At 42.9% G+C, this 64,702-nt stretch overlaps 1 protein-coding gene across 1 annotated transcript; it reads right to left on the bottom strand.

Moving 5' to 3' along the window:
- Positions 1-4,887: 4,887 nt before the first annotated feature.
- Positions 4,888-35,353, bottom strand: SLC45A4 (solute carrier family 45 member 4; the record flags this gene model as incomplete). The annotated part of the gene is made up of 7 exons (XM_079533825.1): positions 4,888-5,250; positions 5,943-6,154; positions 7,153-7,252; positions 7,351-8,426; positions 11,612-11,791; positions 14,179-14,367; positions 35,110-35,353. The coding sequence occupies 7 exons, from the start codon at positions 35,351-35,353 to the stop codon at positions 4,888-4,890; spliced, it is 2,364 nt and encodes a 787-aa protein (XP_079389951.1).
- Between the last annotated feature and the right edge of the window lie 29,349 nt (positions 35,354-64,702).

Below are 64,702 nucleotides of genomic sequence, written 5' to 3'. Positions count from 1 at the left end.
TATCTAATGTAATTTCTGAACTGCCCAGGCTGCTGAACCTCTAAAGCCAAACAGCAGTTGGTACCTAAGCTCCTGCAGCTTGCCTCTGGGAGCCGCTTTTTCTTGATGCAACATGAGAAACAGAAAACTTTGGGTAGCATCATGTCTTAAAATGACCATTTCCAACGCACTTCACGAACGTTCAGTTTGTCATTTAAGAATAACAGCTAGAGGACTCTCTGTTACCATAAAGTTTCTGCAAAGAAAAATAAAATTTGGTATCTCTTCTACACAGTCATTCATAACATTTCTGTGCAACATTTGGTGTTCATTACATTTATTTGGCCTATTAAAAGGAAGCAAGAACAAAACAGCTGCAAATAAAACCAACTTCTCTTTCGCAACGGATACTGCAGATGCCGAAGCTGCTACATGTGCTTGGAATATCATGCAGGAGTTCACTTACTCACTTAAATAGGATATATATTTATAGCTGAGCTCGTCTCGCGTCAGACAAGGATGAGGGAAAGCCTGGAAGAACTCAGTTGAAAACATTGTCGAGTACAGTGACAAAGAGCACACAACCACCAACGGTATTTTGGCCCGAGCAGTGTGTATATGAAGCTGTATACACACAGACACATGCACACACACATACGCACACACACCTAAAAAACTCTCAGTGATTGAACTAGAATTCATCGCAGAGACTGAACCGCAGAGTGGCTGGCGAATCAGCTTCTCATTTAGAGAAAATTACTGAAAAGAGGAGTGACCACCAAAACTGCTGCTCCCTGCGACGTGACTGCCTGCCCGCCCGCCTGCCTGCCTGCCCGCCTGCCTGCCTGCCTAGCATGGAGGAAGCTTTCCCAGATACCAACCACAACTTCCTTCACTGGCAGGTGTGGTCTCAACCCACATTACTGCAAGAGATGCACCATAGCCATGAAAAGCCTGCCTTCTGTAATGGTGACAAGGGTGATGAAGGCCAAGCTCAGCACAGGGTGGGCAGATGCATTTTTAATGATAGAACTGAGGCTTTATTGAGGTATCTGGCAATAATCATTACTGGTGCTGTTGTCATTCAAGTGCTCAGGGGATTTGGATGAGATGGGAAAGAGACGAGGAAGGCTCAGCCCCGCTCAGCACGGGCTCTGCAGTAGAAGCTGGGAGTGTAAATGCCAGCATCCCTCTGAGAAGGAATTATTTCAAACTGCAGGGAAGGGCTCCAAATAAAAGGGGAAAAGGGCAAGGAGTTTCAAGGAGCACTAACCTCTGCTGGATTTACTGGCTTCCTCCCTCCTGATGATGAACAACCCACATCTTACCACAACTGCTTATTGCCAGCGCTAGCCAACACAACCAGATCTGTATTATAAAAAGCCTGTTTGGGTCATAAATCTCTATGAAAGTCATCTAACCAGCAGGAAGGGAAACATTCCTAAGAAATTATTGCTTCTGGAATCTGTAATTGCCAGCCACAAACAGTTTGAGCCCAATAAGACTCTTGTGATAATCCAATGGTGCACAATCCTCACTGTGCCTTTCGGAGCAGTGCGGTTTGAGCTGCTCTGCTTTCATGTGAAATACTTCAGGACGTGCAGCTTGCGACCGCAGAGTCCTAGTGAAATGCTCAGCAATCTGAGCTCTATCAGTGTCTCATGTAGGGGCGCTGCGCGCCACCCAAGACTGCAGCAAAATTCATTAAAATTGTTTACAGTATAGAGCAACTTGGAGTGAAACCACAAAACCACAAACCTACTGCAGTGAAGGAGATGGAGCACGCAGGATAAGTTGGACTGTACAGCAATACTGGCAAGTAACAATGATACTTGCTGTCATCAGGAATTAAGTAAAGCCCCTTCAACTCTCTCTTCTGCAATGAAGATGTAAAATCATGCTAATTTATATTTTAATTGTGACAAAAAGGAAAGTTCGTATCAAAAGGTGAAGGATGCATTTAGAAATAAATGAGTGCCCACTCCACCCTGAGATGCCCCGGGGTGAAAAGGAAAGTTCTCAAATTCAAGAGAAAGCATTCGATCAACAGATGTCAGAAACGATCCCTGTGAGCGCAGGGGAAGCGAGCGCGGTGCTTTCACAGCCTGGCCGAGGGACAGGAGGAGGAGATGCTTTGGCAGGGGCTGCCCGAAGTTAGCTCTTCTGGCAATACTACAAATACTTTGGCGTGTTTACAATGGATAATTATTTCCTTCGGTTTTGTAGGGCAGTGAAATAGAGCTTCCTGTTACAAAGCAGTGTGCATATTTATGTGTTACAAACACACTAAACAATGCCATAAACAATCCCATTTTAATGTCAGTTTCTAGAAACGAGGCTGGGACAAACTGGACCTGCTCTGCCTTTGACTGAAATGCTCTAGGTTTGAGATGTCATCCTCACCGCTTGCCACGACACAGAAAACTAAATAAACGCATGCAACATCAGTCTGCAAGAGGGAGCTTCAGCATCTCCTCCTTCGTTGCAGCTGGACCTTGGTGACTCGACTGTGCTGTGAAAGAAACCTTGGCTTACAAAGATGCTACGCAGAGCAGTAGTGGTTGGAAGCTACATTCACCATCAAAGAACTAGTGAGTGGTGGGGAAATAGGTAAGGCTGGCAGCGACCAGAAGAGCTATAAAAAGTGTAGCAGAACCTGCAAGAAACAAGGTTCACATAAGGAGTACTTGACAGTGTTCCTTTAAGCAAAAGCAGAATCTTCAAGAAGTTTTAAAAATAAAATAGTAAAGCCACTTTAAAACGTCTAACTCAGTATGTATTTTACACGAATGCCAGTTATAGGGTGAAATATAACACGCATCTCTTCTATATATATGAATATCACCAGAATATATTAAATGTAACTGAGATGATAAAATTCACGGCAGAAGTTCAGCTAAAGTATTTCTCACAACTGCTTTCTTCAGTAAGGTCTCACATTCTTCAGTAGTACTATTCCCCTGTCAGAACACAGTTCACAGTATGTGTTCTAGATAAAAATAATATTCACCTTAAAAAAAAAAGATTCTTTGAGACACTTGGAAAAAAACACAAAAAGAAGTCCCATGCAATTCCATGTAGTTTAGTGCTCGGAATTCCAGCAGCCTAAGCACAACACTGTCACTCTTGATAGCAGAGGACATCGCACTGACTGACAGCCTTCAGCTCACAACACACGTATGCCACCAGGAATTCGTCACCGATGCCGGCCAAAACTGCGTGTCAGCTTCAAATATACCAAAACATACATTTCTTAAATACATCGACAATTCAAGTAATTTATTATTAAAAACTGCTTTTCATTTTGAAATATATATATTTCTTTCGAGTGACTATATTGCAGCATGATTTACACATGCAGTTAAAAGTACTGTAGTATCACAAGTTTGAGGCAGCAGAAATCTTACGATGAGCTGTGATTTGTCTGTTTATAGCACGAGGACTGACTGCAGCCCGTAGGTCCACGCCAAGATGAGGAAACAGCATCACAAACGCTCCTTAGAAGACGACAGATGGAAGTTCAGTTTCTGAAGTCGCTTTAAGTGGCTGCCGGATCTCTGAGCTTTGCCCACGGACCAGGGCACTGCCAGCAATCCAAATAAAACTGTAAATCAGATTAGCTCAACTCTTTTAAACTCTTCACAGAAAATGTCTTTGCACTGCAGCTATGTCCTGAATCAAGGAAGGGGCACGGAGGTTGCGCTGACGAAATTGGTAGAGCAGCTCAGAAGAGCTCCAGCCTACAATTCCTCCGAGACAGGGACTGAAACAGCAACACGTGAGTGGATTGGATTTTAAGGCCTAGAAACTGTTTCTGACACAAATTTGTATACAACCGGACTATGCCATAAAGTTACAGAGGTAGGCCTTTGGTTCACCTTGTTGTACTGACTCTGTGCTTTAACCTGACTGCTGCGTTCCCAGCCTGGAGGTTAAAGGAGCAAAAAAGTGCAAGTAAGCAATGACTTCCTTCCACCAAATGAGAATTTGCACACCCATCCCACAAAGCTGACCCCAGGGACACCCTCCTTCACGGCATGAAGATGATTAAGTTTAAAAGCCAAGAAAGCCCCAGAGCTCACCAGTATGCAAAACTCCCAGCTAAAAGCTGTCACAGCATATTCCAATGACATTCATCAAATTCAGCACTTGCATTAAAAACCTGTGAGTGCTGATCACCTCTCCCAGCTGCTGTCCTTCCACCTACAGTTCACATCATTCACTCAATGTCACTTGCAAGCAGCGGATTTGGGAGTAATTGTTGAGCAGTAAGACCGAAAGGAATTCACAGCAGTTTCTCAGAAACTGCAGTAATTGCTTTTTTCCTTGAAAATGAAACAATTCTGTAGTAATTGCACTAACAAAAATATGACTTCTAAAATTAACGTTCAAGAACTGTAGCTGTTAGACCAATAATATGCATATGAAAAGAACTGATCATGATGTCTAAGCATTTCATTCAGCTACTGCATTAGTGAAATTGGAAATGTTCAGACAAATAAACAGCAGGAGACTTGACTGTAAGTCAAGATAGCTTCTATTTTCAGTTAGTTAAAAATCAGCTGAAAACTTAATTTTTCTAACTGCTAATTGTATACACTGTCTCATGCAGATTAATAAAACTTACTTGAAATCTAAATGTTTGGTAATAGAAAAGTGTTCAGAAATGACATTTCTAAGCTGTAGGGAAAGCAATTAGCATCACAGCTACCTGTTCAAACCTATATTAAGGACTACAGAACTTCGTTTACATTTTTGCATGAAACTGCCTTTTCTTCTGCAATTTTAGCTACAAGTAGTGAAGATCCTAATTTGTTTTCCTGGAAAAAAAAAGAAAAAGAAAAAAAGAAGAGCTCTTGGTCCTGCACCTGCACTCCCTGGAATGTGGGTGAGCAACAAGCGGTGGCCTCACACAGCTGACTCGCCCTCCAGCTCCGATGCGGTGGTTCCTTTGCGTGTGAGCTTCAGGACGGTTGGCTTCTCTGTGCTTGTGCTGTTGCCCTCAGTTGTCTCCGGAGGACCCAGTCCTTTCTGTTCTTCCTTTGGCTCTTCATTGACTTCGGGATAAATCACCAAGAAGGTAGCTGTCAAAAACCCCAGGAAGGATCCCACTGAAGCCACCATGGGAATGACTCTGACTGTGCCAACCGCGTCCACCACACTACCAAGGGCAGAGGCCACAAGGATCTGGGAGATGTAAACCTGACACGACAGAATAGCACAGTCTATGCCAAATCCTCGCTTCGAGTTCCCAGGGCTGTGGTGAATGTACTGGAAAATACAACAAATGTATGTTAGGAGGTAAAACAAGGGAGGAAACTGCATATTCCAACACTGGTATCTTCCCTGAATGTCTCAGCCACCATCAACTTTATGCCATCCTTATGGCACCGCACTACGCATGTCCAAAGCAACAGCTTCCTTATCTCCTCTTTACACTGAAGCAGATATTTACTGGGGCACTCCTACATGAACTTGACTCCCGGACTAGTTTTTGTAAGAAATTTACATCAGACTGTTGGTGAAAATTATTTCTGTGATTTTAAAAAGAATCTCCCTCCTGATAACAGCACAGAAATGTGTTAAAACATATGATGCTCATGTGGTTTGTAATCCAAATGTAACAGTTCTAAAATCTGGAAAGTAAAGATGTCCTCAGTTCCAGCAAAAATGAGGACATTACATCTCCCCACATCCATAGCTGCATTTCCAGACTCACCTCAAGATCTAAGACTGCCAAGAATCTATCATATCCTCTCACACCTCAGCACAGGATAAAGCAACTTTGAGAAAACCCTACAGAGAACTTCATGCCAATTCCATCTGACTTAATTAGCAGCTCCCAAGGACAAATCTGTGCTGCAAGCAGGTTTCTCAAATTACTGGTTTTAGAAAATCTCCTCTGTCACTTTGATCTTCAGAAAAGTGTTCATGCCCTGCTTTGATCAAAATATTTCACGTACCTCTTTAATATCATGGTACTGTCCCAAAAGTGCGTAGGGGCAGTAGGAGATGCTCATAGAAACTATTCCCATAGTGCTGATCATTATCATGGTGACGTACACGTTGGGGAATATCGCCATCACTGCAGTGCCTAGAGAAAATCCCAGCGTGCCCAGGATGTAGATCACTTTTATGCTAAGGTCATAGTTGTCCAAGTATTTCTGTAACAAGGCTGCAAAGATCAAGAACAAAACAAATGCCATCTCAGGGTTTGAATTTTGGGTGGTCCTGTGTAGAGCCAGGAGTTGGACTTCTTGATGCTTGTGGGTCCCCTCCAATTCGGGATATTCTGTGATTCAATGTCCTCAGTGTCTGCCTCAAATTCCTCAGTCTCTGTTCAGACACAAACTGCCCACCTGGACTTTGATTTGATGTTTCTCAACAAAGAGGCAGTCTCCATGATCACAGAATCACAGAATGGCCTGGGTTGAAAAGGACCACTATGATCATCCAGTTCCAACCCCCTGCTATGTGCAGGGTCACCAACCACCAGACCAGGCAGCCCAGAGCCACATCCAGCCTGGCCTTGAATGCCTCCAGGGATGGGGCATCCACAGCCTCCTTGGGCAACCTGTTCCAGTGCGTCACCACCCCCAGAGTAAAAAACTTCTTCCTAATATCTAACCTAAACCTCCCCTGTATCAGTTTAAAACCATTCCCCTTTGTCCTATCACTATCCACCCTTGTAAACAGCCGTGATATTGATCTGTGCAGATGTGCCTGCACATGTCCTGCCAAAGGCAGAACTTTAGTTTGTCAAAAGTTTTCAATTTTAGAGTCTCCAAGTGTAAACTGTTATTGGAAAGCAAGAAAAAGACTTTCAGAAATACTGAATTTTCATTGTGATAAAAGACTTTGCATATGCTTGAATCTTCTAACAAGCAAAATTACAGTTTCTTTATGCCTAATTAGATGCAATTCAATACCCTCTGATGCCATTTTGTGCTATATGCCACTTAACCAATCTTTTCATATTTCCCCCTCTACATTTGAAGGAATTTTTAAAAATTACTGATACTTCAAGGAATCTCTCTGCTTATGACCACCTGAAATGCTTTTCCAAAATATCTTTCACACTAACAAGGAGGCAGATGTTAGCTGAAGCAGAAATAATTTTCACCTTGTAACACATTTATGAGGTGCATTCCACTGCCTTGTGCAGTCTCTTACCTGAACAAACGGCAGCAGTAGCAGCATAGATTACCAGTCCCCAGCATCCCATCTGAACTCCAGCATTATAGGCATGTAACTCAGTTGAATTAGAAGGGGCCTGCAACAAACACAAATGCAAAGCCACTTTCTTTTACTGAGCACGCCCCAGCAATGAGTAGCTGTAAGCAGGTTTGCTAAAGGTAACTGTCTTCTTACCTTTGGATCACCCTGAAAGATGACCTGGCCCATGAAATCTGTATAGAACACAGCTTCAGCAATGATCGAAAACCAAGTTAAGAGGTGACAAACGCACAGCCTCAGCAGCTCTTTCGGCATCTTCAGCATCGACAGCCACAGAAGTCTGACAGTTGTTTCAGTTTCCCCCTCCTCACTCTCTGTGTCTCCACTCGAGTTTGTTGTGCCACTCTGATTCCTGTGTCTGTACCTCTGCCGCTGCCGCTTCTGCATGTCATAGATGTCATTCATGCTGCGTGAGGACTTTATCAAGACGATGGCATTGGCCCGACGAAAGCGATAGCGGTGAGAGCCTATTTTGCCATAGTAGGAGAAGGTGTATGATGGCTGACGGTAGAACATGTGCCTCCGCCTCCGCATGGAGTTTGAAGTACTGGATTGCTTCATGCCTATTCTAGCGTGGCCATTGAGGAACTCTTTTGGTAGGGAGCCATTCATATTTGGGACTTTATCTTCATTTAAGCGATTATCAAGCAACATTTCCTCCTCTTTCTCATTGTCCCTGAGGAAAGCAGACAGGTGGTTGAGTTTGGACTTCATGATCTCTTGGCTGGTGTTGTGGGGAGTGTTTGGATACGAAGCATCCTGAAAAATGGAAGGTTCGATGTCATGCAGAAAAAGCAGCTCCGATTCAATTTCCAGCGTAGCATCAGGCATATGCAGAACGGAGTCACTCTTACTTCTTACAATGTTCACCTCGAGGAACTCCATATTGAGATCATGCTCTGACTGAACCTCATCGTGGAACATGGAGGCTCCGTAAGGCTCCTCCTCACTAATTACGTTCAGTCGATTCAGAGGGGGGAGGCTGCCACTGAATTTGACACTAGAAAGTGTGTCTCCTTCCTCATCAATCCTGTCCTGCTGAGGGTTATATTGCTCTTCTTCAATGCTAAAAAGGTGGAGAGCAACAGACACAGAGAAGATAATGGCTGCAAAGAAGAAAAGGACTTGCTCTTGAGATTTAAAAATACCACCCAAGAAAGTCTGTGTCCAGTCCAGTCCTCCTAACATATAACCGATTGCTCCTCCAAGACCTGTGCAAGAGAGAAAGGAGTTTCGTCAATAAGCAATAACCTCAGATCACCAGAAAGGCACACTCAATCTGACAAACGAGCTGCTTACACCAGACAACCTTAACAAAATCTAAATGAAAGCTTCTTCGATTTTGGTTTCAAAAGTTGAGAAAATGGCAGATTAGTTCACTTCTTCGGTAGTGCGTCTTCTTTGTGACATGCTGATATACTCTAACTCAGGACCACATGGGAGGGAGTTTCAGGACTAATTTCTGATGTCCTGTGCCCTCAGGGTTTTCATGCATCCATAAATACACAGGAGAGAAAATAAGACGCTTTTGTGCAAAGCTGTTTTTTGAGGCAGTACGGCTGCTACTGCACAGGAGGCAGGCAGTTGCTCCCATATTCTCAAAGCATGAGAGGTACCTGAAGTGTACATGTTCAGGAAAAAATAAATACAGCACTGTGTTTACAGAAGGTGTCTTCACATTGCTGTCTCTGAGACATAGAATCACCAAGGTTGGAAAAGGCCTCCAAGCTCATCCAGTCCAACCATCCACTTACCACCAATACTTCCCCACTGAATCACATCCTTAGTACATCTGAACATTCCTTGAACACCTCCAGGGACAGCGACTCCACCAGCTCCCTGGGCTGCCCATTCCAGCACCTGACCACCCTTCCAGAGAAGAAATTCTTCCTAACATCCAACCTGAATCTCCTGTGGCACAGCTTGATTCTATTCCATCTCGTCCTATTGCTAGTTATGCCATAGAAGAGGCTGACCCTCATCTCACCACAACCTTCTTTCAGGGAGTTGTAGAGATCAGTATGGTCTCTTGAATCTCCTCCAGACTGAACAATCCCATCCTAAACAATCCCAACAAATGAACACATATCGCTAATGAAAGGTGCAACAGTAACTCAGTTGTCTGTCAGTTACTGCCTTATTCTCATTTATACATATATAAGGCTCATTAACAAGTACAGTACCTGTGTTTAAACCTGTTTTCACTTTACAGATATATTAAGATACATTCTCTTTCAGGTTACATTGCTGTTACTCTCTCCTCTGACAAGAAGGAATCAGGATTAACAAGAGACACCACCTGAATTTGCTCCAGTTTCCCACTACTCAGTTTTGACTGTTCAGCATAAACTTCAGAGGAGGGACTATCCCATTTTCACAGAATTGCAGGGGTTGGAAAGGACTTCAAGAGATCACTGAATCCAAGTCCCCCATTAAAGCAGGTACTCTATAGTAGTTTGCACAGGTAGGCATCCAGACAAGTTTTGAGTATCTCTATAGAAGGAGACACCATAACCTCTCTGGGCAGCCTGTTCCAATGCTGCATGACTCTAGCCATAGAGCCATCACCTGTACTGATGCTTGTGGTTACTGCTCCCCTGGTGCAAAACTCACTTGTTCTTGTTAAACCTCATTAGGTTCCTCCCTGCTCAACTCTCCAGTCTGCCCAGGTGTTGCGGAATGGTAGCACAGCCTTCTGGTGTGTCAGCCACTCCTCCCAGCTTTGTATCACCACCAGATTTGCTGAGGTTGGACTCTGTCCCTTCATCCAGCTTGTTGATGAAGATGTTGAACAAGACCCAACCCAGCACTGACCCCTGAGAAACACTGCTAGTTACAGGGCTCTAGCCATATAGTGCACCACTGATGATACATTGCACCCTCATGTGCACCCTCTGAGCTCTGCCAGTCAGCCAGCTCTCAATCCACCTCACAGAGAATGTGGGATAGGTGAGTGGTTGGTGAGGTGAATTTCACAATGAGGATGTTGTGGGAGACAGGATCAAACGCCTTGCTGAAGTCAAAGTATACAACATCCACTGCTCTCCCCTCATCTACCCAGCCAGTGGTGACATCACAGAAGGCTATTGGGTTAGTCAAGCATGATTTCCCCTTGGTAATCCATGTTGACTACTCCTGATATCCTTCTTCTCTTCCAATCAGTTGGAGATGGCTCCAGAACAAGCTATTCCATCACCTTTCCAGGGACAGAGGTGAAACTGACTGGCCTGCAGTTTCCCAGATCCTCCTTATGCTTTCTGAAGACTGGAGTGGCAGCAGCTATATCTTCCAGTCTTCAGGCACCTCTCCCATTTGCCAGGACCTTTCAAAGATGGTAAGAGAGCAGTTCCACAATCACCTCTGCCAGTTCTCTCAGCACATGTGGGTGCATCCCATCGGGGCCCATCTGGAGCTTGGGAGAAGTGGTGTTTAAGCACCAATCAGCTCTCATGGGCCCCCTTACTTTCTAACACTCTAGCCCACGGGACATAGAATCACAGAATCCTTAGAGTTGGAAGGGACCTCTGAAGGCTATCTAGTCCAAATCCCCTGCAGTGAACAGGGAAACCACAGCTAGATCAGGTTGCCTTTATCCAGCCTTGAAAGTCTCCAGGTGTGGGGCATCAACCACATTACTAGGAAATCTGTTCCAGTGCCTCATCACCCTCACTGTAGAAGATTTTTGCCTTATATGTAACGTAAGTCTGCCCTCCTTGAGCATGAAGCCATTTCCCCTTGTTGTATCACCACAGACCCTGCTAAAGAGTCTGTCCCCTTTTTTCCTGTAGCTCCCCTTCACATATAGAAAAGCCACTATCAGGTTATCTCTGAGCCTTCTCTTCTCCAGGCTGAACATCCCAAGTAGGTCTCTGAAGAAGTCAAAGCGGCTCTCCTAAAGTCCTGGGTAGCAATTTTACTCATTGCTCTGCTTCTTCCACACAAGATCTTGAACTCACCATATTGTGATTGCTGCATCCCTAGCTTCCCCCAGCCATCAGATCCCTGACCAGCCTTTCTAGTAAAAACAAGGTCAAGTAGCACAGCCCTTCTCCTTGGCTCCTCCACCATCATTTCGGTTACACAGCATCAAGTACCTAATTTTTATCAAGTGACTGAAAAGGTTTATAATACTAACAACTATATTATTGCTTTAAGCCACAAGATATGCGCCCTTTGTATTCATCTTTTATACAGTATAAGTACTTTTTCTATTCTTTGCCTAGTGGTTCATACAGGTACTTTCTCCAAGGCAGTTACACTGTGAGCTTCAAGACTGCTATGAAAGTGGCAGTGGTAAATTATGAAAAATAAGCAGTGAGAAATCAATTCAGTCACAACTTGGTCATCAGGACGAGACGGCAGCTGCCAGCCAGCAACAAATCAGTCGACTACGTACCAGCTGAAAAGGCGTGGATGTTAAGGGCCATATCTTGTTCTTCACTGTCCACCACGTCCAACAGGTACGCCCGAATCGGCCCTTCTGTCGCATCAGCGCAGAAGTCCAACACCACAACACCAAGCACCGTGAGGACGATACCGATGGGCTGCCTGTCTGGGACATCGCCAATAGCCAGACCTGAGGAAAAACAGGTGAGGAATCTGAGCACATGAGTCTAACAGCAAAAACTGCTAAGGGCAAGGTTAATCTCCTTAAGAGAAAAGTGGCTAACACACTCATGGGAAACATTCTATTGCAGAATAAAATGGCAATTTCAACTCTCTGGCACTCCTTTATGGAAGGTCTGGAACAGAAGATTGTGTTTTTGCATTTTTGAGGCTGATATTTATTTTTCAAAATGCTATTTTGAAAGTCTCTCTTAAAGCTCTGATTGCATCAGGTATTAATTCACATTCCTTGTGTGTTTTCCTCCATATGCTGAAGGCTGTTTTACAGACAAGCCACGATGGAAGAGGAGAGCATCCAAGAGCAAAATGACAAACTTCATCTATCGATTACAAACACAAGTAAGTGCACAGCTGACAGCATTCCTGACGTGGCTCCTAGCACATAATGGTTGCAGTACAACGGGATTAAATGGAATTTAATCTCCTCACCTCTGTCTCTGCTTTTCTTAAGCATTTGTATTTTCTACACCACTTTCACGTGCAAAACATTTAGGGTAAAGCAACATGAAGGTATTTATAGGTCACTGCAAAAAGCATCAGTCAGCTTCTGTGGATAGCGTGGGATGAAGTACGTTTTGTCTGCTCAGAAAGGCAGCAGTACTACACTGCTGGAGAATTTTTCATGAAACTAATCATGGGCAAAAGCATGAATTACTTGAATCAGAGAGATTTAGCTGTTCCACGTACAGTAATGATTTTATCAGTCTGGCAACTGATGAAAATGACGGTGGAAAAAGATGAACTGGCTAAGCCATCAAAAACCACCTAAATCTCAACTGCTATGATTCCTGCACACCTCATCCTCATTGCCTCATGTTCTTGGAATGCTACAGAAGTCTCTTTGTGTTCCACACTGGGTTGAAAGTTACAGCAGGAAACACCAGCAGTGTCAGTGCTTTCAATTTGTTGCAAATCTCAACAGGGCAGTAGAGAGAACTAGCACGGACTGTCTACACGTAGCTGTATTCCTGGGAGGTGTACAGTGTTCACTGCCTTTTTTTCTCTGAAAAGTGATACAGGCCACCATTACAGTTAGGCTAACATTGTTTCATTATGAAGCTGCTCTCGATAAAAGACTAGGTGGCTGGTATGAGTTGAATGCCAGCATCAAGTCTTTATCTTCCAGTATGGAACAGGCTGCAGAAGACCATGGAATGGCCCTCATTTCAGCTGAGTTTGCTCCAGGCTCCCTTCTTTGAAGAAATTTTATTGCACAAAAATAGCACTAGAATACTTGAAACTGAGGTGTGGAAATAAGAGCTCCTTGTCAATTATAGTGGTTGGACTTGATGACCTTGGAGGACTTTTCCTACCTAAATGATTCTACAATTCTAATTTCAATCTTGTAATAGGGCTGCAGTCTATTATTATGTGTACATCTAGAGGAGAAGCAAATTTTGGAGACACAGTGCCAAAGTACAACTAATGACCACAATTCAAATAATTAATACTCATTGCTTGGGTGAATTTAGCTCATCAGTTTGTCCACAGCAAAAGAAATTGAAAGCCATTGTATGTCATCCCAACCTGGCTTTGAAAACTAACATACTGAGCTAAGGTAATGTTCCCCTCATTTCCTCAATTAGTACAACCTCTTCACAATAGAGCTGTAGCTTTCCCAAAAGCAGAGAGCCAAGAGGATATTATTAGGTGCTAAGTTCCTTTCATTTGCATCATGATGTAAACATTTCCCCAAAGGTACTTGCTGTCACCTCTCTTACACTATATTTACAAAGAGTCTTAGATTGTAGATTAAGCTCTGTAGTAAACCCTGCTCACGGAAAAACTATTTTTACCAGCTTTGATGGGGGCTCTGGAAAAATTATTTTCCCACATAGTTTTTGATAAACAAATATTAACTGTGTTCTGGACTTTTTCAATACCGGATCTAAGAAAAGCACAAGAAAAAGTGAAAAGATAATTTTTGAAATAATGCTGGAAACAGGATGTGTTGTCAGATATGCATTAAAGGGAAAACGGATCACAACAGGAAACATTTCCCTGTGAACAGGTTGCTACAATTTTCCCATGTCAAGGATCAACGAAATTCGTCTCAGCGACTGCAAACATTATGCTGGCAACCATTGTATGAATAAAGCCGTGTTAACAGTCACAGCTACGACTGCACAATACTCACTACACTCAGCACAGCACTGTAGCTTCTGAGTGAAAGTAAAAAGCATTTAAAATGGATAGCTCAAGTGCAGCGTTGCAAAGATTGTTACAGAACACAGTATGGTGATTCAGCTGCTGGTTGTAATATTCACTTCTTACAGAAAAATCTGAATGCAGATATGCTACCAGGTGATACATGCAGATGATTTCCTCGTCATTTACCTATAACGGAGCCATTAAGGAAAAGTGCAACTCCAAAGAGGACACCGATGCAGAGAGCAAGGATGAAAGGCCGCCGGCGGCCCCAGCTCAGCGTGCAGCGGTCACTAGCTGAACCTATAAGTGGAGTGAAGATCAAGCCCAGGATTGGGCTAAGGAACCAAGTGAGGCTGTAGTACTGTTCAGGAAGACCTACAACAAAGACAAAAAGGATTAAAGTTATGTGGCATGCACCAAACGTTTTACTTTACACAGGGAATTTTATCATACCTTTGAAAATTGTGAACTGATCATTCATTGACTTATGTTTTGTTCCCAACAAGCAACTCAGTTTACATTTCTTATCGACGGGAAAAGCACAGGTCGTGTATTACATACCTTTAATTCAACAATAATATATTTAAGCTACTCAAATCACAATAAAGAGTGACCTAACAGTGTAATCACTAATCTACAATAATTACTACAGTCCAAAAAAATCGCATTTTTGCGGAAATTCAATAGCAGCTGAACATCACAGTGGTACTGAACATCCAAGACCATCCCTTGTAACCGAGTTATTAAAGACTTAATGGGCTGAGGATGATGGACAGCATCTGACTGGTAAGAAGAGAAGACCCCAAAGCGCTGCTCTGCACCGCTCCACCACGGCAAGCAGTGGCCTGCAGATGGCAGGCTGGTCCAGAAGAGCCGCGCTGTGGTCCTCTGACATCTGTTCCCATCTCAGTTTATCAGCACAGGCCATGTAACCCCTCTGACAGGCTCTTTAGCAAAGCACTACAAACAAAACAATCAGTTGCTGGCAATCCAAGCGATGCCAGGGCTGAAAAGCTCGGTGTCTGTGCCCTATAGAGGAAAACCATACATTATTCAGAGCTGGATGCTGTGAGTGTAGTAGCGTGCAACCTTTGCTGGTGAGATCAACCTGCACCTCGTGCTCTGCATTCAGTGTGCTGAGCCATCCCTTAGCAGGCAGGATTATACCAATCCCTGCCCAGAACAGCCTAGGCTGTAAATCTGGAAGGCTAATCACCTGTTATTTAAAGTGTCATCAAATCCCGACCAGTGATGCTGACTTCCCATAACATAAATCAGATTTTGCCAAGGCTGTAGTGATAACAGTAATTATATTACAGGAAAATAATAAAATAATTTTTTTTTTCTCTCTCTTTTTTTTTTTCTTCCCGTAAGCTACCATAAAAAAAAACCCATCCGGATTCAAAATCCATTCTAAGGCCAAAGTCTACATGATTTAACTCAGCTTTGGCTTACACACAAGCTAACAAGTAATGCTGCCTTGATGGGCACCGAGTTATGGGGAGAGATCTGCATGTTCCAAGCCTGCCCGGCATATGCTTTTAGACCAAACATACCCTTCAGCACCCTGCCTTTCCCATGGGGAATGAAGAAAGCATATGATTTGACTGCCAACCCTGTCTGAAGGCAGCACCTGAGGCCAATCCTGCACAGGACAGTTACCACACAGCTTGTCTTCTTTAGCAGCAGGTTTTAGGTCTCTAAGAAATACAATCTGTGTTGGTACAGGCGGCACCTTGGTCACATCAGGCAAAGTATAGTGCAAAGTATCACTAGCAGGCCAAGGGAAGGAATCCTTTCCCTCTACTCAGTGTTGGTGAGGCTGCACCTGGAGTGCTGTGTCCAGTTCTGCACCCCCAGTTCAAGAGGAACACGCACATATCAGAGAGAGAGCAATGGAGGGACAGAAAGATGATGAAGGGACTGGAGCACCTCAGCTATGAGCCATGGTTCTTGCACTGTTCCTCCAGATCCTGACTGCAGTTCCACCACCGAGCTTCTTTTACAAGTGCTCTCCTAATCACAGGTACAAGTCAGCAATCCAAAGAGAAATGCAGAGGAAACCTCCCACTCTCTGTGATTTTAACATCTTCAACCTCACTGAGCTCAACAGCCTTCCCAAAAGCACAAGTAGGATAAGGATCTGTGTGCTTAACTGGTGCCTCACCTGCTCCTGGATGCTGCCACTTATGCACATCTGCACTGGCATACAGAAGCTGGCTTGCTCCGAAGAAAATTAACTGTAGCAAAGTGGAGGCATGTGGCTCAAGGCATGTAAAACTAAATGCTAAGCAGGTTATGATATACTTAAGGCGGATGATTTTTTTTGCAGGACATGGAAGGCACATCAATGCATAAACACTCTTCCCCTTTTGCTTCTGCAGGGCCATCCTTTTCAGAGGCAGTTACGCATCAGAGGTTTCTATTCTGTGGTGACAACTCACTGCAGCAAGTCTGTTTTAAAGAAGTCCACACACTGTGTTTAACCAACTGGAAGCAAACGCCAATGTAAGAAAATGGATGCAATCAAGAGGCTTCTTTTTTTTAATATTCCAACAGCCATTGAGACAACTAACTTAGCCAAAAGGCTTTGAGAAGGAAGACAAAAAGGAACGCTAGTACAGCAGGGAGCTGTAACAGGAGTGAGCATCTGTGGGCACAGGGGCTTGTACAGTTTGTTGTGAAGCACTGGCACAGGATGCCCAGAGACAAGGAGGAATCCCCATCCCTGGAGACAGTCAGAGTCAGGCTGGATGGGACTGTGAGCACCTGATGGAGCTGTAGGTGTCCCTGTGCATTGCAGGGGAGTTGGACTAGCTGGCCTTTCAAGGTCCTTTCCAACACAAATGATTCTTTGCTCCTATGACTGTCCCTCAGTCCTTGCTGCCACGCTTTGTATCCAGACCATGGTGGCACTTCTCTGCTAGATAGAAATCTTAGCAAAAAGAGAGTTCTTGAATAATTACCTTAATCTATCTGAAACAATTAGTTCTGCATCAAATTAAAACCTATTTACAAACCGTAAAAACTGCACACTTCTAAATTAGAAAGAGGTCTTTTTGGCATGCTTTATAGACACAAGTAACCAGCTGGCATAAAGATGTCCTGAGATAATTAAAAAAACACAGTGATTTTTACTGCTAGCATTACTTTGACTTCAGTACTTTCAAAGTAACTTTACGTGTAATAACTCAAAAGCAGGTTAAGGCCTGCATTCTGGTTTGATGTTACAGATCAGTAAACGAAAGGAAAAAAGGGCTTCTACTCAACCTCTGTTACATTTAGTCTTATCTTTCCCTGTATGAGTCAGAAGAGAGAGACTGAAGTGCTCACTTGAGAAGGTTTTATTTCCACTGATTGAAAAGGGTGATCTTCCCATCATCTATAATAAATCAAAGCTTAAATCCAAATATTTGCATTGAAAATGGCTTGCAAAAGATAGGAATCTCAGTGATTTCAAAATAGAGCTAGGGATGTATAGTAGCTTTTATGGAAAAAAGGATACTTAACCATGTATGTAAAATTTGGAGATCCTTCTTTAGACAAACCATTTCGTATTTGTTTATTGAACTTTAGCTGCCAAAATATGCATCTTTAAGAAAAAGAGGCCAAGATAACAATCTATACAAGAATAGCCCCATGCCAAGAAAAATAGAAGAATTCCTAAAATTCCACCCTGGAGGAGCTTTCAGTGCTCCTCCAAATAAAGAGGAAAGGAATAACTTTCAAGTGACACAGGAGCGAGCTTTGGGTAGCTATCTATCAAAGCTGAGACATGCTATTGATAAGATGTAGCCTACCCAGTGAATCCAACCTCTGGTCTGTATCAAGCAGAAGCCTGAATTATGTTCCATGCCATGAAGAGCCTACTCTCTCCATACAGACTTAGTCATCTGCTCTGATGTTTGCTGGGAAGCCAGGCTTCTGTAAAGCTCACAGCCATGTTCTGCCATGGGGCTTCCAGGAAAGAGCTTCCCAAGGCACAGAGCCACACTATTCCATCAGGTGAGACTTCAAGATGTACCCTGTAGATATTCTTCAAAATACTCATGCTTCATATCGACAGACTACAGGACTTGCATCATTTCAAGAGTTGGGTTGCTTTAGTGCTACACATTTTGATACAAAGGAGAAAGTTCTACAGGGAAGGAGAAATCCAACCCCAGTGCTTCAATCTAATCCTAATGGTTCCTTTCTCTGTATATGTATGCTGCCATGCTTTAGCTACACAACCACTGAATACAGTATTTTACAGTATGAAGACACTTAGAAGGCATCCAGGCCAGGACAAGATGACGATGAGCAGAAACAAATAGATAAAGGGAATATTTTGACACCAAGGACTTCCTTCCAATGTCCCCTTCTAGTGGCAAGGGCTTAGATGCAGCACTTGCTTAAAATAAACTTGGCTAAGATGAGGTGCCAGGCCAGCAGCCCCGTAGCATCCAGCCTCTGATGTGCAGAATAGATGCATGGATGGCAGTTTGGACTTTATGACTTTATGGCAGCTCTGCACTGTGAGCTTGGCATCCAAATGTCTGCCTTGCCACAGCCTCTTACAGAGGAATGTAAACTGCCCCAACCTCTGAGAGCTGCTGTGCTCACCTGGAACAGGCTGTAACTAGGCTGGGACTGATTTTGGATGGCCAAGAGCAATATTGTGTAACAAACACTGTTAGTGGAGGCTGCTGAGACTCACATGTGGACTGGAAGGACAAAGCAGCTGCATCCCATTACCAACTGAAGAGAAAATAAAAGCATAGCCTTCATTTTCCACCAGTGTGCTTGCCTGGTCGGATAGTAGCTCCAACAGAGCTACTGCTGTGCATCAACTTGGGGGAAAAAGTGAGGAATAGTAGCTGGAGCATTATCATTTAGTGTTCTGTTGATGGCAAATCTGAGGAAACACTGAGAAAGAAAACCATACTGGATAAACAAGGTTAATATTTGTGTGCCATGAACTGAATGCAGAGCAGGTCACAAGTCAGACGCAGAAGTCCCATACAAATCAGTGAGAAAAAGAGCAAAACACAACAACAGCTTCTGTTAGCAGCGTTGACTGCCACTGAGACCCTTGTAATATGGCATTTCCCAGCCAGCTACAAACAAACAGGACACTGGCTTCTAGTAAATAAGGGTTTGTTTTTTCCCAGACAAAAAAGTGCCCAACAATAGTGGGACCAGCACTGCTCACGGTTCACAGGAAATGCTCACTGTGTCACCATCAGTCTAAGGGCTGCGTGAGGTCACGAGTTACATGGAAGAAAGATTAACTCCCATACAGCAGTTTCTATTCAAAACCTCTTTTTGATAAGTTCTATTGGGAGAAAAATAGTTCTTTATAAGTTTAACAATAAGATCTGATATGGGAATAGGATGCTAAGTGCCTATTTTCATTCGTCAGAAATCATCACCTAGAGACTTGTTTGTACATTTAAAGTAAACACCATACAAATTTCTGAGCTCGCACAACAAGCTGTCATGCCTTGCAAATACTTTTTATTCTGCGGTTTTATTTCTGTATAAAACACCACATGTTGCTAAAAATATTTTTACATTGATCTGTTTGAAACGTAGACCTTATTTTTAAAGGATTAGCAAGTAAAATGAGTAATCAAAAAGCTGTGACAATGGGAGAACCTCAGTATCTGCTCACCATTTGGGTACAAAAGAATCACAGGACGGCTTGGGTTGGAAGGGACCTCAAAGATCATCTAGTTCCAACCCAAGAAATGCAGAAGACAGTGTGAACTTTCAGTACTGGGGTCTCTGTATGAGGAGTAGGGATTTCAGAATGAGGCTGCAACCATTTCAGAACTGCATCCAGATGTCTGCTCTCTAAATATTTACAACACAGAGCTATCACAACTGGATCTAATCACAAATCTTTTTGCTTCTTGCTATTTGCCTTGGGTTTTAGACTTGAAATGGCTTACAGCTTCATGGGGCTCAGTGCTGACAAAAAAGCAATTCAAAGCAATACATGTTGACTGGTGGTCTCAACGCTCCACTGCTGTGCAGCAAGCACTCATATTGAGGTTGCAACTCCTATGAGAAACCTTCTGGCTTCTGGCCTGAAAAAAGCCAAGCAACAGGGAAGAGTTATGAAAAAGAAGCCATTTCTCCTGGTGCCCACTGCTACAATGAACAGTTTCCCAACACGGGAGCATGAGCTTTTAAGAAGGAAATGCTTTCAAGTACTACTGGAAATCACAGCCTGATGTCATATGGGAAGCGAGAACCTCTCCAGTCTGCATCTCTGATATTACAGTATACTGTGATCACAGGGCTCACTGCGATTGCAAGCATGCAGATGGGAAAACTCAGAACAACACTGTTACCCTGAGGTTTTTAATTGCTGTTCACTTTCTCCCTGAGTGCCTACCAAGTCTTCAGGCATCTCGTATTTGCTCAGGGTCTCAGAAGTGACCCATTGCCATAAACAGACCATAAAATAGAGCAATAGCATAACTGTGGCTTAAGTCTTTCCACTGGTAAAATTTACATCCTGAATTTCCTTTTGCGCCTGTCAAATATGAGCCTTTCTGCTTAGCTGGCAACATTCACAAGCTGTCAGCACGTTACATACATCTTACAGGCAGGAGTACGTGCACTCCGCATTCTGAACATACTTTTCTGGAGCACGCTGTCACCCAGTTGCAAGCAGTCCATCCTCTCCTTCCCCTCCTGCTTAGCTCCTGTCAGCAGGAATGTCTGCACGATGGCTGGGCTCACTGCACTGCTCAGCATGGCCGTGAAGATACGACCGTCTGCTTGGCTTGAATCAGCTGTGGGCCAGGAGAGCGGACAGATAAAGCACGTCGCCACTGTTTGGATGGAGATATTAGCTTTGAAGGGAGTGACAAGCAAGAGAACAAATAATTGAAGGGATGTTATGAGGACATAAAAACGCAGTAGTTTGAGGGCCTGATATCCAACAGCAAAACACAGAAAATGATCTCCAAAGCTATCAGCAAAAGGGACAGCCTGCAGCCTGCCCTCAATGCATCTGGAAAAATTTGAGGAGCAAAGAGAGAGGGCTGGAGAGATGTCTGCATTCTTCTCCCACTGCCTTCACCACTGTGATATCCAAAAGATTAGTTTCATGCTTTTAAAATGCACCTGCATTGCTGCTTTAGTTGCTCTGTGTCAAAAGGATGAGGCTATAGACTAAAGGATCCATGGATCTACATAGAGATAAGTGAATAAATAATTAATAGGAATATTAGAAGGATCAAATTACTTCAGAGATGCTGGAAAAGCACACAGCATTTTCTTAAAACTTTGACTTCAAATCTTAAGTCCCCTTAGTCTCCTTAGGATGCAAACAAATCGTGCTTTGACAGCAGAAACCACTTCTGAAAATGTGGCACTGATGACAGCAGGCCCTGCTTGATACCACTGGCTGCATGCCATGCCTACGATGAGAAGAAGAGCCATCCACTTCCAAAGAACAGTTTGAGCAGCCCAACTGGCAACAAAATGATGCTCTTGCTCTCCAGTAGCTTCAGTACAAAGCATCACTGTGTGGCTTCACGTACAGTCCTGGAATGTTTTTAAGCTCTAGAAGAGTAATATCCCCTCCTGAACAAGCTATTCTGCCTTTTGTTACAGCTTTTGGTATTACCCATGCAACAGTCTGCAAGCAGCAAGTATGTTGGGTCAAATGACAGACCTGAAGGATGGGATTAAGGAAACAAGTGACAGGCTTCTTAGAGGATTTCATCATCCAGTTTTCCAATTTTCTTTCTCAGTTCAATTACTGCTTCTCAGCCTCCTACAACTGTCCTCCCCATCTCTTACTTGGCAACTGTGGGAGTCAGCAGTGTTTCATTAGGCTCAGCAGCCATTCTGCCAAAGTTGCAGAAAGGTTTATATGACTTCTCTGACAATTTCTATTTTACAGCAAAGTTTTACAGTGCTGTGTCAGGAAAGAGAAGCATATGTTAAGAGAAGTGAGCCAAAGGTACGTGTGAAAGGGGGAGAGGGGAAGCAAAATCCTGAGAAAAGCTGAGCTCTGAAGCATCAGAGAAAGAACACGTGCACTGAACTGCAGTCAGGAAAATATGGTTTTCCTTTCAGCATGGTTATAAGGGCTGCCAAGTAAAGCTTTACAAGCTCTATTGATTTGTAAGTTTGTAAACCTGTAGTAATTCAGGTAAAAGATTACTTCCAGCTTGCTACCCTTGTAACAATCCAACCTTCTACTTTCTTAACCAACAGAATCAAGACACAGCTGACAATGTTAGCTACTCCTGAAGACAAGGAATGAAAGGCCAGACGTATGATATGCTCAGAGAAAGACCAAAGAATCAATTACTGTTGTTGACCTTATTATACTAAAAACCCATTGCTGAAACCAATTCATTGGGGTTTTATGGATTACCTGGGCCATCTTCGTTGGTTCTTAGGAAACTTGTTATCATGTCTTCCTCAGAATAACCAGTATTCAGAAATATATCACTTGGACACCAACAATGAATTTGCATCACAGTGCTAAACGAGCTGAAATGGAATACAGATTAAAAGCCTAGCAACTTCCAGCATGCTTAACCAGCAGTAATAAAAGCAATTCCTATTAAACCTCCATTGAAGAGCAGGTCCAAAGGTATAACAGAGATGTATGCAAACCCATATATGAATGCAGCAATCAATTAATTGTTGTGCCACACTAATCCTTCCTCTCCTTTATGGGCCGTAATTAAAATGCATGAGCTGTACGTGATGCCCCACTTCTCTGTGCATTACGTAACACTGCAGCACTTTGCCGCTCCGTTCGCTGCAAGATTAGACATCAGCTACAATGACATGTGTTGCCTGAAGATATACTGCATCCCAGTTTATCCCAAGCTCGATTGTTTTTCATCACAGCTTCAACAATATTGGCAAATTTATAAACAAAGGCACTTCAGCTCAAATCCCCAAACTCAAGAGACTTAAGATACACAATATAAAATCTTTTAGAACCACTCATAAGCCTGTTATCAACAGTGGAGCTTTTGTTGCAGTGATTAACACATTAATACCCTGGGTTATGGCCATCTACTACGTAGCTGTACCAAACCCTAACCAGAAAGCAGCGCTGACACCTATTTTTCCTTCACGTCAAGCCAAACCTCAACGGAGACTGAAGTGACCTTCTTCCACACTATAAGAAGTCTGGTTAATGATCAAAACAATCACAGCATCATACAACATCCAGAGTTGGAAGATACCCACAAGGATCACTGAGTTCAGCTCCTGGCTCCACACAGCATTACCCCAAATCCAAACCCTATGTCTGAGAGTGGTGCCCAAATGCTCCTTGAACTCCAGCAGCCTGGGGCCACGATCACTGCCCTAAGTAACAAAAATAAGCCACAGCAGTGTAGAGAGCGTGGCCAGGATGTCCCAAATTTTATGAGACTCGCAGCACAGCGTTACGGATTTGAAAATATTATGCTCACAAAGGAAACACTGGAATGGAAAGAATCACCTAGATATTAAATTCTCATTCATGAGAGCATTAGTTTATTCCTGAAGCATCCAATTCTACCCAACCAACCCTCAAAATCCTGAAAAACCAGAAAGGTTCCAGTTGACACTGGAAACAAGTTGACACTGCCAAACAAGTGACTAGTGCATCCTTAGCCCAGCACAGCATTTGGTCAGTGCATCCGGGAACAAGGAGAAAGGAAGGCAAACAGATCTGAGGGCAGGCAAAAAAAAAGTATTTTTGTGAAGCAGGCAACCAGGCAGAGTATGATCAGCACACCATGCATGTCCTCGCATTGCAAGCAGCAAAGAAAACAGCTCATTTCCAGCCTCAGGTTACACGGTGTAGTAAACACACTACGTGTGAGTAAAACACAAGGAACTTGTCTTTGCACATCGACAGAAATCAGCTTCTTCTTCAGTTTTTAGGTTTGACCATGCTTGGAAATCACACAAAAACAGCAACTCAAGACGGTGCTTTTTGGCTTGTGGGCCCCTGCAGATGCCATGTGAGCACCCAGGGATTACTGACTGGACAGTTGATCTCTAAATTTCAGCTGGGATCACATTTGCATAGTCCTTGTGAGGGTCAGTAAACAGGGCAGGCAGCTCCTCCTGAGTTACCCCAGCTGACTTAAAGCAGAACAAATGTAATAACTAACACACGTGACAGGTATCTTGTACAAACTTCATTTCTAGCAGACATTTGTCCAGCTGGAAATACCCAGGCTGCTCAGAGGGGGAAGAGACATGGGCTGGTCCTACCTTGGGCCATTCATGTCATGCAGCCCCGAAGCCCTTTTCTCTCCTTCTTAAGTCTCAAAGGCTCCCCCAAAAGCCTGCAGCCCCATAAAAGCCTTACTGAAAGGGTACTGCTAATTGTTTCTATGCTGCAAAATCAACCCTCTGCCCTTTCTAAAGCCTTTAGGACTATTGGATTGTTTGCGGTGGGAATAAACGCTCTGCCAGCGATCGTTTCTGTCACAACTGTGCTACTGGGCAGCCCTACCAGCTAAAAGGTCAGCACAGCACAGTAACACTGCTCACCGTTCAGTTCTTTGCTATTTTAAAGCTGGTGCTGAATTAAACACATCGGTGTTTAATGCACCGATTCTCCTCGTTTGTTATTCATTGTGCATTTAAGAAGAAAAAAAAAGGAGGAATTCTGAAAATAAACCACACTAAGCTCCTAAAGAGAACGACGTTCCTCTACGCAGTTGCCTTTAAAGAGGTTAATTCCTCACGTAGCTATATCGAGTGAAACACAAATCCTGTTAGTGCTGTGCCTACTTGCTTCAAGTGAACTGTGCGTTTCAGTTTGGAGGCCTGGTTCCTCACTCGCTCAGATCCCTGCTCCAGGAAAACAGCCTTCACCAGGGGTCTTAACAAGCTCTACACATACAAATGCTAACAGCAGGACTATCATATAAAGCTTTTTAACCAACTGAGGGCTTTTTTTGCCCCCCAAAAGTGGTCTCCCCTCTATGGTTACTCATCACACCAACTGCCTGCCTTTTAAAGTACTGCCGAAAGCAACAGATTAAATTTATGGGGTCTGATAAAAGAGACATTGGTGTTTATACAGCCTGCCTCCAACTTTCTGAAATACCTCCTTCTATAAACTAGCATGTTTTGGCTTGAACATTAACGCTACCGAAGTACGTTCTACACATGTTCCAGAGAGACGTAAACGCATAGCTGATTTCAGAGTCATAGAATGGCCTGGGTTGAAAAGGACCACAATGATCATCCAGTTCCAACCCCCTGCTGTGTGCAGGGTCACCAACCACCAGACCAGGCTGCCCAGAGCCACATCCAGCCTGGCCTTGAATGCCCCCAGGGATGGGGCATCCACAGCCTCCTTGGGCAACCTGTTCCAGTGCGTCACCACCCTCTGAGTGAAAAGCTTCCTCCTAATATCTAACCTAAGCCTCCCCTGTCTCAGTTTAAAACCATTCCCCCTTGTCCTGTCGCTGTCCACCCTCATGAACAACCGTTCCCCCTCCTGTTTATACACTCCCTTCAAACACTGGAAGGCCACAATGAGGTCTCCCCAGAGCCTTCTCCTCTCCAAGCTAAACATACCCAGTTCCCTCAACCTTTCCTCACAGGAGAGGTGCTCCAGCCCTCTGATCATCTCAGTTGCCCTCCTCTGGACCCTCTCCAAGAGCTCCACGTCCTTCCTGTACTGGGTGCCCCAGACCTGCACGCAGAACTTTCAAAGTCTAAGTCTAAGTCTAAATTATAAAATATATATATATATATATCTTGATGGAGCACCCCAACACCCCAACAAGATAGCAAACACTTCCTTTCCAAATACTCAATTGATGAAAATCAGGCCCCAGTATGGATAACACAGAACTCTTTTCCAAACAGCCAAGCGAATTTGTCTCATTGTGAAAAGCAGCTGTGCTGTACATCAGTCTGCCTGTAACCTTCGTGTTGCTGTTTGAACTTACAAAAGATTGGCACTGAAATCCATGCATGAGTTACAGAAGGACCCACCAAGATGGCATCATTCCAAATAGGCAGAACTACAGAGGAGAGAAACAGACACTGAATTCCAACAAGCAGCAACCTTTCATCATTGAGTTCCATGGAAAAATAAAGAAAGGGAGAAAGAAAGAGTACATCTGCTCTTCATTTGTGCCACAGCTTGGAACAAAAGACAAGATCAGATGTTTTGAGGCTGCAGAGGCATCTCATCGCTACATAATTTGTCATATCTGCATCACAGTATGATAAACAATCATTTTCAGGTCACCTGATGCAGCCCGTGTAAGACAGCAGGTATGCCTGTAATGACTCCTCCTTGCCAGAAAATGCCTGGCGTGGTGAGAGCTTACTCCCAGCTTTCCAAATCAGGCAAAGAAAACACAGGGAATGCTGCAACCGTATCCACTACAACTACTCCATGCCTGTAAACAATCATTTATCTGAATACCAGAGGCATTCTGCTGCCTTTAGATACTTGAACGTTTATCCTAGAGCGTCAATGTTTAGCACTGATTTTACAATATGCAATTTAAACTTAATTTTTTAGCCAACCACATAAACTCTGAAGAGTGCAAGCTCCATCTCTGCTCTCAAAAAAATAAAATAAAATAATAATTTCTAGAAGCATCCAGACAAAACATTTGTAAGAGATATTAAACACCCCTAGACCAAGAGCTCATTTAAAGCTAGCAGAATACACTGGGAATTTGCTGGTTATCCTGAGGGCAGGTGCTTAGTTCTGATAGACTGAATTATTGAAAAACCATTGTTGACAGAGCAGGACAACTGATAAAAGGAGGAAATCCATGTTTTTAAACAGTCTATACATGAAAAAACACGTAGAAAACGATCCAGCTCTGTTTATTGCTTGAGTGGGAGAGACTAAGAAATCAGGATCCGGGGGACAGAAATCCAAGTTTAAGGTAATTTCAACATAAGGCACACAAAATTTATCATTGCATAAGGAGAAATTGCACTGCGTCATGATGGGACTTAGCAAAGACAGTGCTGAGGGCAGAGCCACACTGGTGTTCTCTGACTGCAGTGCTGGAAGCAGCACTTCTATGAGGAAACAGCTTTATTTTAAGGCTCCTTGAGGTCAACATGAGAGATATCTCTGAAGATGTGATGTATGTAAGGACAGGTGAGACACGTTACACTGATAACAGTCATTTACAAGACCTCACCTTATTCTTTTTTCCCCAGTTTAGAATTTCAGGTTGTTCTGATTGGGGGCAAGTAAGGCTTTCTTGTCTGATGAGCTCTTTTCGATCCAATTTATTTCTGTACAAAAGCAGCTCGTATTCAGTTGTAATGCTCTGAATTTACTACCCTGCAAAAAACCCCACCATAAACCTCCAGCAGATGATCACAAATGTTAAGAGGACATTGCATGGTTTATGCATTTATGGAAAAAGATGCGTCTGTGCTGCCCTGTACCCACTGCTACTCAAGAGTTCAGAGAGTGACAGGAGCTATTGGGGATCTATCCAAACCCATGTAAATAAGATCTACGACCCGATTTTTCCATGTTTAATTAAATAGACTCGTATTAAATTTTATCATCAGACTGAATCAGCAGCTCAAAACCTTTCCATTACTTTCTTGCAAAATAGCCTGCAGGAAGCATATCTGAAACCTTCTCAACTGTTGTTTCGTTAAAAGAGGATGACTAAGACAGAATCCCAGAGGGTGCATCACAGCAGAAATGCTATTGCAACAAGCACACAGGAGACTCAGAGAACTGAGCTTAAGGGGTTGCAGCTTTGACAATCCTCTTGAAGCAAGCTTTATGAAAGCATTACGTGATTTGGCAGCAGCCTGTTGACATTCTTTTCATTTCAGAAGTGGCCTTAATTTTATTTCCTTGAAAAGTAAAGACTCTTGTTCATTAAGGAGTACTTTTTCTCCCTTTTCATAACTTGATTCACAATCCACGTTCAATAGAAAACCCTCAATCTGAGACCTGGCACAGCCAGGCGCACAAATTTCAGTTCTGCATTTACAGGTCTCTATCATCAGAACTCATCCTAAAAGTTGAAAGGTTTCTTTCTACAGTAAGGAAAAGGCAATTGGAAAACTGCCTCGCCCGCAATTACTTGGTAATAAAGAGGAAGGAAGCACTATGGTGTTGCATCTGTTATCACTACGCTGTTATCACTACAGAGTTACCTCTAAGTCATAGTGAGGGTCAAATTCTTTTCAGACAGTACGGGAAGTTCTGTGTGCACTGTACGTGTATTTGAGGCTTCACCTGGCACCGTGCTGTCCTGAAGTCTGTGTAGATACGAGTACTAAAAGCTGAGAGATTTGGCCAATTTGGCTGCCATCACACGTGGGTTGGAGGCAGATTATGAAGAAAGGTTCATAAAGGGTCATGTTTGAAGCCACTGGACTTTAGCACGTGCTCACAAGACCTGAATCTGCCCCAGCTTCTCATCTCCCATCCTTGTTGCTCTATGCACAGAAACAGAAGAGCTGTTTCCACTCTTAGTAAAAGACACAATAGATGTCAAAGGATTCTCCCACATCTCTTCAAAAAGCCTGACCTCTCCTAAACCTTGGCTAATGAAGGTAAAGAGAAGGCAGCATGCTGAACACGAAGGATTTACTATTAGATAGAAGCAGCTACAGAAGAAAAGAGATATTCATTCCCTTCTTAGGGGGATGATTATTTCTGGAGGCCTTGAGCTCTTCCCACATATCACAGACTGAAGTGTCAATCTCTGCAGAAAAATAAATGGCTTTGAAGAACATAAATGGCAACAAAATTAAGAACTGCTTTTAAATTTTCATCCCCTCACAAGTGCTGACAGTGTGCATTGTCACACAATTTGCTTTGTCTTGCACATTGTGATTTTTCTCTCTGTCCACAGCTCTCAGATGTCAGTGTTTCCTCTGATATATTGTTACTCACATTGCCTTCAGATTACAAAAGCTTTCAAAAGGAAAACTTGAGAAGGTTCAAAGTGTTCTTATGCAGAATTTTCACTGCAAACTCTCTATGCAAGGAATAAAAATAAGCCAGTTCTGTTTTAATGTTCCCACAGAAGATCGGGGACTTTCACTTAAGACTCAGAATGGGAGAAAACAGTGCCAAAGTATGGCTGGTTTTATGTAGACTTGTGCCTCTGAAGGACAGATTCGGTGTCACTTTAAGAGAAAACAATAACAGGACAGTTTTATTTATATACATGTATACATAAAACAAAAGCTCCATAAGTAATAGCTACTGCCAACCTACAAACTACTTGGCATTTGCATTGATAGGAAATCAAAGCCCATGCCCCTGCCTCTATCTTTCAAAACCCTGGAGAATTGCACAGCACCTTCTTTTAATGCCTTAAATAAATCCTTACCCAAACCTCTTACAAAAGGCTGCACTTTCAAAAACTGCTGCTGGTGTAAACTTAAGGTCAGAAGGTGTTTTATGCAAGAGAAACACGATGTATGATATGAAAGTCTCATTGACCTGCTTTTGGTTAGGAAGACAGACAGTAAAATTAGTATTACACAACTCTTTAGTAGACACAAAGTTAGTCAATAACTAAAAAACGATGGGTGGAGAGGTTTTATAGGGCAATCAGCACTTGTCTCGAAGGCACAATATTGCAGTTTCATACATTCCACCATTTGAAATCTGAATTCCAACGTCACATGACCTTAAGGACAGTATCTTCAAAGCTACCAAGGCTAAAGCGTGTGTTCAATTAAGAATTTACTAATTCAGGTTCTCTGGAGCCACTGTAAGTTCAGTTGTTGTCCACAGGTCAGCTGTGTAACAGCGCTCCTCCTCAGCACGGGTCAGCTTCAAGGAGGAATACAGATCTGCAATTCACTCTCAGCATCCTGGGACAGAGATAAGGAGTAAAGGTGACAGTGAGCTGAGCTGAAATTAACAGCTTTTCTGTTGAAGAAGCTTGTCCATCTGCAAGGTTTTTTCGCTTGAATGATAGGCAGCCTCTAAAAGCTCATCCATCCCTTTGTTTCCATCTCCCCCACCAGATCTTTAAGGTTTTGAGATTGCCTTTGATCTCAGGCTCAGCCTTGGGAGACAATCTCCTTCCACACAGAATTGAGTCAGCAACTGATACTTTAATTCCTTTGAAGAAACATACCTAAAGGCCAGCTTATCGTTAACATTTCACGCTTGATTCTAACTCTGCCTCCATAATCTCCTCTTTACCTGCACACATTCCTCTCCGACAGATACCAACGCTGAACTGCAACTGGGAGACTGACTCCTTCGTAATGGAAGTTCACCCCGTAACATTAAATCTTTCTGGGGTAATGACTTCCCAGCGACCACGTTGAGATTTCTCAGGATCAGCAGTTTCTGTTACCTCTTAGACACGCTTTTTCCATACTGGCAATTTCACATGAACTACATTTCAAGACCCTGAAAGCACAGTCTTAAGCTTTAGGCTGTAGGAATTTTCAGTGTAAGACAATGCAATTAGTCACAACAGTTGAGAAAAAAATGTAGCCAAGGACTGACAATTCAAGCCCCAAAACAGCTATCCCATATTTGAGACAGCAGTAATGACAGCCTTCTGTCACTTTGAGAGCACACAATGACATAAATGGTTTCTTTTCCAAATGAAATGAGCCACGTTTTGTACTCTGCTCTGCTGAGCTCAGCCTTTCTTTGTATTAGTATCTATTAACTAGCACTGCAATACTCAGTTTCCAGGAATACTATTCCTTTGTGTTATTGCCCTAAATGACACATGCTCAGGGTTAAGCTTAAAACCAAAACCCTCAACATTTAATGCTAGATCAGCTAACATTCATTACAAGAGCCCGTTAAATCTCCCAGCATAACAGAATAATGCCATCACAGACAGGCACTCCAATACAAAATACATTAAAAAAAAGCCATTCTTGCTTCTCAGACTTGATACATTTCAGTCAGTTTCTACAATATCACATATTCGATGCACACCTTAGGTTAAAACATAGCAATGAAAGACTTTTTACAGTAAAATTAATGACACTGTAAAGGTAAGCAGGACACAAACTGCTCGTGCTTTTCCTTCAGTAAATGCACACTGTTTCTTTCTAAATGTGCTCATGTAATGTACTTAATAATTTACGCAGGGGAATGAGGAACAGTTTTGGTGCTGACAGTCATTTCTCTGCCTATTAACTATTTATAGGGTAATGCTAGCATTGGAAAGAGCCTTTGAAGCAATAGCAAAGGTTTGGCAAAGCTTTCATCGTATTTAACACAAAATGTGAAGCTTTGTGTTCACAGCTGCCACCGCTCATTTGTCACATGGGAATTTCTTCTGAAAGCAGAAGCCACCACAAGCCACAGATTTCTGTCCTGCAGCCTTAATGAAACGGTCACAGATCTCACCTTCTGCGTCCTGATTTCATTGCACAAGTTTCTTTAATAAGCTGCATTTCTCCAAGGTCAAGCCACATTGGTCATTAGTTTCTCCTCACTTTCATTCACAGAAATTACTATACAAAATCATTTCCAAAACGGTTTGGCACCCAAATTTTCCACGACCTATTATGAACTGGAAGGAGGTTCAGAGATTGAATCCCTCGAAGCCAAGATTAACGATGGAAGAAAATACACTGCCATTCATAAACAATAGCAGGATTTTAACTCCTCTGGCTGATAAGCAGTATTATGTACCAGATGTTTCGGAAGACAAAGGTTTCCTCATGCTCGTATGTAATTTATAACATGGTTGAGATGAGACAGAGGAAGCAACCAACAGTTGGGATAAGTCAGTGTTAATGTAGAGAGCATCCTAAATAGTAGCATGAAATCATCCAGCTTCTCCAAAACCCTGAAGTGACACGTACACACACCAGAGTGTGTGACATTTTATTTTCTTGCATAGTTTTCACAATGGGTGGGAGGAACTGCTGACTGAATGAGCCTCCAAATAAAGGTTGATGAAGATTTCTAGAGAAATCTTTCTACTTTTACAGAAGTACCAACTAATACTGTTTCATCTGAACTCAGCTTGCTAGGTCTCATATTTGGCATATTTATGTTCTCCAAAGTATTCTAAGCAAGTTATCTTCTTAATTTTGAATTCCTCTGCTGCAGACAGTAAGAAGTCAACGAACAAGTTAGAATAAATTGTGATGTGTCTGGCTTGCTCTTGTTGCCAAGCTACTAAAACCCATTTATGGCAAAACTGTTAACAAGCTGTAGTTGCACTTCTGAGAACGCAACGTAGCATCAATCTGAACACGGCAATAAAGACAAGGATTACAATCCTTGAAGGCATTTTGGTGGGTGTACAGCATTCAAGGACTTCCAGACCTCTCTAATTTACAGCATCCTCTGACTCAACCAGCTCCCACTGCTGCCTGGAGCTCTTCTGTTACAAATTCAGAACTTCTGGAAATTGAAACACATTTACAACCCAACCACTGAATTGGAAAGGAAGGACCTCAAGGGACACCTCCTACAGCTGCTGGAGTCTGGCTTACACAACAACAGGTCGTTGACCTGCCGGAGCATAACTTGGAAGGTGTGTGCTGGATACTAGAAGTTTCTCCTCAGAGCAGACAAGCCTTGAACAGGCTGCTCCTCAAGGAGGAGATGGAGTCACCGTCCCTGGAAGCGTTCATCAAACGTGTAGATGTGGCACTGCAGGATGTGGGAAGTGGGTGATGGGCTGATGGTTCGGTTAGGTAAGTTTAGTGGTCTTCTCCAACTTGAATGATTCTATGATTTCAGCTACCAGAAGTTCTATTTGAGGTGTGGAACACAAGTTCAAACCAGAAAACTTAATTCCCAACAATTAATGTACATCTGAAAGGAGGAGTCTGTCTTGCACACTCCCAAAGGCTTCTGGTTGTTCAGTTTATCACGTGTGAAGTTTGCCAGCTGAGTCACTTCTCCATTTGCCACTTCTCAGAAAGTTTCTCAAGCCATGCTAACCTCACACTGAAAACAAGTGAATGTTGTTGCTCAGGGAGGTTGTGGGTGCCCCATCGGTGGATGCATTCAAGGCCAGGCTGGATGTGGCTCTGGGCAGCCTGGTCTGGTGGTTGGTGACCCTGCCTGTAGCAGGGGGGTTGAAACCAGATGATCTTTGAGATTCTGTTCAACCGAGGCCATTCTATGATTCATTCTATGATTTACCAGATCACAAAGCAGAAGGAATACTGCAGCAGTGAAACAGCTACAGACAGCCCCCCAGATGAGGAATATAGCTCCTGTCGAGGCAGACAGATGTTGAGATTGATAAAAGTAAACAGAACCGTGTAAGAGGTAATTACAAAACAGGTATATAAAGTCACCCATGAATAGCTTAACCCTTCAGTGCAGCCAATGTTATTTATTCCTCTGCTGAAGGGGAACGTGAGCCAGAGAACCCAAAATCTAACACCTGTAACCAGCTACCCCCATTTCAGCTCTACGCAGCAGTGAACATTGTCACTGCATCCCTGCAGTCTTCTGTCGTTTTGCCAGCTTTTCTAGAAACGAGTGCTCTATTCTTGCTTTCCCTTCCCCCAAATCCCAGCTTTATTTTGATCACTGGGGTTAGGGAAGGAAGGGAAGAGATATTTTTCCAATTATCTGGAGGAAACAGATTTGCTAGAAGAGCTCACAAAAGAAATGTAAACTAGCGGAGTGATCAGTAATCAAAAGGATGGTTTGTTTATACTGTCTGACCTTAATCATTGGTAAGGTAAAGTCAACTTAGCCAGCTATACATTTTAAACATCCAAGTGCCAGCACAAACAAGAAAGCAAGCAAAAAGTATAGGTCACTTACAGAACTGGGGTCTTCTCCACGCTAAGCATGACACAAGTACTTTGCATGCATGGTTGACAGTAATTGAATCAAAGCTCCTAATACAACTCAAGTAGCTTAGACAACTGAATTTGGACTTATCTAAAACCAAAATACCTTACAGACATTATGAGTTTTCTTAGATGAAGATAATATATGTTTTGTTCAGCAAGTCAAGTCAATTAGAAAGCCTCTATTTAGAAAACACATATAATCCATTCCCATTATCATTGAGAGATCAAAAGAGGGGCACATGAGCTCCAGGAATGAAAGTTTCTAGGAAATCTTGGAGCAGCAACCCACCAGGATCTCTCACAGCTGTGTCTGCATCGGTTATTGACTCATCTGCTGATCTAAAATAAATCCACTAGTAATTTCATGTGAAAGCACATTTTTAACTGCAAGAAGAGTGCAGGAAGGAACATGTATATTGGCATGCTCACACATTTTATCTCATATATACTTTTTTATCATATGAAATGTTTCATTTCAAAAGCTGACCTTGAATTTTTAAAACAATGTTGTAAATGCTGTTCAGTGAACATTTTAGAGACGTGGCTGGGTGCTTCTCGTTGCCTACAAGTGAGCGTGGTAAAGGAACAACTGCATATGTAAGCCAAAGCAAACACTATTCATATATTGTACATACTTCTACACAATGTAAACACATCAACTTATTCACAGGCTCAGTGCAGTGCTTCCATTCACACTCATGTAATATTTTCTGATATCTGATAGAGAACACGATTTCCTAGATTTGATAAGGTACTATGGATACTGGAAAGAGTTTATTGGCAATCTAACTACAGTACTCACCACAAAATCTAACACTATCTACTCCTATTCCAATTCCTCTTTCTCTTTTTTTCCCTCAAGCTATTCATGTCATGTTTTATTAATATTTGTTTGTTTGATCAAACTATGGACACTAACCAGATAAAACAAGACTCACCAGTAGTTTAAAAGAAATATAGCACTTCGTTAGAACTCGGAAAAGCAAAATCATGTAAGCAGTTATTCTGAAGCATTATAACCTGAGGCATTTCTCCATAAATCAAAAACAGCTTCACTGAAGTCTTTTATAGTCTAATGTTGCTAGTTTTGAGGATGCCTATCTTTTAATAAAGAGTTTTAGATGTGAATTCAGATCAGGTTAAGTGTTTACAGTGAGAAGCAATAGTAAAGAAGACAAATGCAGACAGAACTCCTCCCCACTTGAACATGGTCACATACTGGATCCGTGGCACAGCAAAGGATGAAAAACAAAACCCTTTTTATTCTCATTTGCAGCTACTGGATCACACTTCCTTCTGATTTCAATGAGAAATGGTGTCTAAAATATTGATTAACAAAAAATGAGAATTACTTACCAATTTGTAACAATACAGGCGTTACCAAAGCTGTCTCCATGGCATAACAAAATTCCCTGCCAAACATTACTGCACCATGCATCACCCACAGGCGTATCGGTATCCGGTCTATGGATCCTTCACTAATGGTCTCCTCTCTACTTTCATTCTCCTTGCTTTCTGGTTTCTGAAGCTGTGCCACAGGTAGATCTTGAACTTGCATAGATTCCGAGTCAGCATTCTGGGGAGCCATTTTCATTACCATAAAAATATATATATATGTTATATCTATATAAATAATACTACCATAACTCCACAAACAAGTTAGGGTGTCTTCTCTTTCACCTTCTGTTCCTCAGGCAAGTAATGCTTATATTCCTCTTGTACAAACAAGTATCTTGCAACTTCTTGTGTAGATACGAGACATAAAGAATGGAAAGCTATTTGGTAGGAATTTCAACATATGGCTTGCTGGTTTACTGTGAGTTAGAGTTAAAAATCCATAATTGCCATTCAGTTAATACCAGTTTCATAATTATTATTGAAGAAGTGCTGAAGTTGTTATTCTTGCTACAGAGAGGTGGAAAGGCGACACAAAGAGGTGCTCCACTGTTAATCCCCATCGAGTGGCTGATTAATCTGCAACAAAAAGCAAGCATTTAAAAATTTCAATAGTATTTTCTCAGGATATTGTGCCCCCCCTTTACCATATACCCTGTTTCCTGCTTCATGCTTTCCATTGTCCTTGCCTCGTGTAGGGTCTTTCATTCCACGGTCCCTCCTACCCCTGAACTTTCCATTGAAATGCCATTGTTCTTCATGTTTAAATGATGCCTAACTGTACTCCTGTGTGGTCCTGCACAAAGCCACAGAGGAATATATATATCAGTGTACATACATAAATATGTAACAAGCATATCACGTTTGCCTGAGACCCTCACAACATCCAGCACAGGGCTAACAAACTCTGGGAAATTAAGGCAGGTTCCATTTCAGAATCAGCATAGGATATTCCAGTACTAAGCCAGGAAGATGACTCCTATGCCAGGAAGATGATTCATAGATAGCCACTTGCTCCCTAGCCACCCAGACTTGTGTTCAGTCTTTTGGAAGTTGCCAGCTACTTTGCACCTAAGATCCCATAGCTCCCGTGACCTTATTAATACTAGAAAGTCAACTGCACTGATAGAGAAGCATATCACTGTGTAAATTCAGACCAGAATGATATTCCTCGAGCAAACACGAGCAGAAATAAGCTGTGAGGAATATAATTTGAAAGATTAGTATTTAAAATATTCAAAATTTCAATGAAGAGATATCCACAGTATACACATCTTTCTGCACACAAGATCTGAGCAAACCTTCATACTCTAAGGAAGGAGAGTTTTATGAGTAGAATGGTACAAAATATGCCACTGTACATTATTTCTGAAATATATTCCAACCAGCTGACAAATCTTTGTGTGCTCTAGCATAAACCAGACCATTGGGCAGAGAATGTAAAATAGAGACTGAAGAAAGTGGAGACATCAGCAGCTCTTGTTACCGTGACCCTACAAACACACCATCTACTGGAAGCGTAGCAAAGGAGCATCTCAGGAGCTCCTTCCTGCTGATACCTACCTCAGAGCTGTACCCCAGAGGATTCTGTGTACGTAATTTGTTCATCCAGCCAATAGCTTTTTTTTTTTTGCTTTTTTTTTTTTAGTCTGGGTTTTTCCCCTCCCAAGTTACCCCAAATTACTTAAATTTTGAGATCTAATGACTGCAATAACAATGTAAGCCTAGAATTTCCTTCTGAGCTAGTCAAATCACGCGAGAGAAGTCAAAATAAATTACTGAACACATGTTATAGGGCAAGGTTTAATTCTCAAGCGTTTTAACCCATTCGCAATAAACAGTTCACTACATAAAGGTCTCAAGAAAGCATTTCTTCACTCATTCTGTACTAAAAGGAGTTGAGATGTACTGCCTAGGGTTACTAAATCAAGGCCCAGACAAGTAATCGGTCAAGTTCTTCATTAGCTCCTTGGTTTCTCTGAAGCACTTCCTTCTCATCACCTTGGATTTGCATATGGTAGAGTTCATTTCACAGAACAGAATCATTAAGGTTGGGAAAAAAGCACAAAGATCACTTAGCCCAACCATCAACCCATCCCCACCGTGCCCACTGACCACATCCCACAGTGCCATATTTATCCCTTCTTGAAAGCTGCCAGGGACGGTGACTCCACCACATCCCTGCTCAACCTGCTCCAATACCTCACCGCTCTTTCTGAAAAACAATTTTTTTCCGCATAGCCACCCTGAACCTTGCCTGACCTTAAAGCCATTACACCTCTTTCCACCTTCCAGCATTAGCATTGTGTTGAAGCTGCATCAGGAAGGGACGGGATTCTTTTACCTTACTTCAGTATACGAGGTCCCAGCTCACTCCTTGAATAGCTGTTTTACTTTAACATAAATAGGAATTAAAATTAAATTAGGGGAAAAAAACAGCAGAACACACATGCTTGTAACACAAGTTTTGGGTTAAAAAACCCAGCAGAGCACAGGTTCCAGAGTAGGAGTGATTATTTTAATTACAGTAATAAAATATTTAATTGCTGGCAGACTGAGGCAAAATTACCTTCAGTAGAATTAGTAAGATTACATATCGGGTTTTCCTACTCAGAAATCTTTCAGTACACATGCATGGTATTGTGGACTAAGGGTCACAAATAACACTTCTGCACTACATGGGTTTAAAGATTATTGCTTTTTCTCATGCTCAGTTTCTCCTCGTGTCACTGCAATGAGGGATTTGACTCAATTCCTCTACGTACCTCATTTAGTAGGTAGTTACAAGATAGCAGAAGCATGGATAGGAAGGCAGAACGTTTTACAATGCAGTGGGGCAGCCTGAATACACAAGCAGAATGGCAGCAGGCTGGGAGCATTTCTCATGGCAAAGGAGAAAGAGGCAACAGAAAGAAACAGAGGTGAGGTTTGGGCCATTTGAGCAAGGCTGTTAAGGGATGCCTGATGAAGTCATGCCCAAAGTGGAAGATGATGGGGACTGATCAGAAATTTAAAAGACAGGAATAATGGATGACAGATGATGCAGGTAGACTTTGAAGCTGTAACTGACACATAAAAAGAACAGTATATGTTAAACACGTCAAAAAGAAAAAGCAGTTGCAGTATTCAAGTGCAGTATCAAAAGGCCCAATGGACAGGTTTTATCTAAAGTAACAGGGAATTACTATTCCATTATGCCAATTTGGTGGTGAGCATTACGCTACTCTTCCTGCAGCACTTACATCTGACTCCAGATGAGCGTCTCATACATCAACTGCAGAGCAACAGCCTCTGGAAAGGTCTTCAGCTCCTTTGCCAGCCCCTAGGCTGGGTTCAGATGTGTTTTAGACAGATCCTCATTCTTCCTCAAAGCTCATTTCAAATTCGGCAAGCTTGAATGGTAGCATTCTTTTGTAACAAGAACAGGGAGGCAAATTCATTTACCTGATGGAAGTAAATATTCCACAAGCTCTTATCTAACAAAGAGCTCCAAATACAAACTAAATGGCATCCACAGAGGAGCTGGACTGAAATACTGAGGAGGATGTGCATCCATGAATGCATACAGCACAACTCTGTTTAGTAACACCAAAACTTCACTGATAATACTTTACTAAATTGAAGCACTGAATATCAACAGGAATTTCTAATATAGCAGTCTTTCCTCATGAGTTTAATGGCTTCGTTTCATAAAGGGTCAACCTACGAAATACTCTTGCATTATTATCCTTCCCAAAAGAAAAGTGATGCATTAGGCTTACATTTTACCTGTCATTCATGCAGCATAGATAGAAGTCAAACAAAATAAAAAAATTTAGCTGCATTTATGGAAAAGTCACAGAACAGAATATCCTGCATTGGAAAGCACCCTTAAGGATCATCAAGTCCACCTCCTGGATCCACACAGGACCACCATAAGAAGAGGAGATGATTTCCCTCCCTCTGCCATGTGTTCTCCCTACTTTTGATGATGTTTTAGAAGTCATTTCCAGGACTCCCACAGAATCACAGAATGGCCAGGGAGGGACCTCAAGGATCATGAATCTCCAACCCCCTGCCACATGCAGGGCCACCAACCTCCCCATTTAATACCAGACCAGGCTGCCCAGGGCCCCATCCAACCTGGCCTTGAACACCTCCAGGGATGGGGCATCCACAGCCTCTCTGGGCAGCCTGTTCCAGCACCTCACCACTCTCTCTGTAAAGAACTTCCCCCTGACATCCAACCTAAATCTCCCCTCCCTCAACTTAAAACCATTTCCCCTTGTCCTGCCAAGGACTCCCAAGGAATACTGGAAAGAGAAAGCAGAATTGTTTGAGCCTCAGAAAGGAGTTAATGTTGGACACTGCTCAGAGGCAGGGTATAAAGAGAAGTACAAATACAGAAGTATGTACTCATAAAATGCAGATGGGAGGAGGGAATTTGATTACGCTCTTCTTCAGCCTAACTGCACATGTTTTACTTGAACTTTGGTCACACTGCGACAATAGTAGAACCTAAGGAGGAGTAGTTAACATCAACAAACCAGGCAACTAATATACTGAGGACTAATCCATAAGGAAAGTCATATAAAAGCTGCTCAGATTTCTTGTAATCTTATCTTGTTACACTTTTACCACCCCTCACCTAGGTGTAGGTCGTAATGCAACGGCATGAAGCACAGAATGATGTGCTACCAGCCTGACGAGGCGATACCACATCAATCCCGTGCCTCAGACAGGTCATGCTCACAGTTTGTGAATTACCCAAGCAGCACAGGAAAATTACTGCCTCCTCCTGGGTTTCCAAACCAGAGGACTGGTTACGTAGGTCGTATCCAAGGCCCACAACATTCGGCGGTTCTCTTTTTGAGCAGGATGATAAGGGCAGCACAGAGCGTGCAAGCCAGATAATTACACAACACAATGCCTCGGGGAAATGACTTCCATCACGTTTCCCAGCACGTTTAGGACTTGGAGGCTGACAAGCAGCGCTTTCACATTCGTGACACTGGAGATCAGATGATGGGCAATACAGCCATCAATCCCCAAACAGAGCATAAATGGGGTTAACAGCCATTCTACCCAAATCTGTTAAGACTGAACTATTTTTAATGCATGTTTCCAGATATCTCTTGCTTACAAGGAACAGGAATGTACTGTTCTACAAGCAACTAGATATCCCAAGCCACTGCCAAAGCAGATGACTTTAATTCAGCTATGTAACATGCAGCACAATTCAGGTAATGACACACACAGTTTATTAAGCAGTAATAAAGCCCAGTACATGGAGTTAAATGGGCCCAATTGGATACCAGGAGAAAATTCCAGTGCCTCCTCTGAAGCTGCTAGGAAATCGCTGCAGCATTTATTAGTGTAAGAAATATTCATTTTAGCAGAGTAGGTGTGTGTTAATTACAAAATCTTAGTCTTTAAAGGAGAAATAAGCCTGGTCTAAGGAAAATTTGAGTGAGCAAATTGGAAAGAATGGAAACTGTTCTGCCCAAAAGCTATGAAATTACTAAAGGAATAAGAAGTGGAATTGAGGCATTCTCCCATCTCATCCCAAGTTTCAGGGTTTACTGTGTCAACTTCCAGTCACTTATCCACCATCCAGTGTCTCCAAGAGCTGGCTCTTCCATTACCACTGCCTTCTTTAACATGTAAGCATACAGCCGGATCAAAGCCTTCTTGTGACTTTTCACAAATCATGCTGAAGAGCTGCATTTTGCTACACAGGACTTGCTTTCTATAGATTTAATACACATTCTATCACAGACAGAGATTCTACAGTTTATAGGAAGTTTCATCTTTTTCATTCTGAACCAAAAGATGAAGAGACCTTGAGTCATCTTTGCATACAGATGTATCTGCCTTCCCATTGTTTATCACTGATCTCACAAGGAAGATAGCTAAGAACCAGTTCTGACTGAATCTACCTAGGCTTTAACAACTGTGGTCACAGCTCTCCTTAGTTCACTAGTCCTAGTTCACTAGATCCTACTGTAATATCATGCATGACAACAACAAAGCTATAAACAACAAAAAAACGAGGTACGAGGTTCAAGGCTCAAACAAGAGTGCAGGAGCTTAATGCAACAGCACCTTTCTGCTTTCTCCATTGCCCCCCTTCAATTCTTTGCTGAGGTTACTGCATGGACATAGGCACCACTAGCCATGCTGTTTCAATTGCAGATTTTTTTGGCTAGCAAGCCTATAATTGCCCAGTCATTCCATTTATTTGTCAAGCTTCATTTCTTTTTTCCAAGTTTTTCTCAGAAGATGGCCACATTACTTTAAAAGTTATCTAGAATAATGTGAGTATAGCTTTAATGTTAGTATTGGAGAGAAAAGCAATTCAAGTATATCTGGCTGGCCCTCAGAGTAAATAAACATTGGACTGAACATTTCCACCTCTGTGCTGGAGACAAAACATCACTTATTATTCCTTCTCTGATTAAATGCAAAAAGGAGAGTGGTTCTGCTTCAGCATTTGACTGCCTTGCAAAATGATGCATTGTTTGGACTTGTGCCTTTTCAAGAGCCAAATGGTGTCTGTCCAAGGAAATCACTAGCACTGCTCCAGATCTGACAGCAAACTGTACTTATGCTAGAATTACTTGTTCTGCTAGCAAGGGAAGTTTGGTCTGACAGTCTGCTGCTTGCACAGGTACACAGAAAATACCCTACCAGCCTATTATGCTGCTTACACCAAAGGTTTCTCAATCACTATAAGCTAGCACAAAGAAGCACTTCCACTAAAAGCAGCGGTCTGTTCTTCCTCTTCTTCACCCCCATCCTTATTCCCACCCCTTCCTGCACCACCACACAGAGAAAGTGATCTAAGTGCAAAAGCAACTTGATAAACAAGTGTTGTAAAGTCGGGCTTGTTTTAGCCAATTGCACTGATCTGCAGCAAACTACTGAGGACAGGGAGCGAAAAGAGCAGCTGGAAGTTTCTTTGGGCCATGTCAAAACTCAAGTGCTCAGCCACAGCAGGAGGATGGAAAGCATCTAAGAGGACATACCTTAAGTTTCTGGCCCAGCTGTACAAATGCACTCAACTATCTGAAGTTCAGCAAGGACACTGCACCCTCCCACCATCAAATCACGTTGGTCCTTCCTAGAAGTTCAGAATCAAGAACCCTGTGACCTTCCTGAAGCACCGTCATATAACCAAGTTGCAGTTCCTTTGGTGCAAAAGGGCAGCAGCTGAAGTCACACAGTTGCTTAAATGTCTTCTCCCCTATTTCAGTGTTTATAATGATTTTCAGTACTGCTTTCTTGAGACAGAACTGCATGAACCCTATCAGAAGGAGAAAGCCACACTTGGGACTTCTTTAAATGCAGTCATGCTGCATATTACCTAATAATGGTCCATATGTGAGCAACATTCCACTAAACATTCCATGACACTAAAAATCAACCTCTAATTTTAAAACTGTATTAAACCAGACTAATTTATTTTTTTAATCACTAGAGGTTTGCCAAAGGAAAAAGGTTAAGGCTAACTAGGTGCAATACAAAACCACATATGACATATCCTAACGTTGAATCCATCGTTCAGGTAACCAAAGACATTAAATCAGAACAGCATAACACAGAATGCTTTACAAGGGTATCATGCCCAAGCAATTCTACAGTAGACACTGAACAAATACTTGGAAGAGCAAATGATTCTGACAGCTCTCCTAGCAGTGAAGCTACGTCCCCGACATTCTTGAGGCCCCACAAGAAATCCAGATGAAATAAGAACAAGAGGGGGTGCCACTTCATTTTCAAATAATCATAGAACAGCTGGGGTTGGAAGGGACCTCAAAAGTTCATCCAGTTCCAACCACACTGCCACAGGAAGGCTCGCCAACCACTAAATCAGGCACTACGTTTTGAAATTGTTAACGAATGCTTACTGCACCTTTTCCTTGCTATGCATGCAAAATACCAAAAATTATCAAACCCTGACATAAACAGGCTTCCAACCCCAACTCTCCCAGAGGGTTTTCCTGACAACTTCTGGTCACAACAACCCCATGCAATGCCACAGGCTTGGGGCAGAGCAGCTGGAAAGCTGTGCAGATGTGGCATTATGGTTTAGTAGACGTGGTGGTGATGGGCTGATGGTTGGGCTAGATGATCTTAGTTGTCTTTTCCAACCTTAGTGTTTCTATGATTCTTTCCATACGGTATGGCCTAAACTGGTAGCCTTCTTGCTTCCATCCATTTCCAGCTTACTCAAAAAATGACCAAGGGTAAGATTTTGGCTAATACGCACATGGTGATGCAGTACCAAAGCATGACAAGCTCCCCTGAAGGGAGGAAAGAACAGAAAGATGTGAATGTCCTCATGACACCAAAAACATCATCTCAAGGCAGCACTTGAGATCACCCAGAGAAGCTGTGGATGCCCCATCCCTGGAGGTGCTCAAGGCCAGGATGGAAGGGGCCCTGGGAAGCCTGAGCTGATGGGTGGCAACCAGCCCACAGAAAGGGGGTTGGAACTAGATGATCTTCTGTTCCCTTCAACCTAAGCCGTCCTATGATCCTATTTCCTCATTCTTCACGTTTTGGGGGCCAGTGTGATTCCCCCAGACTGATTATATTACAAAGAGAAAGACAAAAGCATGGTTTTATGAAGTTGAATGGAAACAATTCTGGGAAGCCATCTTTTTAGAACGGATCCAGAATTTAATGTGAGACAGACTTTAGTGAGTGGATTGGATATTATACTGCTCCCTAAAGGCACAGGCTGTTTGTTACTAATATTAGATCAGATTACATTGTTAAATCACTGCTGCTGCTGTTTTTACTAGGAAACACTTCAGTATTTTTTTTTTTAAACTGGGGAGGTAATATTATCTGATTAAACTTCTTTGGTTTTACTGCTATTTAAAGAAAAACCAACTTCATTTATGCTTCTATTAGCCTAGAGTTTATTAATAGCGATGCATTAAACAAGTAGATTGATAAGAAGGCACGGATTTAAATATCAGGAGAGAATCCTGCTGAGTAAGTGGAATATAGAGCAGCTGGGACTAATGATGCTGAGCAGCACCTTCACAGTATGGCCATCTCACAAGCGTGCCTTACTCATAACAGCTGGATCTCCAAGTAGCAGGATCTCATCCCAAATTAGATAGAGGTTAAAGGCATGATGGCGAGCACTAATAGCCAAGTGCATTCAAACAGCAAAAATAACAATCCAGTCACCACATAAGCATGAAGAACTCATTGGGACTGAGTTCTCCCAGGCCAGTACGTTGAACATGAGAGTTATCTTCCATCAGACAAGCACTGATTCATTGCCTCTCTCAGTGCGGGCAGTGGACGAAAACAAACATAGGGCAATCATGAGAGAATATCTCCGTATATCCCTAACTGGATTAACTGGAACCAGCTTACCTTCCTGCAGCAGAAAGGACAGTGTCCAACCTGGCATTGCTGGTGGTGCAAGAATAATCCTAACTATCAGCACGTCTTTGCCACCAGCATTTTTTTGCAAGTTCTTTTTAATCAAGGCTGTCCTCCTGACTGCACGCTGTGGGAAATGAGTTGTAGCAATGCAACCATCTTTGAAAATTACTCTCCAGAATGAGCAATGCTCTCTAGAATAGGCAGAGACTACTGTTGTGCATGAATATACATCTGTAGAAGTGAGTTAAGCTAGGGCTGGTTAGTTAGCCTGTATGTGCAATGTTAGATACTCCCTCCCTTGTTATTGCACGTACAACGAACAGCACAATACTTCCTTTATTTTCCTATACTGGTACCTTACTAATTCACTGCTCTGAGAATTTGCAGGACGTACAAACTAGTTTCTTCAGGCTGTAAATGCTTAAGGAACCCAAATACTGCCAGAATATGCATCAGACAATTACAGAAGCTATTCAGTAGATCAAGACAAAAACGAACAGGGCGTGGATCCTCATCAATTGACTTCCTCTCACATATTGTTACCATCTGCAAAGTCTAATTCATGAGAATTATCTCCAATTATCAGTCCCTAAGTGTATTACCATCATTCAATGTCAGAAAACTCAAAGTCAAGCTTTCGAAAGCACCCAGAGAACTTTTCCACCTTTGTTGGAGGGTGAACAAAGCTGGCTAATTTCTACTGAATCTGAGTAAATAAATAGTCCTGCAGAGGAAAACCAGAACAACCTCCCAGTGTGAGGATTTCTCACATTGCAGATTCTCCAAAGAGTTGGTAAACAACTAAATATAACTGCTTGTATCATCTTGCACTTCACATTCTCATTTTGTCTTCATGTGAACTCACAGATCAAACTAGTACATTATTACAGCGATAACTTGCTAATTAACAAGCAGTTATTTAGCAACCTGCAGTCTGAGCCAGCACTGATGCATCACGATCTAGACTAGAAACAGTCTGTCTCTCGTCAGTGCAGAGAAATTCCTTCCCTCCTGTCTCTATCCAGCACCAGCTTTGCATAAGCTCCCTTCAACACGGGATGCTGGAATACTTTAAATTGCCCTACATGAAGTATTACAGAGCAAACTGAAAGGTGTTTTAGGAGAAGTTTGTATTTCTTACTTCCATCCAACGATGCCTACCTCCTTCTGATGCAACCACACTGCAATAGGTGCAGTAGGTTACTGCTTCCCAGACACGCAACCTCAAGCCTGCCATGGGTTGGGCGGTGCTAACTGAGGAACACTACAGGTTAGGGCATCAGTTTTATGGAGCAGCACCTTTAGTAACTTTAGGCACCATCAGAGCCTCCCCTTTGAAACACAGGCGATTACAAATAGGATCTGAGAAAGCACACTCCTTTAAAGTGCTGCTGTATCACTTGAACAGAATCCCATTTGATTTTTCAGACCGTCGTAGAATCATTCATGTCGGAAGTTGACCGTTCTGGAGTTGACCATCCCAAGCTGATGTTGACTTGACCAGCATGACAAACATGTTTATGTTCACTGCCATAAAGAGCAGCTATTTGATTTAGCTTCTGAATCATTAAAATAAATGTTTTAACTGACCTAGCAGGGATGGATAGCCAATACATTTTAAGAAAGGGATAACAAAGAATAAACATAAAGAATCCTTTCTTAGTAGTAACAATTAAGAAAATTAGTAAATCTTAAGCATGCCAGAACACTGTTCTTTCAATAACATGGGTAAATCAATGCCTGGAAGGTTGTGGTTACACAACCACACTGATTTCAGACCACATCGCTAGCATTTGGGAAAAAAGTAATAGTTCCAACAAACAGTGTTTTAACATTCAATTTTAAGAAAGTAGGAGAAATAAAAGGGGGAACTGTAAGAAGAAGGAGACAGACTCTTAAGCACAGTTTGCTGTGATAGGACAAGAGGAAACTGTTTCAAACTACAAGAAGGGAGATTTAGTGGAAGCAGGATCAAGTAGCCTGAGAGAAGTAAAAGGATGCTACTATGCTGTGTAGGGATGGGGTTAGGAAGGCCAAGTCCCAGCTGGAAACAGGACTTGGCAAGGGACACAAAGACCAAGAAGTAAAGCTTCTGCAAGTACCAAATTGGAAAGATATGGATTTGATTGATGGACTGTTCAATGGATGAGGTACAGATTGTGAGATCACACGCAGAGACTGGTGGTCAATGGCTCAGTGTCTGGATGGAGACAAGATTGGTGTCCCTCCAGGGACAGCACTGGGATGAGTGCCCTTCACCAATGACACTGACAGTGGGAGTCAGTGCACTCCCAGCAGGATGGCACCAAGCTGTGTGGTACAGCTGACACACCTGAGGGATGGGATGCCATCCAGAAAGACCTAGACAGGCTTGAGCACTGGGCCCAAATGAACCTCATGAGGGTCAACAAAGCCAAGAAACTGCAAAGTCTTGCACCTGGATCATGGCAACCCCTTCACTATCAGCTGGGAAAGGTAAGGATGGAGCACAGCCCTGCCAAAAAGGATCTGGGGGTACTGGTGGATGGCAAGCTAGACATGAGCCAGCCATGTGCCCTCAGAGTCCAGAAAGACAACCACACCATGGGCTGCAGCAAAAGAAGCGTGGCCTGCAGCGTGAAGGAGGTGATCCTGCCCCTCTACTCTGCATTGGTGAGGCTTCACCTGGTGTACTGTGTCCTGATTCGGAGTCCTCAGTGCAGGAGAAACATGGACCTGTTGGAACGTGTCCAGAGGAGCACCACAGAAATAATCCAAGGGATAGAACACCTCTTCTATGAGGTGTTCCTGGAACAGGATGCCTTGTCCTTGGAGATATTAAGGTCAGGCTGGATGGGGCTATGAGCAACCTGATCTAACTGTAGGTTTCCCTGTTTATTGCAGGGGAATTGAATTAGATGATCTTTAAGGGTCCTTTGCAACTCAAATGATTCTACGAAATATACCTGTTTAATAGACACTTTCTAGGAGAAGGGAATATAGCTCATAAACAACATTGTGGCCAATAGTGTCTTTACACAGTTCAAGCAATAGGATTTACGCAGCTGCTTTATAAGCAGGCACAGAGAAAGCTGGTGAACACATTTATGATCAGCTTGATATCTACATATTTTGACTTTTAACTAAAAGCAAATGCTATTTTAGTCATGCATTTTGCCAAGTTATACCCCATTAGAACTGGCAAGATAAGATATTTACTGACATGCACACTGCAATAACAAGAGGCTTGGCAGTTGGATGCAATACATAAAGACCTGCTGGAAGGGAAATATTTAGAGCATTCAGACCTCTATCACTTGTGACTTTGCAGAACTATGAAACACTTGGCAAAAGCTTGCCAGAATTTGGCCTTTTTACTTAATTTGGAAATGACTGTCAGTCACTCTCCTTTTACAGGACGCACAGCCTCAGCATCCACGTCACTTCAAGCAGCAGATATCTGGACCACTCTGAAATTTGCAGTTGAGAAGCTTTTATGCTCTGCTGTCTCATCAGTGCAGTCACTAGAGCAGATCTTACAGCTCGCAGAGACCTGAAGAGGTAAAAGGAAATGCAACAGTCTAGGTTTAGTCCTGTCACTTTCAGTCAATTTGACTGTGCTCTGACAGCCCATCAGCCTTTTCCAGATGCTTTCTAGCTGCAATACAGGCAGCTGCCTTCTTCCCACTTCAGGGGAAGTTTTACATAGGACACTCTAGAAGCCTATGAGGATGAAGCTGCATTCAGATGGAAGTAGATCAAATCCATGGGACCGAGAGCCATCCTCAGATGATCCAAACTTTAAAGCATGTATTTAGCATTCATCAGCACAAATAGGTGAACTTGTGTCCCTTTGAAACCACACAGCAGCACTTTCCAGGGGCAGTGGTTAAGAGGAATCAACATAATGGTTTTCATCAGCTGCACTATAACCATTTATCATGAGCCAGCTGGGCCTGTCACCAGCCAGCCATATGGGCAGGAGGGATGCTAGCCTTAATTAGCTTGAAAATCATTAGCCTTATGAAGAATTACATGCTCCTCTCAAACAGCAAACCCTGATTGAAAAGCCCCTATTACAAATATGCTCCATAGCATCTTTTCTTGAATGTTCATCGGTAAGAAAACTGATACTGTTCTACTAGTTTCTACTGGACCAGGCAGGCTTCTTTGCATGAAAGGAATATCTGAAGCCAGCAAGTCACAGCCAACGTTAGCTTAAGATTCACTCACGTGATTACATCTAGAAAGCGACAGAAGCGCAGGTTTGTTGGCATAGAGAACCTGGAAATGAGAAATGCAGCCTATACAAGCACAACTGATCAGAAAACAAAGCTTATCTAGTGGTTGCTTCTTTGTGCACAGCTAATTGCATACCAGCTAGAGCACCTTCATCAGCCTCAGAGACAGACTGAATTTGCGGTCAGATAGTATCACAGGTATTTCTTAGCTGCATAGAACTGCTTCAGTGCTTGAAGGCACTGAAAGTAGCACATGGGAAAAGCAGGCTGAATAGTGAGGGATATGCTAGAATTTCAGTACACGATAGTAAGACACCGAAGTGCAACAGCTGACTTGCCAACTTATCCTACTTAGTTATCTAATACACTCAGAAATACATGAGCTCTTTCGTTCAGAAGTGCATCAAGAATAGCAAAGCCCTACTTAGAGAAGTCTTTAAGATAAGTCTGTCAGGCACCTAAATTAATAGGTTAATTTCCATTTTCAAAATCAACTTGGTGGTGATCGTACAGGAGATGACAACTGCCCACAGGTAAGGAATAGCAGCAATCTGAGCAAGGAGCATCACTAATCACATGCAGAGGTCACAAAGTATGACGTGAGCACAGGTGCACCTCTAGTTGAGGCTGCAAGGTATTTCTGACAAGGTGCATTTTAAAAAGGGAAGCTTTATTTCTGTGACACAGATGAAACAAACCATGGGCTTACATCTGCGGGGAAAAAACAGTCAATAGTCCAAGAACAGTGTGATGAACTGAAGCCAAAGTCAGTTTCTTGGATGAAAACTGTGTAATGCTACCTATTCTCTTCAGACTATTTATTTAAAGAACTGTTCCACTTTTAACTGAATACTTTCTCTTATCAGTTTATTCTGGTACAAGATAGCAGCTTGGCTTCCAACCCAGTTCCCATGAAAATAGCTAACACAGGATTCCTTTCTCCAGCACGAGAACCAGCAAAATGCTTTTATAATACGAAGTTGAGATGAAACAGAATATTTTCCCTGAATTATTTCATTGCTTTGAACCAGCCTACTCATTGCTTACAAGGTGTTTATAGACAAAAGCTTGTCAGAATTAAGAAGCTAATTATGCAAGTTAAGGAACAATTTTAAGCGTCCTTATAATATATGCTTGGCCAAGTCCTTGCTTTGGTGCCCAAAGAGGAAACAGATGTTACCATGATACAGTGATGTACTTAATTTTAAGTACAGAAAATGTGACACCTACTGAACCATATGGCTATTAAAGGTGGGCATCAAACAAAAAAAGCACATGAGTGAATGAATGTGCTTTGAGCAACAAGCAGAGACCATAGTACAGCCTGGGTTGGAAGGGACGTCAAAGTTCATCCAGTTCTAACCCCACGTTACAGGCAAGGACACCTTTTACTAGAACAAGTTGCCCCAAACTCCCTGTGTAGCCTGGCCTTGAACACTTCTAGGGATGGGGCATCCACAGCTTCTCTGGGTAACCTGTTCCAGTGCCTCATCACCCTCATAGTGAAGAATTTTTTCTACTCTAAACGTTTCCTAATGCCATTAGACCCCATCCTACCCAGATCAGACTGCAGCGACATGAATTTTGCCTAGAGCTTCTAAAAAGCCTGCTGGAAGTGCTTTGGTGTTTTTGGATGGTCTGTCCCAGGCCGTGGGGTTACAGTTAGACTTCTATAATCGATTCCAGGTTACAAAAATTAGCTGAATTTGGTCACTTGAGGTCTTTCAGGAAGAATCCTATTGTAAAACGCAGGAAGGTTTCACTGAGTTAGTGAAACAAGTTTCACATGCTTTATTAATAAGCCATACTACATATGGAGCATGCCCTCATCAAGGCTCTGGCAGAAACAATAACCAAGTAGATATAACACCAAGACTTAGTGAACATTATACTGACTTCCATATCTTTTTCTAGGTGGCACATAGCTAAGAATTTAAACTTAATTTAGTCACCTTACAATAAAATACTTTTACTTTTGTCCTACTGTACTTCTGGAGGTAAAGATTACTTCACACAACTAATGGCATCTCAGAGTAAAACAGCAGTCATCCTGAACACTTCAGTGCAAAAAGCCAGTGTTACACTTAGACATGAGCCAAGTAGAAAAAGGGAAAGAAATGGAAGAACAAGAGCCTAAAGACATGACTAAAAGTCTGAAGGGCACAAAAACATTCCACTCATTTAAATCAAGTAAGACTTTTTGTAGGATACAAATGCAAAAGCTGTTGAAAAGACAGTATTTCTGTCACCTCTCCTTTGAAGAAAAGATTGGCTTAAATTGTGTCCAGGAGGATTACAGCATATTCTCCATGTGCTATTTGTAACAGAAGTGTTATTATTCATCGCAAGAAAGACAGAGCAGGTTCACTCCTTCCTTACCACGCTCAGTGACAACTTCCTTGTGGCTCTACAAGATGAAATTGCTCCTTGCAATCTTTGTACACCTAGTTGTAAAGACAGCTGCCAAGCACAGTCACACATATATGCACATGTCTAGGTGCTCGTCTTGATACTTAACACAAGAATAGCTCAGTTCTTGTAGCTTGTGAATAAGTACAGTTAGTACACAGCTAACAGACATCATAAAGTTGATGAAAGTTACTGGTCAGCACACGGAGGAATTTGACATTTTCCACATTAGCCACTTGCCGAAGTGAGGGAAGCCTCGGGGTGAAAGATTTCATGGTGGTTGAAGCTTATTTTAACAAAAAGTAGCTTGTTTTCCTGGACTGTTTTATTCTGGCAGCTTTGCTAAGAACTCTGCTTAGTCATTTTAGATTTCCAATTACAGTACTGGCTTATGTAATAAACTAATGTGTTTACTGTTTGGAAATCACCTGCCAGATTTTTGGGAGGACTAAAATTTGATTATAAAGCAATGGGTAGTTACACATAATATATACTTAAGTGGCCTGGGCCTTCAGAGCCTAAATTGATTTGATATCACTTAATGTTGCTTTGTATAGCAGCCAAAATTTAATAGAGAAAACAGGGGCATCACTTCCCTGTTATCTCCTTGAAGTGAATTGCATTTGTTATCCTGCATTATTGTAATAAGGTTCTGCTCTTCCAGAAGCAAATTTTAAAGTCAGACTTCCTTCCTTTATAAAGATGTTTCTGGATAAATAAGCAGGCAGACCGTTGACCAGTGGAGTTCTCCTGAAAAACATAAGTCATCACAGACTATAACAACCTACCTTAAAAAAATAAATTTAAAAGAAACTTTAAGCCACAAAATACATTTCCAAGTTGCAGTTCCACATTAGACAGAGAAAGTGTTAATGTATTAGAACATGCTACCCAAGGAAACAGTGGAACCCTGGGGGTTTTCCTGGGGGTTTTTCAAGAAACATGCAGGCGTGGCACTGAGGGACATGGTTTAGTGGGCATAGTGGTGAGGGGTTGATGGATAAACTAGATGATCCTGCTAGTCTTTTCCACTCTTAATGGTTCTGTGACATTACCACCCTTAGCTTGTATTCTGGTTTTTAGTCAGTGGCAGTAGAAACTAAGCTAATATAATTAGGATTGAGAGTTAAGGCTAAGTTATTCATTTATGAGGAAAAAATAAGTAATGCTCCCAGCATGTACACTCCACTGGTGACCTTAAAGTAAATTCTGCAAGAGAATTCCTGTTGCATCTGTGAAGTTCTTCCAAATTTACATGCTGTGGTTTGCTCTTACTGCAGATAAGTGAGTCTTGGCTCACCTTCCTCTGAGGAACCAGACAGTACGTCCTTGTCTTACCACTCATACACAAAGTCTGGAGAAACAAAATGAATATAAAGCATGCCACTCTACTGATGAAGGAACACTTGTCCTATAATAAGCTTCAGGCAGGCTGGAACCTTCACTCACAGGGAATGCAATATTTTTGCTAATATCAGCAGCTTTCAAAAAACAGAACTGAAATTGAGCACAAACAAGTTTCACAGATCCAGTACAACATGTTGATTTCTGCTGAAGGGTGCCCTCATCACAGCCAGAGACAGTGCTTTACCCAGGCCAGACGCTGGGTAACCCAACCAGCCAGCCGGGTAAGAGCTCAAGTTTACTGATCCCAGATTTCCTTGCTGTATGGAGAATAACCTGAACACACATGTGCTTTCTGGCCTGTTTTATTAAACATGATCAGATCAAGAAGTTGGCAAAGCAAAGGAACTACACTTCATTTGGTCATAGCCAGCAGGCCGAGCAGTTGAGAAGCACGGGCACAACACTGTTCCAAACAAATCTCTGAAAACCTTCAGTCTCATCTTTTTTTTTCTTACTACAACGTTCACGGCCTTCATTGTGCTCAACCTCAGAAGCAATACTGTATGTGCAAGCAGAAAGTAAGATAAATGCACCCCTTCACTTTTTGCTTCATCTTGTCAATGCAGTTCTTCATAGGCCTTAATCTTATGCCATGCTGGGCATTTTCAGGAACAGCTCCTGCACTGTTGCTGATTGAGATGAGGAGTTGCTCTATAGATGAACCATAGAATCCAAAAATTCAAACAGAGGGGAGGATTTGCACAGCACCAGACTCCTCTCCCACTTGAGTCATTTAATTTCAACAAACTCCAGATATAGTAATGTCTGTTCATTAAAGTGATTACTAATTCAAGTCTAGCAACTAGCTAGCACAAGTTCAACAATATCTTCAGTACAGTTTTGTATGCAGTAGCTCCACCAAGGTACACAAAATCCCTTAAGTAGATAGCTCTCCGTATTCTGTCTATTTATCATTTGTCTTGGCCATCTCACTCTCCCTCAAGATGTTCTAAAAGCCACTGATCCAGGATGTGTCAGCTTTGAAATATTATTTAATTACTGGTGGCAGAGACGAAGCTCATTCTCTGCTCAGCTCTGGGAAGCTAACGTCAGCTGCTCACGTCTAGAAGGAAGAGCACACTTCATTCATCATAACTGGGTAGAGCCTAAAGCAATTAAAAGTCAATTTGACATCTATTCGTGACAAGCTGGCAAAAAGGCTGGTCAAGTTCGGGCAAAGTTGTCCTCTAGCATCTTCTGGAGAATCCTCCAGCCTGAAAAGCCTTTGGCTTCCCTTTGAGCTTGTAAAGATGCAGAGGGACAGAAGTTGCTCTGCCATTACATCCATCACTGAGCTGTGACACAACCCAGCCTCTGGATGGCCAAAAGCTGAATGAAAGAAACACGCACATTAATTACCCAGTTGCAACAGCCACATGGAAGAGAAATGCAGAGGTTAAAATCCAGGTACCATGGATTGTTTTCCACTTGCTGGTTACTCTTTTATTACTGAAGCTTTCAGTGGTGTAAGATACCAGACTGGAGCAGATTTCTCCCACTAGAAGCAGCTGTGACTACCATTGGGTATGATTAAGCTGATTTCAGTGGTGTTGGCAGTAGTACACTGACAGTCATCCTTTGAATCCCATTAGATTGGAAACAGTGACACCAGTCTGTCACATTGAATGCATCTTCCCCACACACAGTGAGTGGAACTGTTCACACAGTAGATCAGAAATGCTACTCAGACTTACAGGTAGGCCCTTCCAGCTTAGAGAGTCCACGCTTAACATGCTTAGAAGCACTTGAAATACAGATCTACCATTGAACAACACACATTTACATACAACTTGAGATTTATTCATTGGTCGTTAAGCCTTCTCTTTACATCTCCCCATTCTTCCCTGAGAAATTGGAACAGTAACAGCATTGCAATAAGCTTAAACCCTCCAAGATGCAAAAAACATTTAGTTGTAGTCTTGGTTGCTCATGAACAGAGTTTGTTCTAGGAGGCCAACAAGCTCATGAAGAGTTCTGGACTTGTGCTTTATCACATAGGGTGGAGCTGAGAAGTTTCCAGCTTTGGATTCCTGGTTGGCTTCCAGACTATTCAAATGGTTATAAAAACTTTAGTTTATCAAAAGCTAAAAACTGGCCAGCATTTCTAGTGTCATCTGAAAACATCTATAGCAGAGATAGTTATTTCATTCCTACACCAACAGTGAGCAAGAAAATGAAGCACAAGAAGGGCACTTACATAACCATACTAGGAAAGAACTAGAAGAGATGCTGGACAGTCAAAACAGAAATAAGGAGCAAGTTTTTATTTGATATTTGTCACTTGGCATGTTTCCTTTCATTTTCCAAGCTGCAGATGGATATGCAATATTAATGAACCAAACTCTGCCACTGGAGATAAACAGTGGTGTTGCTTTCATTTATGCAGTGCTTTCACCCTGACCACACTAATTTAAACAGAGGGAAAGCTCCTAGAACATGAAAGATCCATGCAGGTCATCAGGGACACACGAATTACCAAAATTCTAGTAGGCAGAATGAAGTTACAATCCACAATCAAGGCAGTTTATTGTCAATTAGGTTAAGGATCCTTTGAGATATTTAGAAATACCTCCACACTCCTTCCAGAGCCACCCAGACAATGAGCCTGTTGACCAAACGCTTCTGAAAGAGGCTGAAGTTCAGGGAACAGTGTGGCTATTATTGCACCAATGTTAAATTTAGGCATTAATTACAATTAGTTACTCAGTAACCAGCCTTCACACAAAACTGGAACTGATTTCTTTAGGAAGTGTTAATTTAGGAGCATAGTTGATGGAAAAAAAAGAAAGCTGCTAAGCATAGCTCGGGAAATGCTATGCAGTGTTGGGCAGCTGGAACAAGCTGAAGGTTTGTGGCATGATGAACCACTGGTTCAGCAGTTTGCTGTTAAGGCAGCTTATTTTTCACACTAAATATATCTTCTCTATCACTTGCACAGAGGTAAGGAGCTAAAAAAGTAATCTGTTTGAAGAGAACAGAGGTAAGTTTATATTGTACATCATAGCATTAAGGTCTTCCCCAACCTTTATGATTGTGGTCCCCCAGTCATTAAATTACAGTTTTAGAAAATATAGTAGCAATTAGATCACGATGTGAGCAGGCTAATGACACCCCCCTCCCCCCCCCCCCCCCCATTTCGCTATTTCTTCATTTTCCTATCTTTCTCTCATTTATCTCAGGATAGTTAATAGCAATTGGATACACCACACTTTGTTAGTACATTCAACTCACAGCTACCCAATTTGCCTTGTTTTGCCTTGCTTTCATACTGGTTCCCCCTAGTTTCATCACTGTTTGCTTAATTTTTACTGTTTATCAGATTTGTTCAACTTGTGGCTTTGCACAGCTCCTGCTGTTATAGGATACTGAGGATAGTAAATTGAATACACTGATTGTTTAATCTTGCTACATTCCCTGGGTTGTTGCAGTGGATGAGTCCAACTGCAAGGCCCTGCAGATCAGGGAAACTCCTCACACAGAGAGAATAAAGGAAAGTCACCTTCCTCACAACTCAAAGAGCAGGATGAGACACTGAAGCATTCCTCCTATGATGAAAGACTGAGAGCTGGGACTGCTTATCCTGGAGAAGAGAAGGCTTAGGGAGAAATCAGTGCCCATACATACCTGAAGGGAGGCCACAAAGAGGACAGAGTCCAACTCTTGGCAGGTTTGCCTGGTGCCAGGCAAAGAGGCAATGGGCACAAACTGGAACACAGGAGGTTCACTCTGACCATCAGGAAGCACTTCTGTACTGCACTGAGTACTGGTTGCCTAAAGAGCATCCACCATACAGCTGCATACTGAGATTTTTGAACAGACCACATCTGGATGAACACCAACTGGCGAGGCAATATGAAAGCAAAGCAGCAAGATGGGCAGCTCAAGCAGCACTAACTGTAGGAGTAGGAAGGGTACAGGTAACTGTCAGGTCTTTTTTAGCTTATTGAAGGCATTAAGTGTTTTGACTTCATCTGTGACAACCAACATGAACAACAGCCTGAGCCATACATTGGAAACAATCAGGTAACTCCTGCACCAAGAAGCCTAAGCCTTCTTTCTCTATGCAGAGATTCTAAGCAGAACAAGAGCCAAGAAAGAGGGCAAGAACAAATCCACATCAAGAGACTCCCACAAATAAGTTTCAGACAGCAAACAGGACATGTGCATTGGATATGTTAGCAGTGAAACTAATTGCACATTTGTTTTGGGTTATTTTATTTTGAACCTTTGGGAATTAGCTGGCCGGCCACACTACTCCAAGGAGCAATAGTTCAAACTGCCAAATCACTCCTGTGGGAGTACCTAGAGCCAGACTGCACAGCCCAGTGTACTTGCCCAGATATTCCCCTTGTGAAAGGGGAGGAGGATTTTTACCCTACATGCATGCCTTCTCCCACCTCACAAAAAAAAAAACAAAAAAAAAAACAAAAAAAAAAAACACCACCACACACACCAAAAAACAAACAACACCACACAACCTCAAATTTGTTACCTGGAAGCAAAGATTCAGGACTGAGCCTTCTTTAATGTTCTTTTCCTCCCATCTCTAGCCTCAGATGATCATAGGTAAGTTGTAGGTTAAACAGCATTCAGACAGAGTTTATTCTCAAAGACTGCTTATTGCATGTAAGTGATGACAGGAAATGTTCTGCAGGCAACACTTGCTGGGTTAAGCCACCAATTTCTGGATGCAGTCCAGGAAGAGCGATCATATATTCAAGGACAGAATGCAGAAGATAAGCATGACATGCTTTTGTCAAAGAGCATTTTGGGTTCAGCCCCCATTTAGATCATTTATTTATCTGGCTCTAAAGGGTGATAATGGCTTGTTTTCAAGTCTCCAAAATAAATGAACTATACTTCAAGCAAAAGTAGTGCAGGCCAGCCAGCAGAGGAGAGAAAATATGCAGGGTCAGCATAACACTGGTTTCAGTTTCAGCTATGAAAACATTAGAACTCTCATTTAAAACAAGATGAGGAAGCTAGTTCTCTCTCTGCTCTAAGATTACCAGTTTTGCCCTCCCTGCAACACTGACAATACTCACTTCAGACATCAGTTATTCAGACAACCTGGGGTCATGCTTTCCTGTATCTGTTGTTGTTTACAAACAACATTTTTAAGAGCATTTTCACCCTGCTCTTCAGGGCCAAGAAGTTTTATCTGCCTCCTCCCGTCTGCCTCACTACAGGAGCAGTGAGGAAAGGCCAATTTCAGTTCTGCAACGAGCACAGGTCTCACTCTACTGCAGACCCCAAGTCAGTCAGTCCTCAGTGCAAGGGAAACAGTGAGTTAAGCCAGCTGAAGTTATACCCTTGAAGGATGGAAGTCTTGGAAAGCAACTCTCCAGCTTTAATTGCATTTTTAGAGTTTCATTACTTGCCTACATTGTGGAGACAATCTTCCCATAACCATACACTGAAATTCATGCTTGAGTAAGCCACATGCCAGTGAGAGCTAACTTAAGGTCAGAAGCAGCTCCCATGCCAAACCAAATTATTACCAAATGAGAGCCTCGTGTCCCACAGCTTGCCAGGATCCCTTGCCAAAAGTTTGATGAGAAAACCTGGCTGCTTACCCCGAGTTGTTACAATGCAGTATGCCAGTTAAAAGTCTAATTGACTTTACAGCACTTGGAAATACCAACACTAAGGGGCTTTAGTTAAGCTCCCATGTGCCAGTTTCCCTAAGATGGCAGTTCACAGCACACAAACCACCTGGTGACTGTCACGCTCTGCACCACTGCTGGATGCCTGCAGATCAGCTTTTAACTTGAGACACGTTCTGTCTCCTGTAACTGTCAGAGGTCTACATTTAATAGCAGTAACTCAGCTTTTTAATGCTGAGTACTTTGTTCCACCCAGAAGAGTGAGCTATCATATAGAAGCAAAACAAAGCCACTTTATTCAGGATATCAGCAACTATTCAGTACTAAGATACAAGAGACAGCAGCCCCAGCTGGAGGATGCAATATTCTCCACCACCTGAAGTTTCGGGTGGTTACTAAACATGCTCTGAGCAGGGCTGTGACCCAAATGCACGACGTGTGGGTAGCTGATAAGCTGCAGACTGCAAAACAGTCATCTGACCAGCAGCAGCTTACTTACTGCAAGCACAAAGTCTTCAGCTCACAACACAGACCTCTACAGCTTAACAATGCCTCCTTCCAGCCTCGGTTTGGGGCTGTCCAGGGTAATCCATATGGAAGGCAGTTCTCAGAGGGAAGCACCAGTGATGTGTCAAGCTCCACACATGGTGTCACTCATCCTGGCAACAGACATCCTGCTTCAATTCATTGGCAGCTGGGCCAGAATCATTTCTATTTTGTGCCTCTGCTTGGTGAGTTATATACACTGCTCTGCTAGGAAATTTATTGGATTTGTTAAAACAGTTTACTAGGTGGGAGTAACACTGCTTAAGAGCACTGTTTCAAACACTGTTTAATGCTGATGTACTAAGCAAAACATTAACCATTGCACTCTGGATCACCATTTCTCCATGGAAGTGGTTTAGTAAGTCTGCCTACATGTTGCATGTGGAAGAAATGGGAGCTGTAGCACAATTATCAGTTTCAGCCTTCTCTAATGGAAAGAGCAGTACAGAATGCTATGCCACTGTCAGAATAGATCTGATTAATCTTATGCCTATAGATGGAATAGGTCACAGCATGGGATCTTGTACAACAGACCCCTGCAAGACCACATGCAGCACAGTGCTGTTTCTCATGCTACCAGTCACTCTGCAAGCTGCTAAAGCTTCCCCCTCCACCACTCAACAGCCTCACCACATCCACAGCAGTGTTCTCGGCTGATCAGCTGGGAAGTCCCACTTCAACCCAAGTTGCTGTGCCTCCTTTCTACACGCTTCTTACACCAACCATCCAGTTAGAGTCTGAACTGCAAGTGAAGCTTTTTTTTTCCCCCATCTGAAGCATGACAACACCACTGCGTGTGCACTGTTGCTCAACACACATTGCTTGATAATTTGATGCGAGGATTCCAGGGTGGCTTTGAAATAGCAGAAGAGGTACAGACTGTTAGCTAAGCTCAAAAAACTGCCAGCTGCAGCTCCTTGTGATGAGAGATGTGAAGGACCTCACTGCTTCCACCCAGCATGCAAGTAGAGGGGCAGCAATACGTGCAGAAAACCAGCTTCAAAATCCAGGAATTGCAGCATGAAGACATGTTCAACTAGGAATACCGGTAGTATATAATACGCAGGATTTAAAGCTTAATCTAGACAAAAAAAAAATAATCAAGGACTAGTGCTTAAAAACTGGCTATTGCTCAGTGCCTGCTGAAGGTACTGGTTGTCAGCTGGCAGGTCAGCTCAGCAGTCAGCTCCCACCTAAGCATTTAACAAGATGCCTCTCAAAGCAACAACATGTTTTCTAAGCTGCTCCACTGGCAACACACTTTAATATCAAGGTTTTTTTTCCCCCTCCCATCAGTTTCCCTAGTGAAATGCTACCTAATATTTGTATTCTCACAGCTTTTAGGAATGACCCATTTAAAAAACTTCATACTGAGGTAGAGCCTACACATTCCAGCCTCAGCAGACAAGGAGAGCCATATTAAATTACCAAGCCCTAAGTTTCTAGCTGTCGGTGAAGCCAAGACTGAAGTGAGTTTAAAGGTAATCAACCTCTGAGATCACAGCCCTACAAGATGGGTCCAAACTCAGCTTTCTCTAAGCTCCTCAGTGCCTGAACAAGAATAAAGGCAGTAGCCTATATGAAGAGCTTTCCAGGCAACACATTCACTCTGGTGCACATTTACACCAATGAAGGACATGTGCAAAAGAGATCCTCCCATACACCACTGCACTGCTTTAAGTTGACAAGTGTGAAGTGTACACCAAGCGATTAAGAACATCTCAGCTCTGTGTTCTGCACTGCAGTGCAAGCAGCCCCCACAGCATCCAAACAAGATCACAGCAGCAGATAGTGCTCACTCCTCTCTCAAAGACCAACTCTCAAGAAGCAGCAGGCTTCTGCAGGAGTTCACACATTACGCAAGAGGGTTATCTCCAGAAGCATACGTTTTCAGTTATACTGGAAATGTCTCAGCTATATATATTTGAGCAAGGAAAGGATGACAGTTTTTGCAGTGAGACATGAGCCAACTCATGTAAATTGGTCTCCACTGTTACAGTAGAAATAGATGTTCCACAGATCCCATTCATCACTGAAGTCAAACCAGGCATTAAGGACAGTTCTCATGAGAAAATAACTATCTCACTGATAGAGAAATAAAGCTCTCACAAGACAACAGATGCCACTACCTCTTACAGACAAGCTCACAGATAGTTTCAGACACTTTTAAGTGACTACAGGATGCAGCTTCAGCAGCTTAAGGTACTGTTACCTTGTGGCAAAAAAGAAAAGCCAAACACTTCTGGAAGTGTTTACAGCCAGAGTGTCAACTAAATACCTTTATCTCTTATCTGAAACCACTTTCCCTTATTTAGGAGGGGAACATTTAGGCCTGTTGAACATTTCACCAACTCAGTACAATCATTAAACAAACCAAACAAGGAAGACCTTTATCTTTTGCAATAATGTTGTGGGGGGAAAAGAAAAAAAAAAAAACAAAACAGCACGCACAAGCTCTGCAGGTCCTGCATTTAAACAGCAGAAGTGTCAGAGCAATCACATCAGCAACCACTCCTGCCAAGCATTTACTGAAAAGCTCACGCTCTACAGGCAAGCAGCAAGTATTCACCAGTGCTTTCTTTGACCTCAAGCACCAGCTCGAGCCATATTTCATTAAATATTTTAGTAGCACTGTCTGAACCAAGGCAGCAAAACATGACGCAGATCACACTGGAGCATTTTTTTTTTTTTTTTTTTTTTTTTAAAAAACAGAGCAGCAAGGATACACACTGTAACACTGATTTCTCCTTCTGAATTCTCAGAACACTGCAGTTATCCTTCTGTGCTCCCCACTTTCAGTGCTGCCTACCATTGCAGCTTCACATCATGCAATAGGAGGAGAAATTACCTCTTCTGTCCAATAGACAACATCCTGTAATGTTTTTTCTAGCCCTTCTCATTTGCCATTAGCTGCAGTAGCCAACGCCAGCAATGTTAACTCATTCTGCATCCTGGAGTCCTGGCTAGGTATTTTCTTGACCCTTCCTTTTCTTCCTCCATTTAAGAAGATCACAGGATGCCAACTTTAACAGGACCTACTACAATGGAACACCGTCCCAAAGGGAGAATAATTTTCCAAGTCAAAAGCAGTTCCTACACCTGCTAGATGTGCTAAATGCAAGCATCTCAGAGCTAAAAGTCACTGGTAATGTGATCTTAAAGAAAGCTACTCCTTTCAGGGGAGATTTCTAAGAGTTAAGTGCTAAATCGTTTCTTCCTCCCTCCACCATATCAAACTAGGTGAGGTGAGACTCCCTTGTTCTATGGCACACGCCATGATCAGGTTACAGATTAAACATGGAATTATTCAGATGGCAGACTAGTTAAGTTTAATAGCCTAGAAAACTAAACAGACTTCCATTTTCAGCCCCTTTGTCAAGACCTTTTCCAGCAAAACCCCAGAGAGAAACCCACCTTTCTCACCCCATCCTCACCTCATTAGGACTCAGTGCTCTACCCCAGAAACACCACATGAGCCTCTCCAACCCCTCCCTCACTCTACCACCCACTGCTCATCCTCCCAAGCTCTTCTTCCAGTCTCTATCTCCATCAGCCAGAGTTCACCCCTTCTCCACCTCCAACCCCATTTCTCCATCACCCCAAAGCTCCCCAACCCTTTCACACCTTCAAAACCTCACACATCCCATAATTCCTCATTCCCTTTTCATCCTGACAGCATCTCATTCATCCCAAAGCTTCTCAACCCTTCTGTCACACACATTTATCCTACAGTTTCACAGCCTCACACTTCCCTCTCCCTAGATCTCACTAACCTTTCCCATCTTTACAGTCCCACATCTCCCTCACCTCCCAGCTCCCCAACCCTTCCCACCCTCACATCTGTCACCCTAGATCTCCTCAACCCTTCATGGTTCTGTGTCTTTCACACCCTGCATTCCTTGCCTTCCCAACTCAAATCTCTCACCCCAGACCACACCTCTCATCTCTAGGATTCCATATTTCATTCACCCATAGTACTACATCTCCCACATCTTAAGTCTCCCTAACCCTCCTTGACTCCTATCTCCCTCATCCTAAATCATCACACAGAAGCTTCTCATCCTTCTTCACCCTCATGGTACCATACTTCCCTCCTCCTAGACTCTCACACTTTTTTCACCTTTGCAATTGTGTACAGGAGATGCATCTCCCCCACCCCATATCCCCCAACCCCTCCTGACCTTCATGATTCCTATCTCTGCCACCTCAAATCCTCCCTCTGCCTTCTTCACCTTCACAACACTTCATCCCTCTCCCTGCAGCTCATCAACTCTTCCTTACTTTCATGATCCCATATACGCCTACATCCTGCATCACAACTCTCCAGCTTTCCATCTCTGTAGTTCCATGGCTTTATGACTCCAAATCCTCAACCTGTATCCATGACCTTCACAGCCTCACATCTTCCCAACCCTCCATGGCCCCATTTCTTTCATCCCCATTCCTCACTCCATATTCATCACCTTCCCAACCCCACATCTTCCTCACCCCAATCTCCCCAACTTTTCCTCACCTTCATGGTTCCATATCTGTCATCCCAGTCCCTCACTTCACCTTCTTCACCTCCACAGCCCCTCATCTCCCTCACCCTGTGCATTCTTAACCCTTCCCAACACCTTCACAGCACCTTATCTCCCTCATGCAAAATCCTCACCCCACTGCTCCCCAGTCCTTCCTCACCTTCTCATCCTCTCACTCATCTCACCTTCTCACTCCATGCTCTTTACAGCTCTTGATCTCTCACCCTAGATTTCCATAACCCTTCCTCACCTTCATGGCTCCATCTGACTCACCCAGATGACTTCACTCCACCTTCACAGCCCTACATCTCACCAACCCCTCCTGACCTTCATGGTCCCATATCCCCCCCTCACCCCACACCTTCTTAGCCCTCCAGATCTCTCACCCATCCCCACCTCCACATCCTCCCCATCTCCTCAAATCCTCACATCTCCTTCATCACCTTCACAACCTCCCCAGCTCACAGAATCAGAAAACGGCCAGGGTTGGAAGGGACCTCAAGGATCATAAAGCTCCAACCTCCCCCCCCCCCCCCCGCCACAGGCAGGGCCACCAACCATTTAATACCAGACCAGGCTGCCCAGGGCCCCATCCAACTTGTCCTTGAACACCTCTAAGGATGGGGCATCCACAACCTCTGGGCAGCCTGTTCCAGCACCTCACTACTCTCTCTGTAAAGAGCTCCCCCTGACATCCAACCTAAATTTCCCTCCCTCAACTTAAAACCATTTCCCCTTGTCCTGCAGTTATCAACCCTTACAAAGAGTTGATTCCCCTCATCTTTTTTTGTTTGTATGCCCCCTTTAGGTATTGGAAGGCTGCAATGAGGTCACCCTGCAGCCTTCTTTTCGCCAGGCTGAAGCCCATCTCCTGTCTCATAGGGGAGGTGCTCCAGTCCCCTGATTATCTTTGTGGCTCTCCTCTGGACCCCCTCCAACAGCTCCCTGTCTTTTTTGTACTGGGAGCTCCACACCTGGACACAGTACTCCAGATGGGGCCTCACAAGAGCAGAGCAGAGAAGAACAATCACCTCCCTGTCCCTGCTGGCCACCCCTCTTTTGATGGAGCCCAGGATACCATTTGCTTTCCAAGCTGCAAGTGCACACTGCTGCCTCACGTTAAGCTTTCCACCCATCAAGACCTTCATCTTCACCATCCCCATCATCTCCTTCCCCCACAGCTCCCCTCCCCACCTCCAGGGTCCTCCACCTCCCTCAGCTGAAATCCTCACCCCCAACACCCCATCCCTAAACCTCCCTAGTCCTTCCACACCTTCACGGCTCTCGTTATCTCAGCCACCCCAACACCCCGCTCCACCTTCCCCACCTTCACAATCCTACACCTCTCTCACCCTGCCCAACCTTCCCTCACCTTCACACTCCCCTCTCTCCCCCCCCATTCCCACACAGCCCCAATCCCTCACTCTCCCCTCCCCCCCCCCACCTCCCGCTTACC

Source organism: Tetrao urogallus, assembly GCF_951394365.1.
Source record: "Tetrao urogallus genome assembly, chromosome: 3".
Taxonomy (NCBI): domain Eukaryota; kingdom Metazoa; phylum Chordata; class Aves; order Galliformes; family Phasianidae; genus Tetrao; species Tetrao urogallus.
The sequence above is the reverse complement of the archived record's forward strand: the minus strand, read 5'-3'. Positions and strand labels throughout refer to the sequence as shown.